At 41.1% G+C, this 72,089-nt stretch overlaps 2 protein-coding genes across 2 annotated transcripts; one reads left to right on the top strand and one right to left on the bottom strand.

Moving 5' to 3' along the window:
- Nucleotides 1-19,188: 19,188 nt before the first annotated feature.
- On the top strand, nt 19,189-23,430 carry LOC131217559 (gamma-glutamylcyclotransferase 2-1-like). The gene is made up of 9 exons (XM_058212496.1): nt 19,189-19,699; nt 20,575-20,695; nt 20,830-20,906; nt 21,244-21,300; nt 21,401-21,457; nt 21,568-21,608; nt 22,460-22,531; nt 22,649-22,728; nt 22,974-23,430. Exons 2-9 carry the CDS (start codon nt 20,587-20,589, stop codon nt 23,150-23,152), a joined length of 672 nt encoding a protein of 223 aa, XP_058068479.1. The 5' UTR covers nt 19,189-19,699; nt 20,575-20,586; the 3' UTR covers nt 23,153-23,430.
- Nucleotides 23,431-25,348: 1,918 nt separating this feature from the next.
- Nucleotides 25,349-44,494, bottom strand: LOC131217555 (DExH-box ATP-dependent RNA helicase DExH10). The gene is made up of 17 exons (XM_058212491.1): nt 44,381-44,494; nt 43,218-44,245; nt 41,845-42,159; nt 41,616-41,720; nt 41,386-41,454; nt 40,213-40,380; nt 40,046-40,117; nt 39,842-39,958; nt 37,020-37,244; nt 36,663-36,821; nt 28,899-28,988; nt 28,445-28,540; nt 27,340-27,493; nt 27,117-27,265; nt 26,915-27,010; nt 25,690-25,782; nt 25,349-25,590 (listed from the first exon to the last, which is right to left on the bottom strand). Exons 2-17 carry the CDS (start codon nt 44,196-44,198, stop codon nt 25,480-25,482), a joined length of 3,000 nt encoding a protein of 999 aa, XP_058068474.1. The 5' UTR covers nt 44,199-44,245; nt 44,381-44,494; the 3' UTR covers nt 25,349-25,479.
- Nucleotides 44,495-72,089: the final 27,595 nt, after the last annotated feature.

Raw genomic sequence — 72,089 nt, 5'->3', positions numbered from 1 at the left:
TTATGTGTGAGAAGTCAGGAAGAGAGGAAGAAACAAAAAATGAATGAGAAAAAAGAAAAGAAAATGGCAGTTGGGGTTGCCGCATCGCCGCCCTTGCCCAAAAACCAATTTCTCTTGGTGTATTTACCATTAGGTGCAATCACAGCCTACTATGGAAGTGTTTCGACATAGTGATCTCAATAGGGCTATTATTTTCAATTGTTTACCAATATTGGATGACAATCGTCCAATAAGCTTTTTAGGCTAGATCGTCGGGAGGTATTATTGGTCACAATTTTATGTTGGCTCAGTTGAGCCAACAACTCAGCTGTGAAAAACCACCAAACCATGACTAATGGTAGCGTCCCTGAAAAGACAATTGCCGAATATTCACGATTGAACTTCTATGAGTTTTAAGTCATCTATATGCCCATACTTCACTAACCTTCTCTACCAAGAAGCGTATGAAAAAGCAAGAAAGTATGAAAAAGCAAGAAAGGAGAGTGTCACATGCCAATGTTAAACTTGCGAGTATGCCAAAGCTGATGATGAGTAGGGCTGTCAATGAGCCAAGTCTAGGGTTGGCTTGGGCCTGGATTTTGAACTATCTAGGCTAGCCCTATTCAAAATTTTGATTTTGCTCGGCCTGAGCCCAGGCCATGACACCCTACGTAGGAGTGGCAATCGGGTGGGTTTGGGCTGGACTGGGCTGGGCCCGGCTTAAGACCCAAGGCCTAGGCCAAGCACAATAGGCCTAATCTAAATCGTAAAAAAGTTGATTGGTCCAAGGAATGGTCTGACCTGGCCCAATATTTGAAAAAATACCTATCACCCACTTGAATGTTCATGGTCTATCTGTTGATCAAGCCGGCCACTCGTGCACAAAAGAATGGACAGTTTGGAGGAAGGAAACCAACCGTCTATATTCAAGATGGATGGGTTAGCTAACTGAAAATTGGAATGGCATATTTGTAGGATACAATGCGCATACATATAAAGCTGGGTTGAGTTGAGCTGGGCCAACTGGGTTAGTTGGGCTAAATTGACTTGAGCCTAAGCCTGCCCTTTATAATATCTGTCGGTTTCATCTTTTCATGGTCGAGCATTCCTCCCACTGTCGCAAGTTGTGTGGCCAATCTGAGCTGTGTATCTAAATGATTTTTGACCTCATGACCTAACATCAAGTGTAGAAATTAATGGACATTGTGGATTTTATATTTAAAACATGGTAGGCCTCACATCATGAACTTAAAATCAGTCTTTGGGATTTTATTTATTTATTTATTATTTTTATTTTTATTTTTATTTTTTGTGTGTGCGCTGAGAACGGTTTTTGTTGAGTCTAAAATCCACACCTGTATTGGTTTTCTTATGACTTAGTTGGCAAAATCCCTACACTTATGACATGTCCTCTCCTACCATTATATACGATAAAATGAAGATTACTTATAAAAGCTGTCTTTTGGTAAGGGAAAAAATAGTTTCTACATGACAAAACTCTATGAGTCCACCATGATGATTTATGTGTTTTATTAATTTAATCTATTCATTTTGAGAGATTATTTTAATACATGAGTTTTTTGGAACAGATCCAAAGCTCAAGTGGTCCACACCAAAGGAAGCAGTGATAATATTGACACCCACCATTGAACCTACTGTTTTCTATCTGTGGTGTGGTTCACTTGAGCATTGGATCTACTTTATTTTTGAGCTCATGTCCTAAAATAAAATGAGAAAAGCGAATGGATCATGTAAAAATAACACATATTTTGATGTGGCCCAAAGAGGTTTTACTTTTACATTATTGAGTTTTACTCGAAATTTGAGATGAAATTCTGTCAATATTTTAAACAGTTAGCACCCACCGTTATTATATACTTTTACCATTGTTTATCTATATTTACACTGAACCAAGCAGCCTTGGAAATAACATTTTTTTTTTCACGGTTTATGTTTAAAGAAAATATTAGCAACACGAGGTGGCTCATCTTGTCCTTGATATATATATATATATATATATATATATATATATATATATATATATATATATAGGAAAAGGTTCTATGCGGTTGAGCTGCGTGGGCCCCACTGTGGTGTGTGTCAAACATCTACCCCATCAGACAAATGCACCATTCCATGGTAGTCCGGTGCTTAAAAATCAAGTCATTCGGTGACTTATGTGAGCCCCACCATGATGCGTGTTGAACATCTACCCCATTAGTCAGATGCACCATTTCATGGTGGGCCTCGGGCTTAAAATTCAAGTCAATCCCTGACTTGTTGGGCCACACCACGTACAAAAGTTGAGAGGGGTTACCCTCCATGAAAACATTCATAATCATTTGTTGGGCCCACTGAGATGTGGTTCACAAATCCAATCCATCCATTATGTGTGTCCCACTTGGATGAGGGGTCAGACCAAGTTTCAGATGCATCCAAATTTTAGGTCGGCCCCACCAAGTACTTTTATATATTTTAGGCATGTCTTCACATGATTTTAGATGGTATGGCCCACCTAAGTTCTATATATGGCTGATTTTTGGGATATCCCATAATTTAAAGGGGACCCATCAAATGCATGGTGTTGATGTTTGACATACATCATGGTAGGACCCACATAGCTTGACCGTACTGAACCTTTTCCCTAAACCATATATATATATATATATGTGTTGAACATCTACCCCATCAATCAGATGCCCCATTCCATGGTGGGCCTCAGGCTTTAAATTCAAGTCAATCCCTTACTTGTGTGGGCCACACCACATACAAAAGTTGAGAGGGGTTACCTTTCCATTAAAATATTCATAATCATTTGTTGGGCCCATCGAGATGTGGTTCACAAATCCAGCCCATCCATTATGTGTGTCCCACTTGGATGAGGGGTCAGACCAAGTTTCAGACGCATCCAAATTTTAGGTGGGCCCCACCAAGTGCTTTTATATGTTTTAGTTATATCTTCACATGATTTTAGATGGTATGGCCCCACCTAAGTTCCATATACGACTGATTTTTGGGATATCCCATAATTTAAAGGGGACCCATCAAATGCACGGTGTTAATGTTTAATATACATCGTGGTGGGGCCCACACAGCTCAACCTCATGGGAAGTTCCCATGAGCACCCTTTCCATATATATATATATATATATATATATATATATAGGAATGCTCACCCAGCTTCTTATATGAGCACCCATGCGCACCTTTACACACATGTCCTAGGCACAAAATTTGAACAGTTAACGTGATGGTGATGCGGCACCTCTTGAAACCTTATAAGCCCAACTTTCAGCCTGATACAAAGTTGGTGTGCTATGGCAAAGGGAAAAAGTTTCCTCCCTTTATGAAGTATATGTGACCTTATGAATGGGTTGGATTGCAAATAAACATCACAATAGGCCTTTGGAAGTTTTCAATAGTAAGAGTTCAATCCTCACAACTTCGCATGGTGTTGTCCACTTGAGCCTTCAATCTACTTTCTTTCTGTGCTCATCCCCTTAAATGATTCGTCAAAATAGATAAACGTTATGGATAAAACACATAGATCAAGGTGGGCCTCAGAAGGCCCATGACCATCCGTCTTTATCCCGTTCATGGTGGGGTAGTGCCCAATCGGCACCCTTAGCTTTGGGCTCATGTCCTAGTAAAATGGATGGACAATATAGATATACATGGCATACATATAGGTGGGTCGCAACCACATCGTTAGTTTAACGGTCGCAGCTAAGTTGCCTCCCACTATGGAATGGACCAGGTCAATCAACATCGCTGGAGAATTCAAGTCCCATCCAAGACCCATCGTTTTCCCCTGTGCTTAAAGTCCAATTTCTTCGGTTACAATGTTAAGAACGGGTCGTTTCTTTGAAACCTTGACTAAATCTGGAAAGTGGGGATTTCAAAGTCTGCTTTTACTTTCCATAAGAAATAATTGAAAATTAGTGAATTTTCGGGTCCGCGTGCAGCCAACCTTTCCTGGTTTGTTCCCACCCAAAGGTATGTGTGGGCCTAAGGACGATGAATCTAGACTTTCCATCTGGTGCGTTCATTTAGCCACAGTACATTATAAAGAAAGCACAGTACTGATTGGTAAATCCTAACCATCCATTTAATAAACTATTCCGAGCTTTTTAAAAAACATAATTATTACCCTTAATTTATATTCATTTGAGGTAAAATCATAATTATTTTGTTTCACACATGTTACTCAATATCACGAGGTTGGCTTCTAAGCCAAAACTCCGCAGCCCCACCATGATATATATGTTATGTCTATGCGTCTATGCTCTCCTTTCATTTTTTTTTTCCAGTTAGAATTTAGGACATGAGCCAAAAATCAGGTAAACACAAATCTCAACTGGGCCACACCATAGAAGGTAATGAGAATTGAATGATAACCATTTAAAATTGTGTGGGGCTATAGAAATTTTGGAAAAGCTAACATTTGTGTGTTTGTATGACCTTATGAACAGTTTGGATTGTGAGCCCTATGGGCCCTACTAAGGGTTCAACAAGGGGTGTGAGAATTTCCATTGCTTCCTATGGTGTGTTCTACTTAGTTTTGAATCTGTCTCATTTTTTAGCTCGTCCTAAAATGATCCATTAAAATGATTAGTCGATTTAGGTAAACATACACATCATGGTGGGGCCCATATACTCTACTTCATTTCAGAGGTTAAAATCTACCCAAAAGAGGTAGCTATCACAGTAATACCAATGTAATCTCTAAAGTAATTAATACCAAAGAAGCTCAAATTCATTGCAATTACTTTCAATCAAACATGTATTTAATAATCCTAAGGCGTGGATGCCTAAAAATGTGTTCATTTCATTTTAGTTAACAATAATTACTGCATAGAGATTTTGATCTCTAATATATAATTAATGTATTTTTTTATGTAAATTTGTTATGTATTAGAGATCAAGATATCTAATACATAAATGATGTTACCTGAAATGAGATTAAATCAATTTTAAATGTTTACCAAACAGGGCATCTAGGTCAGCCTCTGACACCATTAATGAACTTGTGTGAGTTTTACTTCCAAACCCAACCCCCAAGCCCAACATGCCAACAAAGGTCGGCCCTAAAAGCCTAATAAGACAACTCTACCAATTGCAGCCCTGCCCTTAACACATCCCTATAAAAACATATTCATTTAAAATCGAGGCTAAAATTAGGTGCGCCCAACTCCATCATTTATGTGGCGTGAAAATAAGGTCATGATGCAGGTGCACCACAAAGAACTACCTAATTAATATAGAATTTATATTTCAGTACCTTTCTTTTAAAAGGTTTTCAAAATGATACCTCCTTAATTCATATACTTATCATTCTACTACCTTGACTTACATTTATTAGATTTTTTTAAAATGATGGATTGATGAGTGTGAAAGTAAATGAGTCCACTACTATGGTGAGCCCCATTGTGACGTTTATGTAAAAATCACCCCGAACACCATGTGTATCACCTCGTGTTAGGCAAGTTACCAAAAAATCACTCTCATCAATGATTCAGGTGGACTACATTATTGAAAACTATGTATAGGGCAGTTATCGCCCTCCAAATTATTTTCCTTGGCATGGCTTATATGAATCATGGGTGGGCTTGAGTTTCAGGGCACATGCCTAAATTTAAGTAGGGCATCTAATGATGGGAGTGGATTTCATATAATTATTCTGGTGGACCCTGGAAAAATAAAGGGTCCTCCAACTACTTTCTTTGTGTTGGGCCATCTAAATCACAAGTAAGTTTGATTTTTTTATTTTAGCCTAAATTAGGATTGCCCATCTAATGGTCAAAGTCATTGCTCATACACGCCATTGTGGGCCATGCTAAAAATCAAGTCCTGCCTCCATCATGAACGGTAAAAAGAGCGTTCAAGAAGGAAAATATGGAATCTATGTTTGTCTCGATCTTAATGGGCCCACCATAACATTTACCTAAGATCCACTCTGACCCTTTTAATGGGCCCACCATTATTATTATATGAAATCCACTCTGACCAGTCGACTCCACACAAAAACTTAGGCTTATGGACAAAAAATCATATCCCTCCATGATTGACATAGGCTAATGGAAACAGTTTGGAGTGTAAGCATTGTCCTGTACACTGTTTTCAATCATATGATCCACTTGTATCACAAATGGAATTGATTTTTGACCCTTGCCCCGACATGTGATGGCATACTTGATGGCCGGACTCAATTTTAAAATAAACATCATGGTGGGGGGCCATCCACTCATTTGCTAACATGCTAACATGACTAAAGGTAGTGGGAGTAGCTTCTTGGAAACCTTTTATAAAAAGGTATTGAATTGTAAATTCCATATGAATTAAGCAGTTCTTTGTGTGTGTGTGTGTAGGTGGAATTTAGAACATTTCCACATTCTGTCCGCTGAAAGTTTCAAAATAACACCGTGTTTACATGGTGAACATAAAATGATAATAATAATAAATAAATAAAAATAAAACTAGGCAGTCTTCAACGCTTGATTTCTTCCGGGTTTTACTTTCTTCGTGTGGCTAATTTAGCTAGACACCTAGCTTTAAGAAGCAGACGAGTCTGATTTGACTCACCTGAGTCGACTCATGATTTGTTCGAACCTAGTCCGGCTTGATAACCCGAGTCAGGAGTGAATCTGACCTTTCTAGCCTTTACCCAGGTGAGCCCGACTCCACTCACGACCAATGGAGCCGGGTCAAGTCACCAGGTCTTTAAATCATGGCTCATGTAGAAATTTTAGGCTATACATCTATGTTAGTTCTCCACCTTCAAAAATTAGTGATGACTCTTCAAACGTACATACAATGTTCTTTTTTTGAAATTCAGATGATCCAAACCGTAGAACCAGTTTTAGATGGAGTGTGATGGAAAAAGACTGATGAGATAATATTAAACATCTAGTTTTTTTCTTTTGATTTTGTACTACTCACCCATTTACTTTTAACCATCCATTTCATAGCCACTAATCAAATAATTTATATGCTTAATGCCATGTATTCATTTCGTCAGCTCATGTTCATTTGAGTGTCCGATCTATTTTAATTTTTAGCTCTTACTTTAAAATCATATGTGACAATGTGAATAAACAAATAAATAACGGTAGTCTCCAAAACAAATTTACTCTACCCGTATTTCAAAGCAGATTGGCTGGTGTACTCGCATCAGCTGCATGGCTGCTGTATGACATCAGTAAGTAATGTGGGTCTGATTATAAGGTATGTATTATATTTAAATCATTCATCTATTTTTTTCATTGTATTAAGGCTTGAGATGAAAAATAAGATAGTTCTAACTATTAAGTGGACCACACTGCGAAAAGCAATGGGAGATTTAACGTCTACCATTGAAACCCTTTTTGAGGTCACAGAAGTTTTGGATCAATATAAAATTTGTATTTCTTCTTAATTCAGGTATTTGTGACCTTATGAACAGATTAGATGAAACACAAACATTATAGTAGGCCCTACGAATTGCTTCACGGTGAAAATTATTATCTCCGATGCTACTTGTGGTGTGGTCCACTTGATCTTTGGATATGATTCATTTTTGTATAATGCTCTAAAATGATCTCTAAAAATAGATGAACGGCTTAGATATAATAAATGTATAACTGTGGGGCCATATAACTTTGATATCCTTTGAACCGTTGGTACAACTCGCAGCTCGAGAAGTGTCGGTGTCCGTCTTCGCACGACACGTACCTACAGCAGCTATATAGCTGATGTGTAGTACACCAGCCAATCCGCTTCCCCGGATTTCAGATAGATATGGGCGGACTAAGACACAATCCACTTCATAAGAAGATAACCCACGGCATTTATTAATGCAGTTGCAGAGTAGGCAGCAGAAAAAGGGTTGATACTCTGGAGGAGTGATATGGTTGATATGCCGGTACTTGGAAATTGCATAAATGGCCTACAAGCGCAAAATAACTTTTTAAGTCATGTGTCCAAGATGCTTTTTGAAATAAGTTATATGATCAGCTGACTACCTGATAGGTGGACACTAATTGGACGGCTAAGAATGAAAATAAAAATATCTGTTGGTCCTGTTTCAAAGTTCACAAATCAGAGGTTATAATCAACCAATCTACTTTTGAGAACATGATTAAGAGGAAGTGAGATCCACAATTTAGCTGGTTTATTTTGAGTTATCTATGCACCGCGTACAATTTTCCGACTGCCTGTGTATCACCCATCACAGTCTGTCAGAGTATAAATAACACTACCAGCCGACCTATTTATCAAAGAAGCTTGAGAAATGGGAATCAAATGACCGACCGCAAAAGTAGCAAGGCCGCCTTCATCCATCACATGCTCCATCATCTTCATACACGTGTCCATGTATAAATCAATCTAGACCACTCATGATAGGAACCACCGGCCAAATTCCAAAACCTGCATTGAACTAAGAACTCCTTCTCACTTCTCAGTATCTTGAAAATAAGTAGTTGAACCAACCTGGATTCCATGGCAGGACTCCATTGGACCCACTTTAATGTATATGTTTTATCCATACCGTTTATCTATTTTTCCAGCTCATTTTAGAGAATAAAGGAGGAAAATTAAAGCACATCCAAAGCTCAATAGACCACACGCTAGGAAATTATAAGAATTAAACACTCACAGCTGAAAACTTCCTGAGGATCATAGAAGTACTCGATCAAGCTGATATTTGTATCCTTGTGACCTTATGAGCTGATTAGATGACAATGTATGTCATTGAAAGGCGACAAGGATGTACATCATCTTCCAAACTTTCTTACCTCAGGGTTTACTGGGATCTGATATGTTTCAATTTTAAGCTAGTGGATGGATGAAGGGAATGAATAAAGCAGCCTGATATATATATATATATATATATATATATATATATATATATATATATATATATATATATATATATATATATATCCACATCGTATGCTCATTTTGCCCTCTCATTTTAGGGCACAGGCCTAAAATTGAAGGAGGCCTCTTCAAGATCCACCAAGATGGGTGAATCTTTGGGGTCCTTTGTGATATATATGCCTTACATCCATAGCATGTTTTTGTTTTGACTGCTTCTTTTAGAGCAACATCTCAAAAGCCAATTAGATCCAAATCAGCCTGTTTGGGCGTTGGGATTAGAAGGAATTAGGTGGGATGGGATTCAAAAAACATAATTATTACCTGTAGTTACAGGGATTGTTCCCTGTTGCCATGGGATAAGATTAATGCCATGCTTTATTGGTAATAGGGTGGTCCATTTGAAATTATTGAGAATAACACACGTGTTATATCTACACCATGCAATTGTTTTGCAATCTTATTTTATGGCATGGGCCTAAAAATGAGGTAAATCCAAAACTTATGTAGCCCCAAAGAAGTTTTTAACTGTAAGTATTCAATCCCCGTTGCCTTCTATGGTGGGGTCCACTTGAGCTTTAGATTTACCTGATTTTTTGGCCCATGCAAATGGGTGGACGATGTGGATATAGCCCACACATCATGGTGGGACTTACACAACTTGCTAACATTGAGTGAAATTGGTATGGGACCAATGCAATTCCATCTGATCTAATTCCAAGCTTTTCCATTCTTTCCAAACATAGAGTGGAATTGGCACGAGACCAGATGAATCCCATCCCACCTAATCCGTCCTAATCCCACCGCCCAAACATGCCCTAAGTGAACGGCACTAAGGGCCCGCACCAATCCTATGGTATTAGGAGGGATGGGATCCCGATATCTTGGGATAAACATGACGAGTCAAATAAACCCGGTGAACTTGTCCCGGGATATAAGTAATCCCATGGATATTAAAACAATCCACTGTCATCACCATCATTACCTTAAAATTGATCCAATCCCTTTGTGGATTGGAAGGTAAAATCCCTAGATATGTAGGGCGTGCCAAATAGACCTAGTGAACTTGTCCCGAGATATAGCAATCTCATGGATCTTAAACCAATACACTGACACCCTTAAAATTACCTTAAAATCCATCCCATCCCTCCTAATCCCATGGAATTCGCCGGCCGAACCGGCCCTAAAGGATCTACTTTTATATGCTACAAAAGTTCCAATGAAGCTAATACTTGTGTGGTGCCATCGTCTAAGTCCTTGGGACCTTAAACATTCTGTTTGCCTTAAAAAAGGATGGATAATTAATCAATCACCACTATTTCTTATGGTGTGGTCTATTTAAGATTTGGATTTGCTTCATTTTTTAGGTAATGCACTAACCCAAGTTGTCAAAATAGATAAACGGCGTGTATGTAAGACACATACATCACAATGGCCCCCACAATCAAGGATCCACTAATCTCTGGGAATCCATGCCGCACTGAAAATTAAAGTAGATCCAAACATCAAGTGGACCATACCACATGAAACAATATTGAATTCTCACCGTTAAAATTTTTTGAGGGTTATAAAAAATTTGTATCAGGTTGATATTTGTGTTTACCTTTTTAGCTATATTTGTGACCTTATTAGCATATTAGATGGAATAAACATTACTGTGGGTCATTAGCAGTTTTCACTGGTAGCCGTTCAATCACGTGTTTTTATTTTTTTTGGTGGTTCTGACAAGACAGATGAACGGCATAGATTTAAAACATAAACTAACTGTGGGCCACACAGTCACAAGTCACAGATCCAACAACCCGGTGGTTCCTGGAATCCACCGAATCCGCGTCTGGTGGCGGCGGGGTGACCAGGCAATCCGCATCCCAGATGGACTGTAAAAAAACACAGCAGTTCACCACAACAATCCGCGTTTTCAGTCAACTGGACAACTTAGATATTCCCAGGTGGTAACGAGTTCGGTTGGAGCGGATTAGGTGCAGCCCTGACCATGGGGCCCATATTGATGTACGTATCCTATATCCACGCCGTTCATCCGTTTTGGGAGATCTTAGGTCATTAAACCAAAATGAATCAGATCCAAATCTCTTGTAGACCATACCACATGAAATAGTGATGATTTAACGTCCACCACGAAAAACATCCTGAGGCCTTCTTTAATGCTCATATTAAGTATTAATTTCCCATCCAACCTGTTGATAAGGTTACAGAAATATGGATAAAGACAAAAACTTAAATATCAGCTGCATCCAAAACTTCTGTAGGCCACGAGAAGCTTTTAAATGTCATCCACTTATGTTTGCTGTGGTATGGTCCACCTGAGATTTGGATCTACTTCATTTTTTGTATCATTTCTTAAAATAAACTGTCGAAATGGATGTCGAAATGGATGGACACATCAAGGTGGGCCCCACTGTCAGGGCGGCACCTAATCCTTTCCTCAGTTCGGTGGAAGGTGGAATCTGAGCAAAAATAAGGTGAATTAGGTGCACTCATATGGTAAGCGGATCTACCATAGGTTTATATAAGCTACATATCTGATCCACTACGTCCATCTGATTCTTCCCACTCTTCACACCGTAGAAACCAAAAATCGAGCAGAACCAGATTTTTTTTGGGCCAAAACACAGGGCACAATGTTTTTACATGCAGGAACCATTCAATTAACTTCTTGTGGCCTACCTACAATTTTAATTGTTATTATCTTTGGTTTTCATCTTAATCCCAGTGATACACATCTAATGAATGGATTAGATAGATTATCTACAACAAGATGAATCCTAAAAATAGTGGGAAGGTTTTATTGGTTGTGTGTCCCCTCTCAACATTTGCTTGTGGTGTGGCCCACTTAGGATCATTTTTATTCTATATAATAAATTTAAAAGTACGAATCTAGTGAACGTGATGGATCTGATGTAAATTTGAAGTGGGACCCACAGCATCTCGGTGTACCATATGAGCGCACCTTATGAATAGATAACGGAGACTCATGTATGCATGCGAGTTACATATATGCGGCATGCATGCCCATGGACTACATGCAGCCGTGGTTCTTCATTGCGTAAACGTCGGAAACGGGGCCCACTTTTAGGTAGATACATCGAACCTGGACATCCTTTATACGAGACTTCTGGCTGCAGTTTTCCAGGAAAATAGAAGTCGACCCAACCAGAAGGTGGCCCCTCCGAGGCAAGAAAAGCGAGGTTCAATGTATCTGGACAATGTAACCGGTGATCATGTGCCCTTCGTGGAAGGGAAGTTATTTCATACTCTGGTAGAGCATGACCCTTGATAAGCAGGCATTTAAAATTGTGTACCAAGCATTAATAACCTCATATCAAGCCAATTAGATTGTGGACTATTTCAAAATTGAATTCACTAAACAATCCTAACCACTCATTCGTGGACATCAGTTTATTGAGATCCAACCATTGAATATATCTCAATTTTAGCTGTCCAAAAAATGTCTATCAATTCAATTATCAAATTATCAAATGACCATATTTTTCATAATACATTTATACTGGGGCTAGATCATTTAACTTAAATTACTTATATGGTATTTTCTAAATAATTTCAAATTGCCAGAGCATCATCCATCACACTCCGCCAGAGTATCAATTTTTTCTCTCTATGAAGTATATACCAGAAAGATCCCTAATGTAGCACCGTAAGTTAATACTTCTACTTATACGCTGAATCATTTAGCGCCTGTTTGGCCGGTTGGATTAGATGGGCTTAGGTGGGATGGAATTGCATTTGGTACTGTGCCAATTCCACTCCATGTTTGGGAAGAGTGGGAAAGCTTGGAACTGGGCTAGATGGGATCGTATCGGTCCCGTGCTAATATCACTCAATGTTAGCAAGTTGCGTAGGTACCACCATGATGTCTGGGCTATATCCACACCGTCCACCCATTTTTCGAGATCATTTTAGAGGATGGGCCAAAAAATCAGGTAAATCTAAAGCTCAAGTCGACCCCATCATAGAAAGCAATGGGGATTGAATACTTACTGTTGAAAATTCTTTGGGGCCACGTAACTTTTGGATCTGTCTCATTTTTAGGCCCATGCCATAAAATGAGGTTACAAAACCAATGGACAATTTAGATATAACCATGTCTGTTATTGTCAATAGTTTAAAATGATGGTGGATGTATCCTTTTAATGTACCACCGTATTACAAACAAAAAAGGGAATTAAGCTCATCCCATGGTAACAGGGAACAGCCCCTGCCATGGGTAATAATGATGTTTTCTGAATCCCATCCCGCCCATTACCGTGGGATCGGTCCGGCCAAACAGGCCCTTAATTTATTACTTCTGCTAATGTCTTGAATCATCCGTGAAAAGTGTAATAAAATGATGACTCAACGAGGTGTCCGATGGTGGTAAGGAAGGCATGTATATAAAATAAATACCATTTTTTTAAAAATTTTAATGGTGCCTACAAGGCGTTTAATGAAATATTTGTAAACAGCCAATGTTGTTTTACATATAGCATGAGAAAGTGAAAGTGCACTGCATATGCTTGTAAAACTGTTACAGAGAAATGATTTTGGCTCGAACAGCCCAAGCCACTGACCGAACCAAACCAAACTAGCCAATCAAGCTCAAGGACAGAGCCAAGTCAAGTTCAAGCTGGGGCCAATTACTGGCCGAGCTGGGTCAAGCTGAGGCCAGTTTGACTCGGTGTACACCCCTAATCCTAGTTGACCAATCTATGATTTTGAAATTGACAGCCAACATCCAACCCTATGTGCTTCTAGAGAATCAGTTTATCAGACAATTCTATTATGGATGGATCAGATCAAATCACTTTATCTGTTCAATTTTTCACATGCGGTTGCATATGAATTGTCCAATGAATCTAGTGGACAGTCCACATCAACATCCACAAATAGCCCCACAAGCTGAAAGGTCTAGCCTAGACAACAAGATGATGGGCCGACTTGCCTATCCACAAGTTTCTGTGTATTTCTTTGCGCTGCTACAGACATGCTAGGTAAGTATCAGCCAATTGGTTTTGATAGAATGCAGGCCACCATGACATCTTTCATTGGGTCCATGGTCCACAGCTTTCCACATCATATGGTCAGAGATTCAAGCCCACTCATCATGCAAAGAGCTTTTGTGAGTATGAATGAGACAAAAGTAATATTATAGAGTTATTTTGGGTATATTGTACTTTTAGTTTCATTGTATAAACTATTTTGGAAATTGAAAAGGATCAAAATCCGACGGCTGATGTTTGACGTATCTAAATTGAAAAGGATCCAAATCCAACGGTTGATGTTTTGACGTATCCGATCGTGAGTCATGCTCTTGTTTGTCCACTTTCTACAAGCCATTTCTTTTCTCCCGTGCTCTGCATGTGTTGTACCCACGCTAGAATTAAAAATAAGAAAATACCATGCATTACACGTGAAGGCCGGCGGTCGTTGAAGGTCTTTTCACACTTTTTAAGTTGTTAGGATATTTTAATCAGAATCATTAAATTATGTTAAGATGATTTGGCTTTTAAGTGAGGAGGATCTGCATCTTCGTATCATTTTTTTCAATTTGTGAAATGGTTCTCTTATCCAAACCAAGGTCCAATCTAGCCATAATTCCGGTCACTAAGCTATGGTCCACCTTTACTAATTAAAATCGCAATCATATTGTGCTTGTCCTTGAATTTGATTTACTCATGTTGGCTTTTATTCATCCATGTGCTTAGTATAATCAAATACACTTAAGGGTGTACACGAACTGAGCTATCCTGATTAGCTTGCTGGACTTAACTCGAAAAAGCTCAATTCGACTCGATTTGAAGCTGAGTTCGAACCGAGTTAAGCTGATTTTTTTTAGCTCAAAAATGAGTTTGAGTTGGCCCCAGCTCGAATCGAACTTAGATCGAACCAGTTGGGTGACTTGGTTACTTTGATATTGATGTTGCTCACCAAATGTTTGATGAAATGACTTAACGAAGTGTGGCTGGTGGCGTGGCTGGTGGCAAGGAAGGCATGTACATGAAATAAATACCATTTTTCTTGGTTTTTATGTTGCTTAGGTGTTTAATAAAATACTTTGAAAATCATTGCTGTTATTTCTCATACAGTGGGATTTTGAAGGTGCAGTTCAAGTGTTTGTGGAAATGCTGCACAGGTGAAGTCGGCTCAAATTGGTCGAAGCTGCTGATCGAACCGAGCTGAGCTAGCCAGTCAGGCTCGAAGATCAAGCTAAGCCGAGTGCGAGTTGAGGTCAGCTAGTGGCCGGACCGATTCGAGTTGAGGCCAACTCGACTCGATGTACACCCCTAAATACACTAATGACTTTTATCTTGTAAAACCAAGTTGTATATGATGAAGGTAAAATCAAACTGACCAAACAACTAGAATGAGATATAAATGACAAGGCGGGCAACTCAAATGAGGAGGTCGGGTAAAAGTATGGTCTCGATTACCAAGCACAACCTCTGCAACCAACCTGAGCACCAATTATAAGTGATGGCTTCAATCGCTTATTTACCATTTCACTGTTGTGACCAAGCAACAACTGCAAGCATCGACCTAACCCTGATTAGAGACACTAACCTTAGAGCTCGGCCCTGACCACGATTGATGATTAAGCTTAGTCTATGGGACCTCGACCGACACGAATCTAGAGCTCGGCATCAGTTGTTGATCAAGACTTTCTCATATACCGACCACTAAGAGATCTCTAACATATGCGGAATGGATTACCTCCCTGAGATCTTCGTTGAGAATCACACCAAGGATATTTCCATATTCTCAGGGGAAGATCTCTTGTGTGATACCCACCCATATGGCAGACTCATTACCATATATACAAGAGACCTTAAAATGGTATAAATAAGAACACTACATATGGCGAGAGGTACACATAAAGATCTTAATTCAACCAGACTCAACATGTTTGTTCTAACTTAGGCATCGGACGGTCCCCAAGCTACAACCAGGGCCTCCATTATCACTTGATCTCGTAGATACACAACAGGTGAGGCAGGATTAATTAGATTTGAGCATCACCAAATCTTTCTAAATCTAGACTGCCTACCCTCTCACACAAATTTGATATTGATGACAACTCTAGTAAAGCTTGTTGGTATGCTCAATTACAATATTTGATCTTTAGATAAATTCAAACCATTGATCAAGTTGTCCCAAATGATAAAATTAGTGGAGCTTGCTAGTATGCTCAAGTACAATATCTGATCTTTAGATAGATCTAAACCATTGATTAACTTATCCCAACAAATAAAGCTAGTGGAGCTTGCTAGTACGCTCAATTACAATATTTGATCTTTAGATAGATCTAAACCATTATTTAAGTTGTCCCAACCAATGAAGTTCTTATAATTAGTAGATCTAGATTGCCCACCTATAGACCATCAATTGAATGGACCGTCCCAGAGAAATTTGACTAGCTGTGTGATTTTGACCATCTACCCTGTGGACTTTTCGGCTGAATGGGTGCTCATGAATCTTTGTTGACGGTGTCTAGAATCACAACATTAATAAACTAATTAGGAAAATCCAATCCACAAGACTATTGTTAAGAGAAATGTTGATACTCTGGCAGTGTGATGGATGATACACATGCTTATAGGAATAATTAAGAAATTGCTTATGCAGATACTAGTAATTCAAATTAAACTGTCCAAATTATGGGACTGAATTAAGATGGATCATGAACCAAACTATACACTTATTTGATTATCTGGATATTAAATAGGTGGATATTTATTTAACCATTTAAAATGAAAATACAAGTTTTCACAAATCAAAGTTGGGATTGCGTGACGCATCTGATTTTGGGACCATTAATCTGCTACCGTGTGTTCCACTGTAGTCATTTTAGAGTGCATGCTTATCAAACGTCATATGCTGACAGAGTACATCGATCAACTCCCATTTTATTTTATTTTTGAAATTGTAGGGGTAGTCAGTGACCTACCGATTTGGATAGTCTGGATTGATGGTCACGTGCAATGGGTGGATGTGGGATTTTCCGTACGACCTTTGTTTAAAGAATGGCAAGACTACAGTTGTGATGGTTCCGAGATCCTTTTCTTCGTGAGGGGATTAGGTGCAGACCGGCCACACCTACCACAGTGCGTCTCTAACTTTGAGGACTACATTGATGTATGTATTGTATATCCACGCCGTCCATTAATTTTTCCGGATATAGTTTTATGGAATGAGCCCTAAAATGAAAAGATCCAAATGTCAGGTAGACCACACCATAGGAAATAATGGTTATTGAATGCACACCATTAAAAACTCCCTACAGCCTGCTGTAATGTTACTTTGCCATCCAACCTGTTGACAAGGACAGGCAGACCTGGATGAAGGGAAAATTCGTCTTCATATGTAACTTTTGTGGCTGATAAGAAGTTTTTAATGATCAATCACTATTGTTTCCTGTGGTGTGGCCCACCTGAGACTTGGTTCTGCTTCATTGTTGGGTTCATGCCTTAAAATTAGCTGAAAAAAAGGATGGACGGCGTGGATATGCAATAAATACCTCAATTTGGGCCCCACGTCCATTGCCGTACCGTGTTGGGTCAATTTAAGGCCTCACCTAATCGTCTCCTCTTTTCTTAAGCGCAAGGCTACAATTGTGATAATTCCAAGACCTTTTTTAAGCGGTGGTGTCTCTTCCTCGATAGGGTTGAAAGTCAGTTGGGCTTTGTTAAGTTGAGTTGGGTCGTGTCGTGCTTAACCTTAACTCAACCCAAGGTTCCTATCCCTCAAACCTAATCTAATCCAAACCAACCTCAACCTAAGTCCAACCCAAGTAGGCTTGGTCAAGTTGATTAAGTCAATCAAGTGAATACATGTTAATATTTTCATTAATATATGAAGTTATTATATTTAAATACAAGTATTATTTTTTGCACTATAATATTATTAATTATATATGTAGTTATTTATTATAAATAATTTTATTTTTCCTGAACGAACAGGTTAAAATATAAGACAACTATTACTTTAAAAGCTGTACCCCGTAGCACCTAATCTATTTAAGAGAGAGAAATCCAGCGTATTTTATCAACTTAAGTCATAAAAAATAACATGACTAATGAGACCCGATGTCACTGAAATTTCACATGACTTCAACAAAGATAATCCACACCTAATTATAATTTATACATAACTTATATATAAATTTGATTTAGGTTGAGCGTTTGTATAACTCAAACCCATACCTAATACATCTTGAACGATTCCAATCCAATGTTGTGTCGGTCCGGTTGAACCCGCTAGACTTTCAGCCCTACTTCCTGGCACATCGGTCAAGACCGTGTAACTGTTGGGTCCATTGTCAATGAAGAATGGCCCATAAACCACGGTGCGGATGCTCATCGAATAGGTGACTGTCAAATTAATTATTAGACATAAAATTCTGTGCATTTCATATTCAAATGAGGAGAATCGGATGGTTAGGATTGTTAGATTGGACCGGCACTGTCTAGAAAAATGCACCATTTTGGATAATCCTAACCGTCGGATCAATGGCCTGCCACTGTTCCAAACAGATTGCAATGGTCTTAAAATCCACTGATGGAATGGCTGTGATAATCAGATAAGGCAGTTCTCATACTTCAATTCATCTCGATGAAGCCCACAATTTGGACGGCGCTAATTCGTCTTCTCACATAGTAGTCAGATGGATCAAATCCTCTCTGCTTTTTTGTCTCTAGTGTACATTTGTCACCTGTCAGGGGTGATCAAGACCATTAACCTGGTGGGCCACCACGTTGATGTGCCATGTAAAGAACATGGCTACAAGTCAACACGCCGATCAAGAGTACCGACCTCCTTTCCATGTGTCACATGTACGGTGGAGATGGACGGGCCTGAGATAGCCTAACATATAGGAATTATACAGTACGCTGACTCCAGGTCTCTATTCCGACAACTGGAGTTCAATCCTACGGTAATCCGGACCGTTGGCCTGTTGTCCTAGCGGCAGATATAAGATACTCGTTTCATTTGAATGCGAACTTTTGTTGAATTTCACTTCTCAACCGTCTATCTGTATGACACAAATCAAATGTTAATGTTGTCCGTCCATTTTTTATATGAACCATTCTCAGTTTAAATCAACAATCCAACGGTCTGGATTACTAATCATGGGCTCTAATTGTCGTAATCTGAAACCCACGTATACTTCCCAAAATGTCCCGCATCGTATACTTCCTCATCCACCCATCATACATGAAACTTTGCATGTATGCATGTATGACATACATACAGTCGGCGACATCTGTCAACTACCCGTCCTCAACGCCTTCCATCCTTCTTCCCCTCTTATCTCCTATAAATACACTCCGTCCCTGCCTCTGCCATTCGTCCGAAAGCAAAAAAAAAAAAACGCAGAGAGAGAGGGAGGGAGGGAGACGAGAGAGGAGAGAAGGAAACCGACGAAATCCTCTCGCATCTAGGGTTTCAGAAACCCTAATCGGTTTATCTATCCCTTTTATCTCTCTCCAACGCCCTACATTCTGAAAATCCCTAGAATTTCCAGCCTAGGTTTCTTCCACGCACTCCTCGATCTGCATTATAGGGATTTTCTGGAGAGAAAACGGGGGATTTCTAGGGTTTATAGCTGCGGAAGAATAGAAGCCTCTGAAATCGCGTTTTTTTCCCTGAAATTTCTAGACATTTGTTCCGTTTTCCTGTTTGTAGAGGCGGATCCAACCATCGGAGATCTCCCAGGAATTTGAGTTTTTCCTCTCATCTTTGGAGACATCTACAGTTTTTTTGTTTTGCTCGGATCGGAGCTCAATCAGCGCGGAAGCTCGGATCTCTCGAGTTTCCAGACCTTTGGCTTGCTCATTTTCACTGAATTTTTGTAAGAAATCTGACCTCTTGTGTTTCTTCCTCTTTTCCTCCAAAAGAATATGATCTATCTTTCCTTACCAATCTCTGTTCAGCTCTTCCTTTGAAGCTTTTCATGAGTTTCTTTGATATGTTGAAACTCTGAGAAGCTAAAGTCATCTTGAACTATTTCTGTTGTTTGATTTCTTTCTTTTGCATTTTATAGGTTTTTCCTTCATTAGATTAATGTTCAGCTGCATATCCAATTCTATTTAAATTAGATCTTGCAATGCTGGATATAATACGTTTTCTTTTTTTCTTTTTTTCATTCTGTTCTGAGCTTGAATTTTTATTTATTTATTTGTTAATGTTAATTTTTATGAGAAAATTGCTGCAAAATCAAAGATAGAAAGTCACTACTCGTTTGATTTTTTCTTATCTGCGTGCAAAGTCAATAAAGATTGTTTTCTTTGGTTGTTGCATATCTGAAAAACAGGCAATGTAGCCGGCCATATCTCATTTATTTTGAAAACAAAATGAATAAAAAAAATCATTGCATTCTTCTTATTTGAATTTTGCATTTCTGTATTTACATCAATAAAAATTACTTTCTTTCTTTAGCTGTTTCCCTCCCAAGAAGACAATGTTCCAAGAAAATGTTTTCTTTCTTGTGACACTTGCAACAAATAAAAAATAACAATAAATAAACAACCAAAGCATGCTCTTAGTCGAATTTATTGTGTGTGTGTCTTGTCCGTCAATGAAAATCACTTCCTGTATCCCTGCTAAGCAGGCATTATAGTTGGCAAATTCTCATCTTTTGTTTAGTAAAACCGTGATAGTCAGCTTCATTTACTTTGAAATATATATCATTAGTGTAACAATCGCTGAGATTTTTCTATCTTTCAGGAGGATAAAACCATGGTACTGTGGGTTTTTGGTTATGGTTCATTGGTATGGAATCCAGGATTTGAATACGATGAGAAAGTGATAGGCTACATCAAGGAATACAGGCGTGTCTTTGATCTTGGTAAGGGTTTGTAATCTATTTAACCAACAGGTTTTATTTATTTTTTTCCATTTTCATTGTAGACTCTTTCATTTGGATTCATAATTAGGAGAGATTGAATGGCTAATGGGTGTGTTTGATTTTTCATGTTCCAGCTTGCTTTGATCACAGAGGTACGCCAGAAAACCCAGCTAGAACTTGCACCTTGGAGGCCAAAGAAGGAGCCATATGCGTGAGTAGAACCTTGTCGCAAATTTTTTGAGAAATTAGCCAAGTTGATTATTGAGTCGGCTGATTACGAGTAACAAAAGTCTATTCATGTATAAATTTGCAGAATTAATCAAGTGACTAAGTGTTTTTTATTTAAAATCCTGAATATCTTTTTCCATTTTTTGTCGTTGTTATAAAACGATTTTAGATTGAGTCACACAAATTCAGACATAAGAAGAATATTTTCCTAAGAGATTTTGAATTTTTAAACATTTTGAGTCGACCATTGAAAGTTGAATTGGTTTACAATTGGAACTTTAAATGTTTTATATTTTAACCTTATTTTTCATTTCATATAGTGGGGTGCTGCATTTTGCGTGAGAGGAGGCCTAGAAAAGGAAAGAGCAGCAATGGAGGTATCACCCCTATGGAAATCTATGTTAGCTGAAAATGAATGCATCTTCCTTTGAATCTAAAAACATTAGATAGTGAACTCTTATTGTTCTTCTTTTGCAGTATCTGGAGAGAAGAGAATGTGAGTATGATCAGAAGACATCTGTAGATTTCTACAAGGTGAGCTTGGATTTTGTTTTATCGTTCAATCCCCTGCTTGGGATCATTGATATGGTTATCTTGTTTGCTTTGTTTTTTATTTCCTTACCTGTGGTTTTTCTCTTCTTCAGGAGGGAGAGAATCTAAAGCCTGCAGTAACGGGAGTTTTGGTGTAAGTAGCCTACCCCTTCTATAAAACTCTCAAGTTCCATGACCTGAAAATTTTGTTTCTCAGTTTAATAGTTGTATTTTATAAATATAATACTAAAATGGGAACTATTCCGTCGTTTGGATCTGTGTTACTCGTACGCAATTTCCTCATCTTCTTGCTTTTTCTCTACCTGTATTGATAGTCTGAAACTTGTCTGCGGTCATTGTTGTTTTTATGAAAGTCAAAGGTCGAACTTTGTCAGTGGGTAGAAATCAAACCAATTTGATTCAACCAAGGTCCAGTCATGTCAACAAGTTGTATAACGCCCTTTAGCCCAAGTTTGTAGTTTCTTTGTCGAACTTGGGTGGAAAACATCTTGGGCCAGCAGCCCAGCAGCTGATGACTTGGCATTTGTTTTCTCTTCTAACAAGAGAATCCCCTTCCCGTTTGGGAACCAGGTTGTTCTCCCCTTCTATATAAATATACTAAATGAAAACCCCTTCCATAGCTCTTTAAATTTTTTAAATTTCTTCTTTTTTATGTGTTTATCAGTCTCTCTCTCTCTCTCAAAAGGAGGATCTGAATATATGGTAGAGTTGGAAGAACCAGAATACCGTAGAGCCATTTCTCTATGAGACATGGATGACATATGATCCCGTCCATCCATAAGCTGGCACCATGAAAGATGGAATACTGTAGAGCCATTTCTCTACAAGACATGGATGACATATGATCCGGTCTATCCCGTAGCTGTTTTACCAACGGCCACTTTAATAACCACAAAATCAGAAAACATAGGATTGTCTAACAGGTGTGGTGTTAAACCATCAAGCAAATGTTAGTAGTAACGGCATTTGTTGAATATTATGCAGATTCACGTCCACTCCTGACAAAGAAGCAAACAAGTACTACTTGGGACCAGCACCATTGGAGGAAATGGCGAGGTAAATTTGAAGGAAAATTAAAATAAAATCAGTTTTCCGTTTTTAATAATTTGTTTTTCATCCTTTTCTACCTTTTGGGCTAGACATTTATCTATCCACGTCTGATTCCTTTTTCAGACAAATAGCAGTTGCTTCCGGCCCTTGCGGGAACAATAGAGACTACCTGTTCTCATTAGAGAAGGCCATGTTCAATATTGGTAAGTATTTCCTTCAACCCTTTGTATCGTTCTTTCCCCACATAAGTTTAATCAGAGGAGCACGCGCGCACACACACACACACACACACACACATGGAGAAACATAAACATGAAGAATACCACTACTGATCTTCTACGAATTGGGGGAGGGTTTGTGGTATCTGCTCCTCTTTTTTGGTGTTTCTTTAGATACGTTTTGGTAGAAGAAGGGATGAACAAAACAAATGATATTTTGCATAAAACAGGTCATGCAGAGGATTCGGTGATAGAGCTTGCTAACGAAGTGAGGAAGGTGCTCGGTATAGGGGTGGGGCGGCCGAAAGAGATGAAGAAGATAGGTGGGGCTCACATCACTGCCATATCCGAGTTCCCACACATGCACCTCATCCCCCGTCCAGAAGCCATTGTCATGGACTCTTCATGAGATAAAAAAAGATGTGAAAGAAAAAAGAAACAAGAGCAAAGGGATCACCATGTCTGATCTATCTTTCTATCTTTAACTTATTTTTGTGTTTTTTCTTCTTTTTTAGCAAATTGTTATTTGCTATTAACACCTTCCTTTTTTTGTTCAATGGAAAAGAAAAGCCCAGAATGAAGAGATGCCACTAACCTTTATGATACGAAGGTCTTAAAACTAATGTAACAGTCCCTTGTTTCTTACTGAAATGAAGAAAAGGAAATCCATGGTTTTCCTTAAAAGTCTCTCTCATTTGTCAAATGCAATTTTACTTTGTCCTTCCCTTTTCATATGCATGGCAGCGTGGTTTTCTCAAATGGCTTTGGGTGACATCCAAGAGAAGATTCGTAAAATGAGCACAAGAGCCTGCGTGAGAGTCAAAATCGGGGCATACGGCCCCATTCTGCATGGTGGCCCACCCACAGCAGCAATTGTCCCAATCACTGCTGAGGTTCTCATCATAGAGGTCTGACCCAAATGATTTTATTTTTAAATCATCCATCCCATCCACGAGTGACCCTAGCTCAACTCATGGGCAGATGTGGGTGAGTAGCTCGTTGAGTGGGATTTACAAATTCAGCAACAGTCCGTATAGAGACTTTTTCATCTCCAATATGCTTTTGATGTTCTCCACCTGCTTAAGATGCAGTTCCTCTTGGCTTCGAAGGTTTGAGATTAAAAGAGAATTCTATAGCACGATGAGCAGATTTCCATGGATGGGAAAGATAAATGGGTCTAGCTGCCTGCTTGCCTTGTTGACATCTTGACCTAAGTCTCTAATCGAAGTTGCGTGCACGACGTATACACATGCTTTTTTAACTTTCTTTTCTTTTCTTTTTTTTTGTTGTTTTTTTCATAATGATTCCTTGGCATGAACACTCCCCTCCTATTTTTAAGGAATGCTCATCCATCCGGGGGTGGCCCAGACCTAGTTCTCCTGGACTAGCTTCCAAAAGTTTCACCTCTAGATAGGCTGAATACTACATCTCAACTCTCAAAAATGGATTCCCCTATAGCTTATGATTATCATGCAACCCCAACTACTACCTTCCGAATAAATACGTAGTGGTGACAGTTACAATGGGATCAGATCAGTCCATCCAGTGTCCTACCATGGATGGTCCATGATTCATAATCCACGTTGACCTGACTCTTTCAACCAAAACTTCTGTGGCCAAAAGAAGTTTTTAATGGCCATCACCTCCTATGGTGCGGAAATGTCCTGCCGAAATTTGGATCTACTTCATTTTGGTATCTTTCTCTAAAATGAGCTGGTAAAAACGTCAGGGCGTCGATATATAATAAATGCATCAAGGTAGGCCCCACAGTCAAGGCCGCACTTAATCCGCGTCCCTCGTGGACAGTAAGAGTCAGAAACCCGTCAGCCAATAAATAACAGTGGAAGGTTCAGATCGTGTTATTTTACCATCCATGCTCTGCGAGGGCACTGGTACATCGGTCTATGGCCTGGGCTTGACTCCTGCTTCAGGCCGCGCTTTGAACGGAATGCTAGGCCTAGGGCTAGAAGAGCCAGGACAGGACCTTTTGAGCACATTTATAAATATAGAGCTGTGCTCAGGCGCAGATGGGTGCCTATTTCTTGTGGCCATCACGGGCTGAGGATTTGCACAGGCCTTGGTTGGTTTTACTTTGAAAGTCCGGTTTGTACAAATCCATGTTGACAGCCCTTGAGCACTGGCGGGGCTCCCAATAAGAGTGGGCCAAATCTCATCACCCCAAGCTAAACATCCATTTAATCCTCTGCATTTCCACCGGTGCCCATTAAGATCATGTGGATTAAAAAATTGGAAGAATTCATTCATTAGGTGGGCCACACAAGCACATTTTCAACATGTTCATTGATTTCAAAGGCATATATATATATATATATATATATATATATATATATATATATACATAGTCATCTTGATGAATGGACGATTCTGGTCCTGGGACCATTTGATCGCTATGATGCATCCCATTCCCACCTCTTCAGGCCAATGTGTCACTTATGCGTGGAAGAGGTGGGGATGCCATCATAAAGAAACCAAAACAAATGTTGTTTCACAGAGGAGCCATCTATCATGCCCACTGCTTCCACACCATCAAAGGCCTCCTCTGTCTTCTCAAAGTTAACAAGAAAAGCTTCAGAAAAAGAGGATGTGAAGAAAGGAAAAGGATCTCAAGAGAAACTGAAAGAACAACAATTTAATAAAATCTACATTCCTGTCTAGGGGATGGTATATAAAGAGTCACCGACGGCACTGAGCATGCATATGGAGGTAAAGCAAAAATCACAGGTAGAGAGAGCCGGCAAACATTATTCCTCTCCGGAGGCACTCACTAGCCGCTGCAAACTTGTTCTCCAGATCGGCTTCTCCTACAGCATGAGCAGCAGCACGCAACTGGAGAAAATCAAGATGTCCCATTAGAGTGTAAGAAGAAGAAATGTAGCTTCTTATTTTTCTTTCTTCTAATTATTCATCAAAGCCTGGTAAACCTACCTGGTTTAAAAACTCATCCAGCCTTCTTGCAAGGCGGATAATGCTTCCCTCAAAAATATCAGTCATTTCAATAATATCAGCAAAACTTGCACCCTGGGAGCCAACAAAATGGAATTTAAAATATTTTTATTTTTTAAAAAAAAAAAAGAAAACAAATCCAAAAACCAAAAGCAAGAGCATTTACTTGTACAAATAACAATCTGCAAAGCCCAAAGTATAATAAATATACACAACAACGTGATGTAAGGAGTAACTCTTGTTGGGTTTGTTTTTTTTTAAAGATAAAAATCATCAACGTCTAGAGCTACAAAATTCTCAGGCTATAGTTTCCAGTCAGACCTTGATATGATCAGCCTCATCACTGATGGCACACGTACCAAAAATCTCCTGGATTGAAAGATCCGGGATATATATATATATAGGCCTTTTCTTTGGTTGAATGCAAACCATTGCCGTATTTTCTGTCCAAACTGTTTATTTGTTGACCACCTACTGAAGGGTTGGGATTTTTCTGACATGAGGGGCTTTTGATACAATACATTCAACATTTTAACAGTAAATCAAGTAATAAGTGAAAGAATTGCACCATGCACCCAAAACTCTCAATTAGAAAGACATGCACTGAATGATGAACTGATAGTCATGATATTTTCTCACATGATTGTGTCATGCTCAATATTCACAAATATATATTTTTTTATCAGTAACATTCAGAAATATACTATCACATCTTCAATACAGATTGAACTGAACAAACTAAAATGAAAGAAACACAGTACATATTCCAATGTTGGAAAGTAGCCGTACAGAGCATTACTGGGAAAATTTAAATTAAGGGGCCTGTTTGGATAGTGGACAAGAAAAGAAAATGGATGACTTTTCCCATGATGGGATGTTTCCCTGTGTTTTGATAGCACTAAAAAAACAATCGTTTACCCAAGCACCATATTCCAATTCTCACAGACATGAGATACAAAGTGACCATTGCGAAAGCTTGATGAAATTTCCACTTGCTATCCAAACAAGAACCTCAAAAATAAAATCCATGTCTCAATAGTGCTCATGGAAATAATGGGAAACTCATCAATGTATAATCATTACAATTTCCTTTTCTTTTCTTTTCCCAAAATCCACACAGGACCTTTGAAAAAAAAAATGAAAAATAAAAAGCATGATAAAATTGGCGAAGATGTCAAAAAACAAAAACCTAAAATAAGTCACCAACCTTTGACCAACAATAGATGACATCCATCAAGTACGGACGCACAGTTGACTCCACATACTCGTCCACATTGACCTCCAACTTGCACTCGCGTTGTATCTGGAATTCAATTTTCAGGTAAAAATCAATAAAATTCTCTCTTTTTTTTTTCTCAAAAAATCATTTGCCAAAAACAAACATGTACTTAAACTCAAAGCTGACAAACCTCTGCAATTCTTCTTGCAGTGTCTTGAAGCTGTTGTAATGGCTTTGCAAGCTCAGTTCGCAGATGTATCTGCTCATTTGATTTATCTCCAGGAATGAAGCAGCTTGCAAGAGCTGCAACTTGATGGTGATCAAGATCATTGAATGTACCTAACCAACCACTATTCAGTTTCATCTACAACGGTTGATATCAAACAAGTATTGACGTGGAACAAGATAATCACCATTGAACATCAACTCAGTGACAAGGAGTTCATCTCCTGTGTCTATCAAGCAGGCAGCCCGTCCCTTCAATTGGACCAAACCATCAGCATCAACATGGCCCAGCCTCTTCAAAACTCTTGAACGATTTCTCAACTCATCACGGAATTTTTGAAGCTGCACAAATAAAATAAGCACTTCAAACCTCCAAAAGGGCGAAAATTAGCATGATTGCAAACAATCTTGTACCTCCATGGGCATCTAATAGGTGACCAAGGTTACAGAAACCTCAACATCTGTAACCTATGAGTGTGAGTGCTTGTGAATTCATCTTCTCTTTGAATATGACGACCCACATCAGAGGTGGGCTCCACAAGATGGGCACTGGACATTACGGTGGGCCCCACATGATAGATGACCCACATCAAGGTTGACTCTGCATTAAGGATAGTCCACGTTAAAAGTGGGCAACACATGATGGACGACCCACTTCCAAGGTGGACCCCGCATGATGGATAGTCCACATCGAAGGTGGGCCTCGCAAGGTGGATGGTCCACATTGAAGATAGGCCCCACATGATGAAGGGTTCACATTGAAGACAGGGCCAACATAATGAATGGTCCACATCAAAGGTTGGCCCCACATGAAGGACAGTGGATATTAAGGGTGGACCAAACAAACTTTTTTTTTTTTGTTAGCTTGTTAGTACACCCCACTGTCAGTTCACACTTCACTGTTAGCCACCCCCACTGTGGACCAAACAAACTTGAGTGATAAGTACTTATGTGATGTTGGAAACCAAACATACTTTTCTACTTTTTGGCTGATAAGTATGTTGCTTACTAAACATACTTATATGCTGAATAGGTAGAAAACAAGACAAACTACTTGACATATACGTAGCTTACTTAAAGTAACTTATGATCCAAGCGAGCACTAAATGACCAACAATGGATGAACCATGATAGGAACTATATAGAAATTAGAAACAGGAAATGGCCAGTATAAAAAATAGTAAGGCATTTAAAATTCACATAGATATTGAGAAAAGTCGAGAGATCTGTTGACTGTTCAACTGCCAAAATTGTAGCAAGCTAGATTTAACCATTCAACGGAAGTGTTAATACCTGAGAGTCCCGCATCTTGGATTTCAGCTGTTGAATTTCATGATTCACCTCTGCCTTCCTTTCGAAACATTTGGTTTGTTGTTCATTTTCCAACGACTATGAGAACATGGAATACAATTGCATAAAGTCAGTCCGAATTTTTAGGTAACTACAATATACTTGAATGAGATTCCATGGTTCTAAAGTTTAATTTCATAAGCAAGGACATCAAACTGGCAGCCTTAGCAGCCCAAACAAATAAATAGAAGATGGCAAGAGGCAGAACACCAGTACTGAGTAATTTAGGCATTTTAATATGAGGGAGGAGGTCTGGCTTCCACAAGCATAGTGATAAAGAAAGAGAAAAGCAGTGGTTTTAAGAACACATCCGTTTTTTTGGAGGTAAGCACACAGCCATTTGTATCTACCCAAGCTGGTCACATAACATATGTTTAAAATAAGTAACAGAACAAACCTTATGAAGTGGATGAGCAACCAATTTCTGCTCAAGCTCCTCGATTTGATTAACCAAGTCAACAAATTCTGGATCATCAATGCCCATATCCTGCCAAATAGTGTATTAGAAAGGGGTGAAAAGATCAGAAAACTCCAGAACTATAAAACCACAAGTTAGGGTATGATCAAGGTGATTGTTGGGAATGAAAGGCGGGGATCACTTAATGGAGAGTCCAAATCAATGACAAGACCCTTGCAGTAAAATTAATCTGGCCCATCCAATTTCCTATTATTGTAGATGGCTAGGATCATCCAATCACATTGATTCTTTGTGGACAGAGACAATAAAAACAGAAAACAAGAAAAGTAGGCAATCAAAGGTGTCACCCATGTGGCAGATGATCTGGATCAATGATCTGAACATTTCCAATATAATCAATCTAGACTCCACTTTCTCATACATTGATGGATGGATGGTTTAGATCATCTGATATGATCAAGCGACTTTACATGTGTAGCAATCTAAGGTAAGACCCACAGGCCACACGATGGTTGGTCAAGGTCGATGATCATATCTGTTCTAGTACAACAATTAAGATTGTCCAATTTTTAGGCTAGCAATCTAAGGTAAGACCCACAGGCCACACGATGGACGATCAAGGTCAATGTTCATATCTGTTCTAGTACAATCAATTAAGATTGTCCAATTTTATTTTATTTTTGAAAGGTAACTCATATTAAAGTTAAGGAAAAGAAAAGGAAAAAAAACAAAAAACAAAAGAAAGGAACTGCTGAAGAGGCAGCCCATTAGTACAGGAGAAACGAAAGATCAGTATTGGTCCCTTCCATGTGGGATGCCCATTCAGTAATGAGACATTTTGCGTAAGAAGAAACTAGGTGGGAGGGCTTCGCTTCGTTCTGAAAGCATCTCTTGTTTCTTTCAATCCATATAGTCCACCAGACCGCCAGGATACCAGTCCGCCAGATCCTGGATTTGATCTTCCCTAATCAGACCCCATGCCAGGCTTTGAGAAGAGTGTCCACTTCCTTAGGAAAACACCAGCTAACCTTGAAGCAAGAGAGAAAGGCGCACCAAACTGAATAGGCGAATGGACAGTGAATGAACAGGTGGTTAACCGATTCCTCCGAGGACATACAGCAAAGACAAACATTGGGAAGGATCATTCCTTTTTTTCCTGAGATTATCCAAAGTCAGAATTCGATTGTTCCCAACCAGCCAGCCGAAAACCTGATACTTTGGAGGGGCAGCATATTTCCAAAGGAAGTGGGAATGGTGATAGGGAGCAGGAGCATTGTTGGCCGATAGAATAGTGTAAAAGGATCTCACCATAAAAACAGATGTCTTATCAGGTTTCCAGAGAATGCTGTCGTTGCAGCCTTGAGTGATAGACGTTTCTTGAATATACTGCAACAGTTCGACAAAATGATCGGCTTCCCAGTCTTGAAGGTTCCTTCTACAAGGGATATTCCAAACAGGCTTGCCTGCAACGAGGGAGTAGTAATCGGCTATGAAGTTGAATTTCTTGCTCGCCACCCGATAAATGGACGGAAACTTATCTTTCAGCAGCTTGTCGCCTATCCACATGTCTTGTCAGAACTGAATACTGTCTCCCATTCCCACTTCAAAGCTGATCCATCGGGTGACCTCTTCTTTCATCCGACTGATAGCTCTCCACATCGCGGAGGCCCTATATAAAGAGGAGTCGGTCGTCCACCAGCCACCAATCGAACTCCCATATTTTCCTTTAATAATAGTATTCCACAGGCTGTCCTTTTCATAGCCAAGTCTCCAGATCCATTTTCCTAACAAAGCCCGATTCATCAGTCTGAGATCTTTAATCCCCGCTCCACCATCTTTGCAGGATTTGCAGACTTGATTCCAATTCATGAGGCTGAACTTCTTCCTAACTTCTTTGCCACTCCAGAGAAAGTTGCGCCTGAGCGTATCCATAGATTTGAGAACCGCAGCAGGGCAACGGAATAGAGACATGAAATAGGTGGGGGAGGTTGGACAGAGCTGATTTAATAAGCGTAAGTCTCCCGCCCATGGCTAAGTAACGACATTTCCATCCTGCAAGATGATTGCGGAAACGTTGTAAGACTTTTTCCCAATGATGCTTTTTGGGCTGCCCGACGCATAAGGGAAGACCCACGAAGACAGTTGGGAATGATCCCACACCACATCCCATAAGATCAGCTAGCGCCTCCTTCTCCTGATCCTCCAAATTAACCCCATATAATTTGGATTTGGACAGATTAACCTTCAGCCCAGCCACGACTTCGAAGCATCTGATCACCGTCCGTAGGTTGGCCACTGAATCTGGACTTGCTTCAGAGAAAATTAGAATGTCATCCGCAAATTGAACGTGGGACAGCGGGTCTTGCACTCTTTTCATTCGGACTCCCCTGAGGATGTTGACTGATTGAGCTTGCAAGAGCATAGCTGATAAAGCTTCACCAATGAAGAGGAAGAGGAAGGGGGAAAGGGGGTCACCTTGTCTTAGGCCACGGGAACTTTTGAAAAAACCTTTCGAGGATCCGTTTAGGATGACAGAAAAATGGGCAAAGTTGATGCACTCCTCAATCCAATGTCTCCATCGGTCACCAAAACCCATCCGCTTTTTCAGGTAGAGAAGGAATTCCCAATCCACGTGATCGTACGCCTTCTCCATGTCTAATTTACAAAAGATAAACTTCTCCTTGGATTGAGTGCTGGAGTGAAGACATTCGTTGGCGATAAGGGCGGCATCAATAATTTATCTTCCTGGAATGAACGCGCACTGGTTCAGGTTGATAATCGAGGCCATAACTTTCTTCAATCTATTAGCAAGCACCTTCGCCAGAATTTTATACAAACTGCTTATGAGACTAATCGGCCTGTAGTCTTGCAATTCGGAGGCACCCTGCAGTTTCGGAATTAGCGCGATGAATGTAGCACCAATATTTTTTGACAATCTTCCTCTTTCGAAAAATTCGTTGAAAAACAACAACACATCCTCTTGAAGGAGATCCCAGAATGTCTGAAAGAAAAGAATGGGGAATCCGTCGGGGCCGGGGGACTTATCACCCACCAGATCCTTTACAACGATTAGGATTTCTTCCATAGAGAAAGGAGACTCCAAAAACCTTTCATCTGCTACACTGATACGATTGAAATGAAGATTGTCCAAACGAGGTCTGTCCCATTTCTCTTTTTGGAGTAAATCTTGAAAGAAAGAAACCGCGGCACTGCTAATTTTATCCCTGTCGTCTGTCCATACGCCTTACAAAGAAATACAGGTGATGCGGTTGACCTGAGCTTGATAAGAAGCCATGTTGTGGAAGTAACTCGTATTCTTATCCCCTTGATCCATTTAAAACGGACTTTCTTCTTCCAGGAAATTTCCTCCTGATATATTTTGGCTGAAAGAGCTTGCACTAACCGAATTCTGTTCGCCAAAATCTGAGGAGACATTGGATTGTCTTCAGCTTGAGAATCTATCTTCTGAATTTCACTAAGAATGGAATCAAGCTCCTGCTCCGATCGGGACTTTTCCTCTTTAGACCACTGTTTAAGTTTATCCTTCAGAAATTTAAATTTGCAGCAAAGACGATATCCCGCATATCCCTGATATTGCGCCTCTTGCCACCATCCAGCGATCTTAGATTTGAAACCTAACATCTGAAGTCAGGCATTGTTAAAGCGGAACGGCCTCGGGCCTTAGTCTGCCTCCTCTACCGACAAGATCAAAGGCCAGTGGTCAGAAGTTGTCCTAGGAAGGATCAACTGAGAGGAGGAAGGCTAGAGGATTAGCCATTCGGAGGAGATTAGAAAACGATCCAATCTGCACAATATAGGGTCTAACCTCCCATTCGTCCAAGTGAAACGGGAACCAAGAAGGGGAAGGTCGATCAGACAGTTACTGTCGATCCAGTCGGAGAAAACAACCATCTGGGAAGTAGAGGACTTCCCCGAGGATTTTTCTGCCGCAAACCTAATGGTATTGAAATCCCCCGCGAAGCAAATAGGACCCTTGAAGCTCTGGCAGACAGATGATAATTCTTTCCAGAAAACGCTCCTCAAATTAAGGTCGTTGGGCCCGTAGACAGAGAAAATGAGGTAATCAGATCCCGTATTGCTATTCCTTAGAGTAACAGAAATAGGAAAAGAACCCACCGAAGTATTTCGAAGGGACCAGAGCGCGAATCTCCAAGAAATGACAATGCCACCTGAACTTCCCAAAGCTTCCTTAAGAACCCAGCTAGCGTCAAAAGCTTTCCAAATGGTACTCATGAGCCGATTATCCATCCTCTTGATCTTAGTTTCCTGAAGGCAGAGAATCTAGGGATTGCTTCTACTACAGGTAGACTTGATAAGTCTCTTTTTTTGTTTGGACCCCAGACCCCTGACATTCCAAGAAATTATCTTCATGGGACGACTTGACTTCCCCGTGCTCCTTTGGTCTCCCTTTCATTAGAACTAGCTGGAATGATTTCGGACCTGGTACATGGTTTTTTCTGATCTTTTTTCCTCCTTCCCCTTGGAGTTCGGTTCTGAGAGGATCTATTGAGATCCAACGGACGACCTTTGTTCTCTACGCACTGGAAGAGGGCAAGATAATCCTCAGGACAGTCACCGAAAGAGAGGCCCAGAAGTCTACCGATGTGGCCCATGGCATCCCGAGTCCATCTCTGATTCTGCATCTTCTTGCTCAGCTTGGCCCTTTGTTCATCCTCTAACAAACCGACAATAAGAATAGCTGATCTCATATGAATAGGTTCCGCTATTATGACTTCAGCTTCTGAATGCTCCTGAAACAGAGAGATGAGATTGAGATCGGCACCAACGTAAGGAGGTCTTTAAGGACGAGCGGGAAGACGGACCGTACGAATCATCGTCGGAGAACGGAGGATCAGATGGGGCGTCAAACAGGATTAGTTGGAGGTTTGTCTTCCCGCATAGAAGGCCCTGAATCGCAGAGGTTGCCAACATCCTCTACCGAAGGGAAAGCCGAGTATGGGGAAAGAGAGGGTTGGAAAGATTGCGAAGTGGGAGGTAAGGTAGGGGGGACAGGTGTCCGGTTGAGATCAAATGGAGAAAATCCATCTTCACCATCCGCAGAGGGACAGGAGGGATCAGGAATAGGGCTAATGGCGTGGCCAGGATGGAGGGTGAGAAGGGGCGGTATGGGCGACATGTGGCAAACGGCAAGAGGACTCGAAGAGGGAGCCACCGCCTTCTCTGCAATAGGCCGTGCAGGTGTTGGTAGGCTGGAAGGTAGGTGGGACACGTCGTTGCAGGGAGATGGCTCTCTTCTCACGCCACATGAGATGGACGGCGCTGACGGGCTGGCGAGGGACGCGACTCGAGACGGGCAGACAAATGTGCTCCCGCCACGTGGTGAACGATCAGGGCGATTCGCAGGAGAGGGAGTAATTGCCTCACCTACCCCAAAAGAATTCTCCAGTGGTCCGCGGGTGCACCAAATGCGGTGTGCGTCTGTGCCTCTGGTTCTGTCGAAGGAGATTTCCGGCGGATGAAAAACAGGCTTGCTCCGCCAAAGGTCCCCCCAGCGCGGGAAGGGGGAACCGGGATCTTCTCTCTGGACCGGTAGCTCAAGGGATCTATCGTCAGCGAAAATCGAAATTGAAGATGGAAGGGGAAGACCTTTCTTTCTCCTGATGCAAAATCGAATCACCCCCATCTCCACTCCCCAGGTTGTCTTCAAATCAAGTTCGACAAGGGATCCTAAGCACGAAGCAACATCCCGGAAAAAGCGATCGTTCCAAAGTTCTAGCGGAACCCCCCAGACAAGGATCCACGCCTCATCGAAGCCAAACGCTGAGAATTCGTTCCATGGAATGACTCCCCGTACCACCTCGTCCCTGTGAATAACTCTTGCTATCAGTAATGGATCCAGCTTAACTCCCGGGTCACCTTTAACCCAGACCTCGTTATAGCCTATGGGCCGAAGACTGAACGAGCCAGCTCAAATGTTGGTGCTTCCTTCGATCCAGTCAGAAATTTGCTCGATGGTGGCATAGTCCTGACTCAAGATGACTACCGTGTCTTTCAATGTTTCCTTTGCTCGCAGCAGGTCCTCGGAGTTGATGCGAATGGCGTTTGGGGGATCGGTGGAGATGATGGGGGAATGAGAGTGAGGTGTGATCAGCGAATGCGGGACAGAGCAGCCTTGGTAATCTGTAGAAGACTGATGAAGCACGGGATTCTGGGGCTTGTGAGGAGGAGGTTTAAGTAGCGCCTCCCCAAAAGAGATGGTTTGAGATTAAAGACGAGGAATAGGAGCTGGAGTAGTTGTAACCTTGTTAGTTGTGTTTGAATCGAGGGAGGTCCTATTGGTATTCCGTTCGGGACCAAATCTAGCTCTTTGCACTAACATCTTCTCCCCACCAAAACTCTGTCTATGTAACATCTCCACCGCCCGAGACAGTTCAGCCTCGGAACTCATCCTGATAAGGGCAAATCCCCTATACTCACTAGTTTTCTTATCTCGGGGCATGATTACGTCCATGACTGCGTCTGCCCTCCCGAAAACTCTCTCGAGATTGAGAGGAAACCATCCCCTCGGATAGCCTTTGACGAAAAGAGTGGGTAGGGAGTCATATTTGCTCCTCTTCGAAGATCTTGCCCGCGATCGTCCTCCCGCCACCATCCAAGGATTTGCAGACGTACCTAGATTGTTGGCCCCTTCTTCTTCTTGACCGTATGTACATTCATTGTCTCCGTTCTCATTGATTATCTTACTCACTTGTTCATCACTTCGATTTCTCGTCCTCACCGGAGCACCGCTCATCATCTACCTCATTTGAGTCCCTAGCTGATTATCTTACTCACCTGTTCATCACTTCCCATTCACCGTAGCATGTCCAATTTTTAGGTCATTGATCGATTGATAGGAGTGTCAATAAAACTGATACTTGAGTTAAGTGAAATCGATGGTGAGCCCATAAGATGAATAAACCATATCCTCCATGATCAGACTTTTTACAGTACAGCAAATTTGAACCATGCATTTTTCTAGCCATAATAAGATGGTTAGGATCATTCAATCAAAGTAACTAGTGAGAAGCATAGGCAATCAACAGTGGGCCCCACAAACTGGACAATCCAGATCAATGACTAGACCTTCAGTCGCATCCATTTTCTTAGCACTAATCAGATGGTTATGATTGTTCGGTCAAAGTATTTTTTGTGAGTAACAGGAAATGAAAAGTGAGGCCAAATGATGGACTGTCCTGATCAATGAACAGACCTTTCCAAACAAGATCAATGGGTACTCCACTGCCTGGCAATTGAGAAAATGATTAGCATTATCTTTATTGAAATGACTATTGGGAATCATGAAGAATCAAACATGGAGCCACATGACGATTGGTCCAAAACAATGACTGGACCCTTGTGGAACCAAATTAGTTGTAAATTTAAAAAATGCTTCTAGTAACCAAATTAGTAATAAATTTAAAACTAGGTTAGATTCAAACACGCAAGTAACATTGGTCCAGATAAGTCATAACAAGAAAATGTCAATCAACAAACTAAACAGACAACCACCATAAATGTGTATGCCTCTCAAAAATCATTTTGATCAGATGATCCTAACCACCCGATCCAAGTACTGGAGACTGGACAGTTCAGAACAGTATATTGGATTGATACCGTGCTTTTTTTTTTCTTTTTTTTGGGGGGTGTATGTACCTGTGTGTGGAAGATTAATACCATAGTTAAGTTAAAATGAACTTAAAGAGTGGAGCAGGAGGATACCTTCACAGGATCAAGTTTTGGCAAGCCTTGGGGAAAGCGCGTCCCCAGCTGCTGTACTGCAAGGAGTATACTTTGTCTTGCTTCTGCTGGCCGGAGATCAGAAGATAAAGATATTTTTATACTGCTGAGAGCACAAATTAGAGGCAACTGCACAGGAACCTACAACAGAAAAAACTAATGAAATTCAGTTCTTTTATCAGCAACCATGAAACAAAATAAAACAAATAATAACAATACCAACTTGTCGACAGAATTCAAATGAATTAACTTAGGTTCTCCGAGTTTGAACTGCCTAGCTGATAAAGAAATATGAACTAACCCTGATAAAATTGTTGCTTCCCATGAGCTTCAACTCACCACGTGCATTTCACCCTTTTCACCAGGACGAGGAGGGCATGGCTTTGGGCGAGAACCATTCTCACTTAGACCAGGAGAACAATGAAGCAAGGTGTCCACTATGTAAACACTACTGCGCAAAGAAGCCAGTGCAGAGGGTAAAGTGCCCAATGCTGCAGCAGGCTTTTTAACCACGCTGACCACCACACCCCAACCCCAATCAGTTCCACCATCCCGTACCTTAACCTGCAATATTGAAGCACCAGGAAAAACTGAGATGAACAAAATGATGAAAATGTCAGTCTAAATGGGAGCAGACTTGAAGCCTAAACCTTATCAGATGTAAATTACAACTGAAGCTGAACTACATGATAAAATCATCAAACATGTCCACCTAAAATGGAGCAGACTTGAAGCCTAAATCTTATCAGGTGTTAATCGCAACTTGAAATGATTCAAACATCCCTGAAGGGGCAAATGATTTTGCCGACTCCCTTGATAAGCAGTCTCTTTGTCTTATTAATGTGCAGGACCTTCCATCCATTGTCTTGACAGATATGATGCAATCTTCTCTTTGTTGTCTTAAAAAATTTTGATTCCAATAAAAAAGATCAAAGAATTAACATTGCAAAAAAGGTTAATGTCAGTAACACAGCAAGAGAAATATGACAAGAAAAGCATTGTCTTCCAAAAAATGATAAGAATATTAACAGTAAACAGTCCACTTATGAATGAAAAAGAACTGAATCAATAACAAGGAACTAAGGTGTCGTTTGGTAAACTGAAAAATAAGGTCTGAAAATTAATTTAGGTGCTGAAAGTTAAAAGTACCGAATTTTAATACTTAAAAAGTACTGAAATATTTGTTTGGAAATTTTTCTAAAAGAAGTTCTGATATCTGAAAATGAGCACTTTTTTTATAAAAACTTATTTGGTAAACACAAACTAAAAAGTCTGAAAATTAGAAAGTTGTCATATTTACCCCTGTTGTCCTAATTCTACACAAACTAAAATTTCTGTAATGTTTATTTGCCATCCAACATCTTGATTAGGTCACACAAACCTGGGTGAAGGGAAAACACAAATATCAGATTGATCCACAACTTTTGTGGCTCTTGTGAAGTTTTTAATGGTGGGCATTCAATCCCCACTCTTTTGTATCATATGGTCCACCTGAGATTTGGATCCACTTCATTTTTGGGATGATGCCCTAGCATGATTCGGAAAAACTAATAGACGGGTTGGATATACAGCACATCGAGGTGGGCCTCATGGTCAGGGCAACGCCCACTAACATGTTAGCTGGTAACAGCTATGAAATCTCTTTTACTCGATTGTGTGTGGATTGCCTGCAGTGGAACATGACATATGGACCGGTATTGGTTGACATACAAAGCTCCATGCACCCCACTACCATGATGTATGTGTTATATCCACACCATCCATCCATTTTGTTAGGTCATTTTAGGGCACGAACCCAAAAATGAGGTAGATCCAAATCTTAGGTGGACCATACCAAAGGAAACAGTGGTGTGATTGATGCCCACCATTAAAAACTCATTAGGGTCCTCTGTAATGTTTATTTGGCATCCAACTTGTTGATCGAGGCACACAGACCTGGGTGAAGGGAAAACACAAATATCTGCTTGATACAAAACTTTTGTGGCCCTTAATGATTTTTTAATAATGGGCATTCCATCACTGTTTCCTATGGTGTGGTCCACCTGAGATTTAGATACCATTCATTTTTTTTATCATGCCCTAGAATGATTTAGAAAAAACTGATGGACGGCTTGGATATACAACACATACATGGAGATAGGGCCACGGTCAGGGCAACATTCACTAACATGTTACACGGTAACCGCCCCCTCCCTTTTACTCGACTCATGTTGTAGAACAGCACATAGGTCGGTACCATTTGACATGGCAAAGTTATGTGGGTCCCACCATGATGTGCATTATATCCACACCGTCCATCCATTTTGTCAGATAATTTTACAGCATGAGCCAAAAAATGAGGCAGATCCAAATCTTAAGTGAACCACCACCACAAAAAAAAAAAAAAAAAAAAAAAGTGGGGATCAAATGCTTACCATTGAAAGCTACTTGGGGGCCCACAAATTTTGGATCAATCTGAATTTGTGTTTTCCCTTCATCTAGGTTCATGTGATCTTATGAACAAGTTGGATGGAAAAGAAAACATCACAGTGAACCCTCGGAAGGTTTTAATTGTTGGCGTCATTGCCCCCATTGCTTTCTGGTGTGGTCTACTTAAGCTTTGGATCTGTTTCATTTTTTGGCTCATGTCCTAAAATGATCTTGCAAAATGGATGGATGACGTGGATATAGTGCATACACTATGGTGGGGCCCACGAAACTCACACTTTCACACGTAACTATGCAATACACTTTCAAAGACCACAAGGGTGATAATGTCTTTTCAAAATGCTTATAGGGTTATTTTTTGTCAACAGTTATTGAAAATTTTAAAAGCAAATCACTGACCGCGTTCAGCTATAAGAAATAAGTCAAGGGCGTGTGACTGAAAAATAAATCACTAATTTTAAGCGATTTTTAATATTAAGTGCTTAATGTCTTACCTTTACCAAACGATCTGAAATTTCAAAATCGCTGAAAATGACAATTTTCAGTGATAAGTTCTGCAATTAAGTTTTACCAAACAGCACCTAAGAATAAATGCTGTCCTCTTATCAAGTAAAAGGAACTGAGTAAATAGGTCAACCAGCAAATGAAGAATCAAGCTCAGAGTAATGATAACATTGGCAGATTACCACTACATCTGTCCATCAAAAAGATTGTGCATAGGAGTTGCGACATACCAGCCTACCAGGAGTCAGGAAATACAGAACCCTTTCAGGTCTGCTTATTTCTGACATCATCTTCTTCTCAAGTTGGCCTATATCAAGTCTCATCTTGTGATACTCAGCAAGTTCGGCCTATACATGAGAAGAAACAGAAAGTTCATCATGCAACTTAACTGGGTTGAATAACACATTCAGAAAAATAGAGTGGCAAACAATCACCTCCCCTGAGGCATCAAGCATCTCAGCTTCCTTTTCAAGCTTTGAAACCTTTTGACCAATATCTGGCAATGCCTGAATGGAGTAAAACAAATTACCATACATAGCATGATCTACTGGTAACTAAGAAGCCGCTAAGATGCAGATAAAGAAAAGGATCCGAAGAAAACCTTCTCATACTGGAATTGGTGAAAGGAATTCTTGATGACATGCTCAGCTGTAAATTGGCCCTCACTACGACTCATCAAATTCAAAATCGAGTAGTAGCTCAGTCTGAAGGTACTGACCAGAGGAGCAGGTTTACCCAAAACCATGTCCTTGAGAGTATTCATCTCCACCTAGAAAATTTAAAATAAAAGAGGATTGAATCCTTAAACAAACCATATATAATTTTTGAAACATCTAGATATACCAAGTTACCATCCATGAGATGAGACCAAGGTGAATATGTCCGTAGAAACTGCATAACTTCAAAATGGCACAAGATAATACACAAATTTATGAAAGTTAAGAATATGGAAAGACCAACCCAGATCGAGTGATTTTATTTTTTTTAAATATGTAGATCGAGTGATTTTTTTTTTTAAATATGTAGATCGAGTGATTATTTTATTGGCATAAAATATATATATATATATATAACTGAACCATATGCTGATCACAGAACTCTAAAGACAGTAACAAAACTGAACCTCCAATTGAATGGCCAAAAGATTTCAAGTTTGGAAAGCCATAAACACCAACTGTGAGAGAAGTGTGACAATAACATAACACATACGTAAAACATCATGTCTAAGAACATGATCAGAAATGTTTGACGCACATGCCACCATATTTGTACCTTCTAATGATGGACGAAGAAATGCAGTATTAACCCTTACATCCATCTTATCCAGATTCAAATTTGGAATATCTGAGACTACTTTTGACTTGCAACAAAGTATACCCTTAAGGAAGCCTTTGAAGTATTTTACAGAGACACAGTAGCCAGATTCAGAACTGGACAAATGCATCTGAGCTTGTAGATGCCGCAAGGGGAGAGCCATGGTTGCAAAATCCCATGACAATATTGACCTCATTATTGGAAATTTGTGAAGAATGTTTCGCAGCCAACATCCTAATGAAAACCTCATCAACAATAACTCATGGAATGTTAGAATGCGTATGGACAATACTGGATTATATGGATAGCTGCTCATAAGCTAACCTAATGTTTGATTGAGCATTCCTTCAACAATTCCATGTTAATATTAGATAGATGTAGCCCTTTAAGGAGACAAATGATGTAAGGAGACAAATGATGCAAGAGAATAATAAAGAGAATCAATTGACCATAAATATACCTCCTCGTCAATCATTATGATACAAATACCACGTTCATCTTTTCCACGTCGTCCAGCTCTTCCACTCATCTATCCACACATACCAAGCATAGAAGTGAGAATTAATTGGATATACATATATGTCTGTCTGTGTGCATATATGTGTGGGTATATGTGTGTATCACAGTCTGTGTGCATATGTATTTGTGTGTACATATATTACCAACATCCAACTTCAAACCTTCACCTACCTGGATATATTCTCCAGATCCAATATAACGGTGACTATCGCCATCCCATTTCTTAAAAGATGTGAAAACAACAGTTTTTGCAGGCATGTTTAAGCCCATAGCAAACTATTCCACATAGAAGCCCACAAAGAAAGGGTTAAAATGCCATTTAAAATTACGAAATGAAGATAAAAGGTGATTGAAGGAAAAGGTAACTACTTCAAAGAAACCAGATAGGTGATCATCTTACTGTTTCTGTGGCAAACAGGGCCTTTACGAGGCCCTCTTGGAAGAGAAGCTCCACCAATTCCTTAATTATCGGTAGAAGGCCTGAATGATGTACAGCAATACCTCGTTTAAGAAGTGGCAGCATTAATTCAATAGCAGGCAAATTTCTGTCCTCTTCACTCAAGCAAAGTATTGCATTTTTGAAAACCTCTTCCACGCTATCTTTCTCCTCTTTGGTGTTGAAGTCAAGCTTGGACATGGACATTGCGTGCTGTTCACACTCTCTTCTACTGAAGTTAAATATGATAACTGGTTGAAATTTTCGTTCCATGATCATCTGAAATATGAGAGATTTTTTCCAACTTAAGCACTGAACAGAAAGTAATACACCATTCTCAACAAGAGAGAACGAGAGCAATGCAACAATAGATTTGCTGCAAGAGAAACCAGAGGAAAAATGATAGGTAACAACTGAATTTAAACGAACCCTCATCTACCAAGAAGTGCTAATCAACACGCATAATACTCAACGGTGTAGAAACAATATCCACAAATGGCCATAAGACAGGCAATGCCTCTTTTCTTTTGTCAGACAGCATACAAGAATACATCCAAAATCACGTGATAATTTATTTATCAAATGATATGCATGGAGCAGAAGGACCCCGCTATAAAGTGATTCACTGAGCATTTTTGAAAAGCATTTCAGTTATTGTTACTGGAAAGCAAATCCAGCTGTTTTCAAAATGCAAATGAAGTGTGGCAACGCATGTAGAAGAAAATTGTGGAAATATTTCAATTCTCACCAGAGATGTTAAGTCCAGGGCTGCAAACAAACGCGAGGGCATTATTTGGGAAACTAATGTGGAATTAACGTCTCTAAAATAGAAGCATCAGTAGACAAGACTTGAATGATGGGTTAGTTGCTCGAGAAAAATACTTCCACAAGTGAGCAAGAACAACTAGCAATCACAAGGTATTGAACAAAGCTTGGCATAGATTAGCAGCATTTTCATTTGGGCAGGCATTCCTTACAGATGTGTCCTCCCATTCAGTGATACGGATCACTCATCTGGTGGGACCCACCATGGATCAAGAACCTCATCAATTTGACAATGCAAGCCATCCAATTAGGCTCTTGCTCATTTCATATGGACCATTTGGCTATATTTATATTCATCAATTTGTCGATGAACAATAAGATGGCTAGGGTTGTTCCCCAAGGTTTTCTTTATGCGCGCGCCCGCGCGCACACACACACGGTTTGGGCACCCAAGGGTAGCGCCGTATGAACAGGGTGATGTCCCAAATTAAAATGCCAAGGTTGCACCAAGTCGAAATCTCAATGCCAATAATAACAAAAAAAAAAAAAAAATTTAAAAACGTATTTGGTACCTTTACAATCTTATAAATGTCTGAACCCCCTGAAGCAGTTCCACCCTTCGCAATCCTCCCACCTGCTTTCGGACCCCCGCTCCTATTCCCATCTCCCTGCTGCTTCTTCTGCTTCGCAAATGCATCCTGCAACTTCATGAAATTCTCCTCCTTGAACTGCTCATTCTCATCAACAACAAGATACAACCCAGACCCACCCATGGGAAACACATAGTGCTGCAGAGGGGTTGGTCGGAAATCTGTGTACACCACATGACAAGGCTGCTTATGGATACTACAGATCCATTCCGCAAACTCTGTCGCATTCGACAATGTCGCCGACAAGAACACCATCTTAATTGCAGGCGGCAGGAATATAATACTCTCTTCCCAAACTACCCCCCTCTCCCGATCCCTCATATAATGGATCTCGTCAAAGATAACCCATGCAACTTCCTTCAGGACCTCAGAGCCACGGTACAGCATGCCCCGTAGGATCTCCGTCGTCATGACAAGACAGCTTGCATTTGGTGATAGCGTGACATCGCCAGTCATCAATCCAACATCCGAGAACTCTTGATGCAGCTCACGGTACTTCTGATTGCTAAGCGCTTTTAAAGGAGACGTGTAAATGACACGCTGCTTCTCCCTGAAGGACATCGCAATTGCATACTCCGCAACGGCAGTCTTCCCAGCGGAGGTGTGGGCAGAGACTAGGACAGACTCATTGCGTTCCAGACATGCAATTGACACTTTCTGGAATGGGTCAAGATCGAACGGGTAGGATTTCGCAGGATCCCCTGTGTATGTAGGATTCGAGTGAGTGCCGTAGACATCTGAATCCTTTGCGAAGGTGTAGTCGGTGGGAACCGCAACCTCATGGACACATGTACGGGCAATACTACGGCGTTTCGGTGTGGAATCTGGTTTGGGGGTTTCATCGGGTGTGGATTCAGAAGGTTCCGGAGCTTTCCGCTTGCTGGGAGTATGAGATTCCTCCATTTACAGTGAAAGATGCAGTCGGTCTTTCAGGATACTGGAATTTCTCTCTGTACAGGTTTTTAACCAGAGAAAGGGGCAAAATCAGTAAGAGATGGACTCTTATAACTCTTTTGGTGTGATTTTGGGGCGAAAATAAAAGAAATCAATAGAAGAATTTAGGGTTTTGTGAACTTTTTGCTTACCTGAAATCGGGAGAAATGATGGATATTCTCCGCAGCTGAGACGAGAGGGAGAAGAAACCCTAATCGCCGCAGTAATGAAGGGAATGGCGCCAACTGGTTGAATTTTCAGCTATTTTATTTATGAAGAATAATGAAAAGACGGTTTTATCCCTGCCCTCTGTCAAGAAAGCCTTGGGTGTCCTTCGTACGGACAAACCGGTGGGGACGCCGTTTGGGCCATCATTGGTCGGTGCTCTGTGGGACCCACCATGATGTATGTGTTTTATCCACACCGTCGATCTTTTTACGTATCATTTTAGGGCGTGTTTGGTCGGACCGATCCCATGGGATTAGGAGGGATGGGATCGGTTTTAAGGTAACGATGGCAGTGTCAGTGGACGGTTGGACATCCCATGGGATCCTTATCTCTTGGGACTTACAACGCCTGCTTGTTTGAATACTGAATTGCATCTTGGGACGAGTAAAGTGAATCTGTTCGAATGCACGCGGGATTGGATTAAACCACGCACTCCACCCTGTGCGTATGGATACGCAACTCATCAGAGACGGATTGGCTACTCCTCCAACACCAGCCCCGTGGCTGATGGTCGGTGCTCTATGGGCCCCACCATGATGTACGTGTTTCATCCATTCCGTTCATCCATTACTCAAGAACATTTTAAGGCTTGATACAAAAAATGATAGGAATGTAAGTCTTAGGTGGGCCATACCACAGGACAAAAATAATGAATGGATATTCACCATTAAAATCCTCCTAAGGCCCACTGTACTGTTTATTTAACATCCAATTTGTTGATTTGGTTATAAAGACCCAGAAGAAGGGAAAAATTAAATATAAGCTTGATCCAAAACTTTTATGGCTCCCAAAACATTTTTGGGGGTCAAAATTCATTCAACATTGTTTCCTGTAATGTGGTATACTTGAAATTGAGATTTACTTCATTTTTTTATCATTATGTAAAATGACCGAAAAAAATAGATGGACGGCATGGATGAAACACAAACATCATGGTGGGGCCCACAGAGCATTGACCATAGCCAACCTGTTTCCCAAGTCATCCCATGTAGAACCACCTTTGCCGTATCGACTGTACGGATTTGGCTGGTCCAAAACGTGCTTGGCTACCCCTCTCAAACTAGCCCCCCTAGCTGGTGCTCCGTACTGTGTGGGACCCACAAAGATGTATGTGTCTCATCCATACCGTCCATATGTTTTTATAGTTCATTTCATACCACTACAGTAAAAAATTTGGCCTAGTCCAAATCTCAAGTAGACCACATTACACGAAACAGATTTTAATGAGTTTTATGCATTAAAAACTCTGTGGGCCCATAAAGTTACAAATGTAGCTGATCTTTGTTTTTTCCCTTCAACTGGGTCTGTACGATCTACTAATCAACATATTGGATGTCAACTGAACAGTACAGTGGGGATTCGGATGATTTTTTGGTGGATATCCATTGTTGGGAGTTTTTTTGTGGTGTGGTCCACCTGAGATATATATTCTTCTCATTTTTTGTTATAGAGCCCTGAAACGCAAGTTGAAAATGGATGAACGGAATGGATTAAACACATACATCATGACATCGCCTAGAGAGCACAGATAACCATAGTCGGGGTTGGTGGCAGGGGGAGTAGCCACTCCACGGCAGGTCCACTATAACTGTGGTCATGCCACCTTCTACATGTTTTCCCAAAAATAAAATCGTTAGGTCCGACTCTTCACGATGAAGGGAAAGATGAATAAAAAATCTTACTCTTATCCAAAACTCAGGCTTGTTCAAGCATGCTATACTATAGGATGAGTGGGGCCCATTTCCATGCTATCCAAAACTAGGTTACATGGTGTCGGTTTGGACTTGCTAACTTTGCTTGTCATCTATTTCATGGCGACATATTACTGCCATTCAATTCACTTTAATGGTAACTGCATCAATTAAGATAAGTATGTCAAATAAATGTGGTAAAGCAGGAATTGTATTTCATGTAACATAGCATGATGGTATGCTTAAATCCAGAACTGAAATTGTTTACTAGGGAAATCAAGTGACTAAAATTTGATGACAGGATACAGAATACAAAACATAATTACAATACCCGTTAGCAATGCAGCTAATGTTTCACCCCTTGACACATTGGCATCATCCGTTGAAGTCGCTCGAGAAACCACTGTTCGAGTTATCTGTTGGGTCGACGACCATGACGTCTTCCGGGAGGTGAGCCCATCGCTGGAATGGGATGCAGGTGTCTCGATGTGCGGCAATACTATACTTGCCTGAGCAATGGTGCTAGAATGATAACTCTCCCAATAAGCTGCAGCTTCTCTCCAGTTTTTGAAGGCCCGGAACCTACTGTCGTTGTATCCTTCTACTTCCAATCGGGCCTCTTCCCAGGATAGATAAATCTCTGCACAACGACCAACTAGAACAACATAATATTTTTCCTTCTTCATCTGCAGAAACAAATAACACTTAATCAATTCAAGAGATCACAATGTGAAATGAAAATGGCAAGATAATAAGATATTAGTAGATATAAATGTTTGTATCGAATATTGAAGAAAGGGAAGTGGGATGAATTTCTTATTTACACCTGCCTCGGTGGGGCTATTACATTGCATTGAAATGAATATTAACACATACCTTGATCCTTTGTTGAAAACCTGTATTAGAACTTACATATTTCAAATTTGTGAATTTAAAATTTGGCTAATATCATGAATGTCTACTTGATATGATCATATGAAAGCATTATAGTTATCGATTGTAAGCAGTTTAATATCATCCACAAAATGTTAACCTACCAAGATCAAACCAACCCGAAATTTTTTATAAAAAAAAAGAAAAGAAAAAAAAAAACAATCTATACAACCAAGATATATATTTAAAAAAAATGAAAAAAAAATATTAGTTATTACAATTCCATAAGCATAAACTGTATCATCATGAGAATGGAACCACTAACACCATAACTAAACTTATCTCGGAGGGTTTGTTTTAACCAATCCATGCGACGCTCAGGGCATAGGCTGACAAAGAAAGATACCATGTTCTCGTCCCTGCTCAAGAGTTGACCAACTTCAATGAACTCAGAGTTAATTAAACCATGCATCTCTTCGAGTACATCTAGAACTTTGCTAGTTCGGTTGACCTCTTTCCTAGCCTAGTCGCGCATAGCGTCCGCAACTGACCTCAAAGAAATGGCAAGTACATCACATGGTCGTGGTGGGCGTTGTTGTTTCTTAGTGATACTCCCACTCCCACTGCGGGCATGATCTGTATCAGATGTGTGAGTGGGAGTGCCGCGATAGCATTGATTTTGCATGCTCGGTGTGTCCGAGGAAAATTGACCGCACATAGTCCCTATAGAATTCCCTAACGTATCCTCGGAGAGGTCAACATGATCGTCAAGATCGTCATCTAACTCCGTCCAAGTCTCGTTCAAATCTTGATTAATCCTAGATGACGATGCAGCCATTGTCCTTGATCCCTTTACATAATGTTTGGTCGCTTGATCAGAGCTGACGATAACCCCTAGGTCATCCATTCTCTCGATCCTCTTGCCCCTTAGTCTCGCAGCGCGTGAGTGTGACTACAAAAATAGAATACTCCACATTATTTTTATGTATTCAAATTTATATAATCAGATGTTTGGGTTGAAAGCTAATACATGGGATAGACAAATATAGAACTACTAAATTTAATAGTACCTTGAGATACTCTTCCCATACTTCATCTGGCGCAGTGACCACCATACGCTCACTGTCACAGCCGAATTCACTAGCAGCAAGCATGTCTCTGACATTATTGTACTCTCTTTTGTGATATCGGAGTCTGTTTTGTACGTTCTGACAGGTGATAGGCACCCCTGTTTGTCTTATCACTTGCTCGACCGTAACTTGATATGCTTCTCTTTTGAAGCCATTGCCGGCTTTCCTTCCCAGTACAATTTATTCCAACAATGTGTTACATAGAACCTGATCCATTGGAGAGCTCCACTTGTTCTTTGCTGCCCGTAAGAAGGGTTCTGTAAGGGATTTGACTGTCTTTTCTCATAGTGAACATCGCGTAGGTAAAGCAGGGGACCGAATGGGCAACTGTATCGGTGTGGATGTATCAGATAAACAATTGTCTGAAATTACACCTACATAGAAAACAAACTATTATGTGCCCTGTTATTCAAACAATCAAACCAGCCAAGTTTAATGCGTAAAGAAAGTCGAAGTGCTTTAGGCAAATTATCCAGTTGATTAACAGGACAAGAATAATCCTTGCCCAATCCATTTAGGGTCTGTTTGGTTTTCCCGAATAACAGTATTCGGCCTGCAATGGGCAATTATGACTTTCACATATGTTTGATTTTTAATGGTATTCAAAAGGAATTTAAAGAACGCTGCAGTTGGTGGGAAACGGTGGTAGATCAGACGTCATATCCTGCTGAAATGCAGGTACTTGAATGTAATCCTCTAACGCCCGTTTGTCATACTGAAATGGGTATGGTGGTCCGCGGGACACCGTACCATTTAAATCGTTCATAATACAAATGCACAAATGTATTTCAGTATTTCATTTTCGCACAGAGAATGTCTCCCTTCCCTCCATTCGCAGCGAGTGCGGACTGATAGACGACAACCCACGTGCAAGGTAGGATCAGGGCCTTCTGAGTTCCCTTTGCATGGATCCTTTCCAGACGCCGTCCATACTAACCATTCTTCTCTCTCTCGTTTTCAGTCTGGGGAGATTAGATCTTACTGGAACCCTATTAAATACTGTCTTCACGGCTGCGTTGGGTGACTGAAATAGAGTGCAGAGGTAATGCTTAAATTGTTGTTATCTTCTATGGATTTCCAATGGTTTTTTCCTTTTTTAGTTTTTTCAGACAAAACTTGTGTTTACTGGCAACTGTGTTGTCACTGTTGAGGGGTTTACTTTGAGTATGTTGGAATCTGCTAACATGAAGCCGCAAATAAGGGTTTAGTAGCATGTGCATGGAAGGGGATAGTAGTGCGGGCCCCTGGAAAGAAGTTTCTACAAAGAAAAGTACCTTTTTACGGCCGTTTCGATATCCCAGATTTGGTGGATGTGGGAGAATGGGGTGGTCCGATCCGTTGTCTTCATTCCGTCCGGTTTTACAGTGCATGGATTATTTTTTTAGATTTGAAAATAAACGGGTCTCACTCCATAAGATGTTACCCTCTGTTTTGTTGGATTTTCGGGATATCCCGCATATTTACTCTTTGTTTACCTTATTTCTTACATTATCTTTTTCACAGTAATCTAAATCCCCAGTTTACCTTCTGTATGATCGAGGTTAAATGACTTTTTGGGCAGACGCTTCTAAACAGCGGGGCCCCATTTGTGGAAAGGCTTGCCTCTCATACATCTAGGCCGCATTGCCACATGGGTTGGCCTCTGAACGGGCTGGCATGCGTGCATGCGTTAACTAGTCTAATAAATTGAAAGAGATGGGTTGGCATGCGTGCATGCGTTAACTAGTCTAATAAATTGAAAGAGATGGGTTGGCATGCGTGCATGCGTTAACTAGTCTAATAAATTGAAAGAGTTAGGCTATATATAGGTTAGCCTGAAGGCAGTTGTTTGACATAGTTCATTTAAAATATATATAATAGGAAAATCAGTTCCTTCTGACTGTGTTTCAGTTTTTATTGAGGCTTGCTGATGGTTGGTGTATAAACTTTTACACTACTTTCAGCTTGCAAAGCAGAGCCAGGTTGGAGATCTGTATATTGTGTGGATGGTTGACATTAATGATGAGAGATATATGCAGGGGTTGAAGGTGTGTAACATTATACCATTGATAGAAATCTCAAAACTTTTTAAGGGTCTGGATAGTAGTTTGGTCATTTCTTATATAATGGAATGTTGGAAATATGTGAGAGATTTCCAGTCATTCCTTCATTTATTTTTATGAGCTGGCATAAAAATCAAGCTACCTAACTTACTGGGAGTTTGCTGATTTATGTGCAGGTAAATAAAAATTTTAACCATGTACATGCATTGCACTCTTGTGTAACCACATCATCTGATTGATTTGATTTTTTAACCAAGTTATTTATACAGTGGGGCCCAGCAAATGAAAACTCTAAAACATATAATAGGTGACTCACTTTGTATTTTTCTATTTTGGTAACCATCTGCTTTTTCAATTGTTCAATCTGGGAGGATCTTCAGCTCTAAACATGTTGCATGCACACTATCAGTCTTAGCTCATCTGATTAGTTTGCCTATCATTGCATATTTATGAGAATCAGTCGTCTATGGCTCATGCCTGTTGGAGCTTGTATACAGTTTTATAGCTACTTCTTTTCTTATAGGCTTGGTGGTGCTATCAAAAGGTAGCATGATTTGTTATTGTAGAGATAGTTTTGTTCCCAGCTTCCATTTTAAAAATTCTTTGGTCATTGTATATAGGCAGAGACTCTCTTCCAAATAATCCTGACATAAACGTTCGTGATTGAGGTATGTGTGATTTTACTGTTTATTAAAGAATGTTTACCTTGTATCTCAACTTTATTTTATTTCTGATAACTGCTTTTTATCAGTGGAATTGAAAATTTAATCATCGCAAGGGTTAAGATGTTATTACACCTGCAATATTATTTACATGCAGTAGGTCTTGTGAATGTTGGTGGTGATTTTCTTTACCAAAGTGGTTTGAAGAATAGCATAATGTTTTTGCACTCTAACAGCTTTAAAAACTAATAATTGGATAGTCAAAAAGACTCATGCTAATTTCAACAATGTGGGAATTTACTTACTCAATATATGTTATATTCACATCGTCCATTCATATTTGTAGTATCATATGCATATTTACAGATAATGAATAGAATATTTTTTCTCTGGAAATATTTATGTTTATCTGTTGTGATTGTATAATCAGTTTTGAAAGGTTCGCCAGTGACCAGTCCCGTTGTACGAGTGGTCCGGATGCAGTAACTGCAGGCCAAGATGAGCAGTCCACATGACCACAAAGGTGCATGTGTAATGCTCGTAGGTAAATTTCAATTTCTGGTTTAAGTATCCCAATCATGCATAAGACTGAAAATTCATAAAATATTTAAATTGTAACCAACAAAAAATAGGGCCTGAAGTTGGATTGCATTAGATTGTACTCAGCAATGTAATTTATTCTGTTACCGAATAAACTGACAAGGTTATAAAACCAATTAAAGCCGAAGCAGTTGGAGCAGTCAACAGCATCCACATACTGGTTTGATTAATTAATAATAAAAAATTGACACAAATTTGAATCAATATTACCTGGTAAACAGGCAGAAGAAGCTACAAGTGAAGTGTGAACTGACAGTGTGATATTGCATGATGATGTTGTCGCAGTTTAAATAAAATATTTTAATCTTTATTTTTTTTGTGGAGTGTGTTCTTGTTTGTCTGTTGCAATGCTATCATCAGTAATGATCAGTGCATACTCCATTTTGTCTTGTTTTAATAATTTGAGTTTGTTCCTATAAAAAATATGGCATGACTGCTAGTATGAGAGAGATTTTGACTAAATGCTCTGTAAGTTGTGTTGTCCTTTTACGAACGTTATGGGACGTGTTTATTAATATCAATTCGTTGTTATATTTGAATCCCTCTGACCGTCTTCCTCCAATAGATAATATTAGACCAACCAGGTACCCATGTGCTATTTTCAAATCAGTGATGATATTTTTGGCATCCACATATAGTAGTGGAACTGGCTTTGTGAAGCATTTTTTTGTGAACCATTTTCAAATATCTTCACGACCTATATTATGAAGGTTGGTTGGTATATGGAACCTAACGCTTATTGCCAGTGGGGCCACAATTGAACGGCGTAAATAAAACAACTATAGCAAGTGGGGACCACAAATGAACTGCGTGAATACTACAACTTCAAATAGTTGTGCCCACAGATGAACGGCGTGGATATAACACCGTTAGAAACTGGGGCCCGAAGATGAATGACGTGGATAAATCAAAAAGCAAAGGTGTGGCACACTGATGCATAGCCTTATAGAAACTTATGTAGAAAGTGGGGCCCATATACCAAGACAGGGAGGAACATGCACCGGAGGTGGGGCCCACAACAGATTGATCAAAGACCGTCAGTCCACTCTTCTGTATGAGAATGCAATGGAAATAAACGAAATCAAACAGCCATTGCAGTGAAGTTAGAAATGAGGTGATGGACACCATAACACTGCAGCCGGTGTGATGCATGTAATACTCCTATAAACCAAACATAAGATTGCCGATTTGGTATAGAGTCCACTCAAAAGATTGTAGAAAATAAACACGTGACTGTAGTCAACTGAAATATAAGTAATCATTAGAAATACAAGTAAAACAGCAATCATTACTTCTTTACTTCCAGATACCGTGGTAATTGGAAAACCAAACAGGCCCTTAGTTACAACACGTTTTGTGTAATGTACTTCATACGTTAAGATAGAACTTACAAAAAATAAATTATAATGTAACAGTTATCTACTGTGCTATCTTATCCTACTATTACATTGCGCATCTGCCCACATTCGCTTTGCGATAGCATCGTGCATCCTAATCCACGCTTCTTTCTCCATTTGATTCGATCGAAATAAACACTGCTACTCGTCATGCTTGGAGACCTCGGTGGGTGTAGGGTTACCCTCAACCTCGTCTACTGATATACTAGCAACCTGTGGATCTTCATCGCACTCAATATCAGATCGAATGAAATTATGTAAGACAAAACAAGCAATGACAACTTTCACTTGTGTTTCAAATGGATACTGGATCGCCGTCTTCAGTATTTGAAATCTACCCTTTACTAAGTCAAAACAACTTTCAATTGCATTCTGCGCTTGGCCATGACGATAATTAAACAGCTCCCTCATGTTTGACGGTGCTCTGCCAGTTCAATACTCTTGCAAATGGCATCGAACACCGCGGTAAGGAGTCATAAATCCTAGCGAATGGGCATATCCAGCGTCGATAATGTAATAATTTCCTACACATTAAAACTAATGTTACACTAAGCGTATCAGATTGAACGATTAACTATCAAAATGTATTCCAGTGCAACGAATATAGTGATCTACCATTTGGGACTGTCAAAGGATCATCGGTTTGAGTCAACGTATTGTGTAGCACTCTTGCATCTGATGTAAAACCTTCCCAACCGGCTATCAACAATAGCTTCATATCAAATGAGCAAGTTGCAAGAACATTTTGGGACAAAACTCCTTTCCGGTTGCAGAAGCTAGCATGATCGGGTACTGGAATGTGCGTTGGAATATGTGTACCATCAATTACACCAACAGAGTCTTATGATGTGTTACATGTGAATTAAACCGACGTGTAGTTGTGAATTGATGGACCAAAATAAACAGTATAGTAGCTGAGAGACCTTCGAAAATACTTATACCTGAAAATATGAAGCCCAATTTTGATTTGTTTGGAGGTCGGTGGGTGGCTCTTGTCCGGCCTGTTTTACGTAAATAGGGTATAGCGATACCACCGCATCAAGAACGCGATGAAAATGCCGGCTTACCGTTTCACCTGAGCGAATGAAACGATGCCCTATGACACGATTGCGAACGTTATGGCCCACCGTGTGAAGAAAAATAACGACTTGTTCTTCAAGACTGACATCTGACTATCACGAAAAAGTGTCTTCGCACGGAGTAGAGAACATAGCAAGAAAAATGCTTCTTGACTCATCCTAAGTTGGGTAACAGTCCCGGTCAGTGGCCCGAATAATCGAGTTGATGAACCTTGCTCGCTCATCATTCCCATAACGTGCCGGTTGTTTAAACATGTAAGCTCGGCAGTATTCTCCAACCGCTACCACACAAGCTACCGCCGCTTGAACGACCACGGCCCTACGTTCATCCTCCTCCTCTTCGCTATCCATTTGTCTGGGTCACCTGCACCTAGATGTACAACGTCGATGGTTTAATAAATATCTTCACAACTCATACTCTATTTCTATGTGCATTGTTATTTGATACCGTTACTTGCAACTAAAACAATTTTACGTATATTTGCAATTCCATCACAGCATAGGACTCTCCCTTCTAAGCACCATCCTGTAAATGGAGATATCGATGACTGTCGCCTTTCATCTAATCTACATTAGGTGCGAAATAGCCATTATTCCATGCTATCTTGGGGTGGATTCAAGAGAATTGGAAGTCAGGACCTTCCCCATGAAATTAGGAAATGAGTTATCTACAAACTTGAATTTGTTTATTTGGTCCGCGCATGTCCAAATTGTAATATAGTCTGCTATTGTGTTTGGTAGGTATAATACAAAATGCATTTTGGTCTTGTAGGGTGTTTGGCAAGTATAGTACAAAATGCAATCTGGCTTGTCATTTTCTTAGAGTTGGAGTAGCATTATATGCACATGATAATCCAATCAATTACTAACAAAATGGAGTAGCATTAGTGTGCAAGGAAAACCCGAGGTAACTCGTAAGTTGTTCTAGTGCTGCTCCTAGTTGCATTGGTTAACTTGGTCACTCCAACTGATCAATATGAATTGTCCATTAAGTCTAGAACACATTTCATGGGCCGCGTGCAAAATACACTGATTGAATGATCCAATCCATCCTTGTAGCTATCTTCTTTCCAAGTCATGGATGGATGGTTGCAAATATCAATTGCCTAATAAAAGTGATTCTTTAGAATGACAAGCAATCTATGATACTGTTTTTCACAAAAAGATGAATCTAACCAGCTATATTTTTGGGTTTTCTATTTGAAGCTCAACCAACTATCCTTCTTAAAAGGGTTGTCTGACGAAAGCAAGATAGCATCAAAGAAATAATCCAAAGCCATAATGTAACGCCCTGAAATTCGGGGGTCGAGCATAACTCAGCTCCCGAGTTCCAAAACATCACTTATGCAACATATTTAATGAAGGATGTATGTTGACTGTATTAGTGCATAAAACATGGAATAAATTAAGCCAAAACACAGATATGATTCAGGGATAAGTAAATAAAGCAAGCGGAAGACTTATAGTAAAATGTGTACAAGTGTAAATCCCTGAATTACATATACAATTCAGATCGTGTGAAAGTGTTATTTAACAAAATTTTAAGTATCAAATTACATCATTTCAGTCCCCAAAAATAATCTCATAGATCCCACGCAACAGACCGAGGCTCGCTAGAACCCGTCTGAAAACTGCATATAGGAGAAGGCAGCCTCGTCGTTATCCAGTTCCCGCTCTGCCTCAGACGTCGCATCCACATCTGCAACATCAGGGCCTAAGACAGTCTGGTGGGTGTGTAACACCGCCCCAGAAACGTGGGAGTGAGTGATCAACTCAGTGAAACAATAAGGCACTGGTTAACATGTTATCAGTTCAATCAAACAGTAATGATAAAGCAGGATAAGTAATTAAATCCTAAGTACTCTTGTTAATGCAAGTATGAATGCAACATGATGCGTGCCCTCACACGTACACCCTCAGCGTCTTCATCTTATGTTACGCATGACATCGCCTCAAAGTGTGCCACATCTACAAAGCACATGCAAATGCGGTGCATGGATATGATTACTAAGTTGTTATTAGTCCAATTCATACAGCAGGATTGGGAAGCTAAGATACCTTCCTCATATCACCATCCAAACAGTAATCCATACTAGGGTCGTCAATCCTAGACATCTCATACGATCATACATTTGAGGTCGTAGCAAAGGGCTCGTCACCAATCAATGCACGCCTTTCATGCCCTTACTACCACAGATCGGCTCGTCACCTCCTTGCGGTATCCAGGTATGCTCGAGGTTACTACAAAGGGCTTGTCACCAATCAATGTAGGCCGACAGCACGAATATAGTGTCCCATACCACCATAATCGGCTCACGAGTTAAGTTGCTCACTGGTCACTACGGGGAGGTTCGTCACCCCAACGTAGGCCGACAGCTCGACCACGGTGTCCCATACCACCATGTCCGGCTCATGAGTCTTAGCGGATCAGGTACCATGGTTATTAGGATTTCACTGGTAAGTTCGGTACCCTAGATTCAAGCAGTAGCGTCCATACATGGTTAACATACATCGGACAATCGGGTTATTTGACGAACTCAACTAGCACGAGCGCACGTCGAATTGAGCGACATAGAGTGCGCAAACACTCCGCGTGGCCAAACCACTGCCGACAACTCTAATACGACTCGGGTTCGTTTAATACGTCTTACGTGGCGAAAGCAATCTCAACCACGATTCATAGGGTCAATTACCGATTTCCTGGACTAAGGCATAGTCCCAAACACCTTACACTACTACAGATATTCATATGGAATATAAAACAGTAATGGATCAACAACTCAAATCATGGTACATACACATCTGAAGAATATCAACTTAACATAAGTGTAAGCATAGGAAATGCTTGCATGTAAATAACTTGAAAGGTAACTGCATAAAGGAAAACATGTGCATCCATAGGAGTATTGAGAATCACTTCTCAACGCCCGCATTTAGTGTAATCAGTTACACTTTAGATCATTCATGCATTTCTACAAACACTTAGCATACATGGAACAACATACATGACGTATGTTGAAATACATGCACTTAGACAATTCCTTTTATCAAGGAGTTGACATACATGCATCTAGCATACATACATGACAATTAATCATGGCAAACATAAGTGCATATTTTATACATATACGGTACTTTATAAATACACATAGAATACGCAAATCTCAATATAGCACATGCATATCGGGAAAGCAATGCAAACACAACATTTGGCATGTGAAATCCCATCCATAACAAGAATAAACCACTAACTGGGATTGAAAGCCTTGAAAACCATAACCTATACACTCAAAGTCCTCACCTTAAGCGAAGAAAGAACCACCGAACTGATTTAGACGAGTAGTCTTTGTCAACGGAGCTAGAAAACCCTAAAACAAAGATGGAAATGAGATACAACAACACCAAGTCTAATCTAAGCTCTAACACAGGTTAGGGTTAGGTTAACTTACCCCAAAAGAACTCAGAATCGTCAGAGGAACGATTCAAAGTAAAGGTTCAAAGGTGAAGAATAACAAGGAAGAATCAAGATGATTCACCAACCAATCTCTCTCACTAACTCTCTCTTTTCCACTCTCTTTCCAAGCTAGGGTTAGAGAAAATTCGTATGGAAATGAGAGCTAGGGTTTAAGGACTATATATAGGCCTTAAAATGATAGAAATAACCCCAGGGTCAAGGTATACTTAGGTTATAACCAAAGCATGTCTTTCTCGATCCAACGAAGCACTTCTGGTGGGCCTATAACCACGAAAGGTCGGACTTAAGCTCACTGACCATGGATCTAGGTCAGGCTGAGTTTTCGTACCGATCGGTTCAGATCAGTAGTGGCGGACCACACTCAATTCAACGGTCACGGAATCTCGATCGTGTCCACAAGCACTAGGATATGCCTGGGCCAACCATCCCGATCGAGGGTGAAATTGGGTCGAATCCAACGGTCGAATGCTTAAAATCGTCGCGCGCGCGACACGACTCAGATTTCAATAAAAGCTTAATAAATTCCAACCGTTCTCACACTCTTCACTCCGAGCTCAACCAAATCGACCCAGAACATCACATGGACTTGATTTTCGAGGTGAAAGTCAAGCCCAACTCGGTGACCGCAACAGCCTAAGATCATCGCCATCGGACTTTCGACGCGCGGTCCAGGTCCGATCCAGATCTCCCAAAAATTCTCCAGAACAACTGGATTTAGCGATGGATCCCAGATTTCAGAGTAACGTAGCGCTCACTAATCTACACGTTTAGAGCCATGCAGATACAATTTAAAGTGATTGATGCGGATTTCACAAGCAATCGAGTAAAACGCTCATTACCCCAAAACAACTACTTAAGGAAAGATTAGCACAAGAAAATCCAAGGTCGTTACAATCTACCCCCCTTAAAGAAAATTTCGTCCTCGAAATTCATACCTTCATATAATCCTCGAGGATCAGAGGGTAGGTCTTCTTGACCTCAGCTTCAGATTCCCAAGTAGCCTCTTCCACACCATGATGCGTCCATAGCACCTTCACAAGAGGGATAACCTTGCTACGCAATACCTGCTCCTTCCTGTCAAGAATACGCGTCGGTCGCAGTACATAAGTGGCATCCTCACTCAACTGCACTTGCTCCCAACTGATAATATGCGAAGGATCAGGAACGTACTTCTTCAGCATAGAAACATGAAATACGTTATGCACGCCCGCAAGAGGTGTGGACAAAGCAAGGCGGTAAGCTACCGCTCCCACTCGATCCAGAACTTGAAATGGACCAATAAATCTCGGCGTCAGCTTCCTCTTCTTACCGAACCGCAGAACTCCCTTCATAGGAGAGACCTTCAGAAAAACATGGTCTCCCACTACAAACTCAAGCGGTCGACGCCTCGTATCAGCATAACTCTTCTGCCTGCTCTGCGCTGCTAGAAGTCGACGTCGAATGATATCAACCTTCTCTGAAGTCACCTGCACCAACTCTGGGCCAAGCAAACTACGCTCACCAATTTCTGCCCAACAATGTGGTGCTCTGCACGGGCGACCATACAACGCCTCATAGGGAGCCATGCCGATACTCGCCTGGAAACTATTATTATACGCGAACTCTGCATACTGAAAACAATCATCCCAACTGTCTTTGAAATCCAAAACACAAGCTCGCAATATATCCTCCAGGACTTGATTCACACGCTCCGTCTGCCCATCTGATTGCGGATGAAACGCGGTGCTAAACTTCAGTTTCACACCCATCGCTTCCTGGATACGAGTCCAGAAGATAGATGTAAAATGCGTGTCTCTATCAGACACAATCTCTAGGGGAACTCCATGCAGACGCACTATCTCCTTGATATACAACCTAGCCAACTCGTCTGCAGAGTAAGTGACTCTGATCGGTAAGAAATGCGCCGACTTCGTTAATCGATCGACGATCACCCAAATAGAATCAAATCCCTTTCTCGTCCTCGGCAACCCAGAAATAAAATCCATAGAGATGAAATCCCACTTCCATTCAGCTATGGGCATAGGCTGCAACAACCCAGGAGGTCGGCGATGCTCTACCTTGACCTGCTGGCACGTGAGACAACGAGAAACAAATTCAGCAATCTGGACCTTCATATTGTCCCACCAATAAGACCTCTTCATATCCTGATACATCTTTGTGCTACCAGGATGCATTGCCAGTTTAGAACTATGGGCTAACTCGAGAACCTCACGTCTCAAGTCAGGGATGTCAGGAACACATAACCGGCCACGAAAACGTAGGCCCGCATCAGAACTAACACTCCAGTCGGAGCTCTCATCTGTACCAACACACTGCCTCATCTTCACCAAAAGCTCATCACCTGCCTGAGCTGCAACGATCCTCTCGTCGATAATGGGCTGTACACGAATGTGTGCGATAACCTCATACGGCTCAACCACCGTAAGCTTCTGCTCAAAATCGCGCACGAACTCCAACATCTCCCACTCTGCTATCATCAGCGGAGCCGCAAACTCCAAAGCCTTCTTGCGACTCAACGCATCTGCCACAAGGTTCGCCTTACCAGGATGGTAAGAAACATCGAACTTGAAGTCCTTCAATGTTTCCATCCATCTGCGCTGCCTCATATTCAAATCACGCTGCGTGAAAATATACTTAAGGCTCTTGTGGTCGCAAAAGAGCTCGAACTCCTCACCATAGAGGTAATGTCTCCAAAGCTTTAATGCGAAGATGACAGCTGCCAATTCCAGGTCGTGCGTAGGGTAATTCTCTTCGTGTTTCCTTAATCGACGCGAAGCATAAGCAATCACCCCGTCCTTCTACATAAGGACACAACCTGGACCAACGCGAGAGGCGTCAATATAAATAATATACTTAACCCCTTGCTCGGCAATACTACAGAGGCGGACGTCAACTTGTCCTTTAGCTCCTAAAAAGCTAACTCCGCCGCTCACTCCAAGCAAACTTCAAATCCTTCCGTGTCACCTGCGACAACGGTCCGGCAATCTTCGAGAAGTCCCTGAATAAAGCGTCGATAGTAGCTGCAAGATCCAAAACTCCTCACCTCGAATCGAACCACGTCTCCCCGCACTGCAGCCACCTTGGCAAGGTCGACGGCTATCTCGTCCTTGGACACCACATGTCCCAGGAACTTGACTTCCTCTTTCCAGAAATCACACTTCTTGAACTGTGCGAAGAGCTGATGCTCCCTAAGAGTACCCAAAACCGCTCTTAAGTGCTCCTCGTGCTCTGCCCGGCTCGTCGAATAAATCAAAATGTCATCAATGAAGACGATGACGAATCGAAACAGGAAAGACCGAAATACCCTGTTCATCAGATCCATGAACACGGCCGGTGCGTTCGTCAGACCGAACGACATCACAAGGAACTCATAATGACCGAAGCTGGTCTTGAAAGCGGTCTTCTGCACGTCCCCATCCTTGACGTGTAACTGATGATACCCTGACTGCAGATCAACCTTTAAAAAGTACCGTGCCCCCTTCAACTGATCAAACAGATCATCAATCCTGAGCAAAGGGTACTTATTCTTCACAGTTACCAGATTCAACCTGCGATAATCAATACACAATCGCAATGAACCATCCTTCTTCTTCACAAATAGAACAGGTGCTCCCCAAGGAAACACACTGGGCCGAATAAAACCCAATTCTAGCAAACCATCTATCTGCTTCCTTAACTCCTCCATTTCACTCGGAGGCATCCGATAGGTGGGTAAAGAAATGGGCGCCACACCAGGCATAAGATCGATAGCAAAATCAATCTCACGCTGAGGAGGTAATCCAGGAATCGACTCAAATACATCTTCAAACTCCTGAACTACCGGCGTACTAACCAACGCCAAATCGGCCGAACTCTCCAACAGAGAAGAATAAAAATCAATACGAAGAGGATAACTGACCTGAACTGGGAAAGTAACAGTCTCGCCCTCAGGTCCATGGATCGTCACTGATCTCGCTTCACTATTAATCTCAGCTCGCATCCTCGTGAGTCAATCCATACCCATAATAACATCGTAGTGATAAAGCGGTGCGACTAGCAAATCAACACGGATCGATCCACTTCCCAGATCGACCAAACAATCCATACAACACTTGCCCAAAGCAGAGGACATCCCCGTAGCGGTAGTAAGCGTCACTCCAGGCATAGGAACAGATCTCAAACCCAAACGCCTAACTGCCGCATAAGAAATAAGAAAAGTAGTGGACCCTTTATCCACTAACACAGAAACGGGAATACCTTCAATATGCGCTGTCACCTCAAAGGACCTCGGCACCAAGTCAGACATAGGCGCTTCAGCTGAAAGCGCATGAACACGAGCCTTCTGCTGACGATTCGGCGGAGGAACCATGGGCCGCTGAGGTGGCCTGAAATCAGGAACTGCAGATCTGAAGGATGGATGAGCTGGCGCTGATCGAAGAGGAGGAGGAGAAATAACCTGAGGCATCGGACGGCTAACCCTCTGCGGTGGAGTAAAACCACCTACTCGCATACGGGAAAAGTAGAAACGGTCCAAGTGCCCCACCTTCCCACAATAAGAACATCTCAGATCAGCTCTCATCTGCTGAGCGGGCGGCGCTGAACCCTAGGAGGACAATCAACTCGCGGCCTCTTGCCGAGGAAAGGTGCACCTTGAAAGTCCGGTCGCGGCCTAGGAGGCATCGATGCTCGCATGCGGGATGCTCTATCTCCGTCCTGCTCTGCTCGCAAGGACATGCTCACCAGCTCCGCATACGAAGAAATGCTAGCACAACAAATCTTCGATGGGATCTCAGGTCGCAGTCCCTCAGAAAAACGCCGCATCCTCATCGGCTGATCACCCAGGATCAAAGGAACATACCGCCCCAACTCAGTAAACCGGTTCTCATACTCCGTAACCGACATCCCTCCCTGGCGGAGGCGAAGGAACTCACTCTCCTTCTCGTGTCGGTACGTCACCGGGAAATACTTGTCGTGGAAGCGCGCCTCAAACGCCTGCCATGACCACACGAAGTCCTCCTCGACAGTGCGAAGCACACTGTCCCACCACAAACTGGCCTCCTTCTCAAACAGGAAGGTGGCAAGCTCAACCTGCTCGACCTCAGAGCAGTGCAACGGCCTCAGCATCTTAGAGATGCGGTCAATCCCATACTCGGCCTTCTCGGGTCTATGAGAACCCGCAAAAGTAGGAGGTCGCAAGTGCTGAAATCGCTCGAATGTGCTGCTGGCACTGACACTGACACTAGCACCCCCAGATGGAGGCATAGGCGAAACATGTGGAGTCGCCCCTACTGACTGAGCAAAGATGCCAGCCATGGAGGAGAGGAACTCCTGCTGCTGCTGCTGCATCAACAACATCATCTGCTTAAACCTATCAACAGGCGAAGCAGAAGAAGGTGCATGGCTCGGCTCAGGAACTGAGGGCGTGACTGGAGGAGCCATCGGTGTCGACCCAACACCGGCCCGAGATGGATCCGCCTGCGGATCTGACTGACTATCGCTCAAGGGAGGAACCCCAGCAAGCGACTCAATCAGAGAGAGACGGGCCGAAGTCTTCGAACCCTTAGAAGGCATCCCTACATTCAATCAAAGGATGCAACCTGTCAGATTCTAAGTCACATAATCCATCTACACAACAACACAGCACAGCACAACTCCAAAGGCAAACAACATGCATTCCATTAATTAAAATCGTCGCAATACAAGTAGTGCAGCAATACATGAATCACGACTAAGAAAGCATAAAAACAACAACATCTAACACTTCAAACAACCACAACAACAACAACCACAACAACAACAACCACTAACAGCTACAACAACTACAAGCCAACAACGGCCACACACAGAAAGAAAAACACAACAAAGCAAAGACGGCCATGACGATGCTACTCGTCGGAATCAGGAGATGGAGGCGGAGCACCCTTATCCTGCAAGCAACACAGGATAGACTTCAAAGTCCGAGACATCTTCTTAAGCTTATGCTTAACAAAGCCTCGAAGATCAACCATCTCCTGGCGTAAAGAAGCTTGCCCTTCTTCAAGCCGTATAAGACGGGCATCTCAGGCAGTCTACTCTGCGCCCTGCTCCGGCACCACAGGAGGAGAGCTATCACTCGAATCTTGTGCCTCAATCTCTTCCTCGTCTTACTCTGCTTCTTCCCCAGACTCCGCACCGCCTTCAGCATAACTCTCATCATCACCACTCTCAGACCCAGCCTCACCCTCTGAGGCAAGCCGACCAGAACCAACCTCCATCAGCTTAAGAGTCCTCAAATTGATATGGCGAACAGGGACCGGCTTCTCAGCTCCAAGCCTGTAGCCAAATTCATGTGCGATCTTGCAAATGAGGCGGCCAAAGGGAAGCGACCCGGTCATTATACTCGAACGAGCGATGAGAATAATCTGACGCAGGACGTACGTCGGCACACACAACTTCGCATCCTGCCCCACCTGATATAGGAAATCCACCATCAGGCGCGTACACTCGCTGCGGTTGCTCCACCTTGGGTATACATTGAACGTAAAGATATGGTGAAGCAAACGGAAGTCGTCCGTCATGAAAGAAGCCAGAAGACTCCTATTCGGCTGCCATTCAACCAGACGACCACACAAGAATCGGGTGCGACGATCCTTCTCGAGCACACTGTCCACATTCTTCCCGCTGGCATGCACTTCCCCAAGTGGCACCTTCAAGAGTCGGGATATCAAAGCAACATTGACAATTCCAACTCGACCGCTACCACAGGGAATCTTGAACTGCAGAGGATCCAGCGAAGGCTCCAGAATGTTGGCATAGAAGGCACGAACAGTGCTAGCATTCGCGCGATACTCACCTTCAAACAAGGGACCTCAACCAGCCCATTCAAGGCGCTCCAACAAGAAGAACTCACCAAAGAGCCGCGGATCAACATGAGCCTCAAAAAGGACTCTACGCCCCTCATAGACTCCATGTGACAATTCCGCCAATAAGGTCCTACTAACAGGAGCTCGAGGATTGAGGTCCCGCTTCGTCTGGAACTCACGCGTGGCGGACGTGCTAGCGGCGGCACCTCTCGGCCTCCGTGCAAGGGTTGGGCGGCTCGGCCCGGCTTCATCCACGGGCGCTGGAAGAAATGAAAAAGATGGCCGTCACAATCTCAAAGAGGGCCATGAGAAATGAGAGAAAGAGAGAAATAGGAAGATGGTGAAGCTTCCACACAACTATTAGCCAAATAGGGAATGAAAGGGCTCAAATGAGAAGGGAAAAAGAAGAAATCAGCAATGGAATGGAAGATTTGAGAATGGGGTGATGGGTTTGCACGAAAATGGGAGGAAGATGAAGATTTGGGGGAGATTTGAGAGAGTTTGGAGAGGTTTTGGAAGAAAAGGAAAGCTTGGGGGTGGGTTTTGTGAAGAAAATAGGTAAAAGGAAGGGTTTTAAAAGAAAAACCGTGGAGGGGTGGGCCACACAAGCCCCATGAACAATCGGCCCGCGTTGGCCCGGCCCACCTGGCCCGGCGACCGGCGATCCCTCGCCGAACCGGCGATGGCATCGCCGGTCTCTGGACATATCGGCGATGCCTCGCCGATTTGGCGAGGACCTCCTGGTCCTCCTTGGCCCAAAAAGTGTGGTTCCCTCCCTGAGCCCCACAGAAAATGCCCCGATTGGCCCCTTGTGTAGTGTGACGCCTATCGGGTCATTCTGACAGAAATCTGATTCAAACAGCGATTTCTGGAATGTTTAAGATGAAAAAAAGGGAAGATAGACCGTCTACACTCATTAATAGAGGGTCTAGGAAAGGTTTCGGGTCGCTGTGTGTGATCAGGTAAGAGTACAAACTCGATCTCGGCAAAGGTTTCCAAGAAACTTTCGCCGATAGAAACTATGGAGCACAAACACAAAGCGATGATAGACCCGCACCCAAATACACTATAGTGGCGACAACGTGCGGTGTGTGACCATAACCCAGGTCCGGTTTAATCCAGATCATGCTTTGATACCAACTTGTAACGCCCTGAAATTCGGGGGTCGAGCATAACTCAGCCCCGAGTTCCAAAACATCACTTATGCAACATATTTAATGAAGGATGTATGTTGACTGTATTAGTGCATAAAACATGGAATAGATTAAGCCAAAACACAGATATGATTCAGGGATAAGTGAATAAAGCAAGCGGAAGACTTATAGTAAAATGTGTACAAGTGTAAATCCCTGAATTACATATACAATTCAGATCGTGTGAAAGTGTTATTTAACAAAATTTTGAGTATCAAATTACATCATTTCAGTCCCCAAAAATAATCCCATAGATCCCACGCAACAGATCGAGGCTCGCTAGAACCCGTCTGAAAACTGCATATAGGAGAAGGCAGCCTCGTCGTCATCCAGCTCCCGCTCTGCCTCAGACGTCGCATCCACATCTGCAACATCAGGGCCTAAGACAGAGTCTGGTGGGTGTGTAACACCGCCCCAGAAACGTGGGAGTGAGTGATCAACTCAGTGGAACAATAAGGCACTGGTTAACATGTTATCAGTTCAATCAAACAGTAATGATAAAGCATGATAAGTAATTAAATCCTAAGTACTCTTGTTAATGCAAGTATGAATGCAACATGATGCGTGTCCTCACATGTACACCCTCAGCGTCTTCATCTTACATTACGCATGACATCGCCTCAAAGTGTGCCACATCTACAAAGCACATGCAAATGCGGTGCATGGATATGATTACCAAGTTGTTATTAGTCCAATTCATACAGCAGGATTGGGAAGCTAAGATACCTTCCTCATATCACCATCCAAACAGTAATCCATACTAGGGTCGTCAATCCTAGACATCTCATACGATCATACATTTGAGGTCGTAGCAAAGGGCTCGTCACCAATCAATGCACGCCTTTCATGCCCTTACTACCACAGATCGGCTCGTCACCTCCTTGCGGTATCCAGGTATGCTCGAGGTCACTACAAAGGGCTCGTCACCAATCAATGTAGGCCGACAGCACGAATATAGTGTCCCATACCACCATAATCGGCTCACGAGTTAAGTTGCTCACTGGTCACTACGGGGAGGTTCGTCACCCTAGCGTAGGCCGACAACTCGACCACGGTGTCCCATACCACCATGTCCGGCTCATGAGTCTTAGCGGATCAGGTACCATGGTTATTAGGATTTCACTGATAAGTTCGGTACCCTATATTCAAGCAGTAGCGTCCATACATGGTTAACATACATCGGACAATCGGGTTATTTGATGAACTCGACTAGCACGAGCGCACGTCGAATTGAGCGACATAGAGTGCGCAAACACTCCGCGTGGCCAAACCACTGCCGACAACTCTAATACGACTCGGGTTCGTTTAATACATCTTACGTGGCGAAAGCAATCTCAACCACGATTCATAGGGTCAATTACCGATTTCCTGGACTAAGGCATAGTCCCAAACACCTTACACTACTACAGATATTCATATGGAATATAAAACAGTAATGGATCAACAACTCAAATCATGGTACATACACATCTGAAGAATATCAACTTAACATAAGTGTAAGCATAGGAAATGCTTGCATGTAAATAACTTGAAAGGTAACTGCATAAAGGAAAATATGCGCATCCATAGGAGTATTGAGAATCACTTCTCAACGTCCGCATTTAGTGTAATCAGTTACACTTTAGATCATTCATGCATTTCTACAAACACTTAGCATACATGGAACAACATACATGACGTATGTTGAAATACATGCACTTAGACAATTCCTTTTATCAAGGAGTTGACATACATGCATCTAGCATACATACATGACAATTAATCATGGCAAACATAAGTGCATATTTTATACGTATACGGTACTTTATAAATACACATAGAATACGCAAATCTCAATATAGCACATGCATATCGGGAAAGCAATGCAAACACAACATTTAGCATGTGAAATCTCATCCATAACAAGAATAAACCACTAACTGGGATTGAAAGCCTTGAAAACCATAACCTATACACTCAAAGTCCTCACCTTAAGCAAAGAAAGAACCACCGAACTGATTTAGACGAGTAGTCTTTGTCAACGGCGCTAGAAAACCCTAAAACAAAGATGGAAATGAGATACAACAACACCAAGTCTAATTTAAGCTCTAACACAGGTTAGGGTTAGGTTAACTTACCCCAAAAGAACTCAGAATCGTCAGAGGAACGATTCAAAGTAAAGGTTCAAAGGTGAAGAAGAACAAGGAAGAATCAAGATGATTCACCAGCCAATCTCTCTCACTAACTCTCTCTTTTCCACTCTCTTTCCAAGCTAGGGTTAGAGAAAATTCGTATGGAAATGCGAGCTAGGGTTTAAGGACTATATATAGGCCTTAAAATGATGGAAATAACCCCAGGGTCAAGGTATACTTAGGTTATAACCAAAGCATGCCTTTCTCGATCCAACGAAGCACTTCTGGTGGGCCTATAACCACGAAAGGTCGAACTTAAGCTCACTGACCATGGATCTAGGTCAGGCTGAGTTTTCGTACCGACCGGCTCTTTAGATCAGCCGTGGCGGACCACACTCAATTCAACGGTCACGGAATCTCGATCAGGTCCACAAGCACTAGGATATGCCTGGGGCAACCATCCTGATTAGAGGGTGAAATTGGGTCAGAATCCAACGGTCAGAATGCTTAAAATCATCGCGCAAGCGACATAACTCAGATTTCAATAAAAGCTTAATAAATTCCAACCGTTCTCACACTCTTCACTCTGAGCTCAACCAAATCGACCTAGAACATCACATGGACTTGATTTTCGAGGTGAAAGTCAAGCCCAACTCGGTGACCGCAACAGCCTAAGATCATCGCCATCGGACTTTCGACGCGCGGTCCAGGTCCGATCTAGATCTCCCAAAAATTTCCCAGAACAACTGGATTTAGCGATGGATCCCAGATTTCAGAGTAACGTAGCGCTCACTAATCTACACGTTTAGAGCCATGCAGATACAATTTAAAGTGATTGATGCGGATTTCACAAGCAATCGAGTAAAGCATTCATTACCCCAAAACAACTACTTAAGGAAAGATTAGCACAAGAAAATCCAAGGTCGTTACACATAACACAACTGTGGTATTTGAATGGAGGATGTCCTGAATGCACCATTCCCATCGGAAGAACAAAGAGTGGATATTCTAAGAGAAAGCTCAGTGAAAAGATATGGTAGGAAGAAACACAAAAATTCATTTTCTTGTCTCTTTTTCTTTACTTTAGTTGGCCTAATTGTTCTGTTATTTTAAAATATTCTTTTCAGAGTAGCATGCAATTGCATATGTAGAATACGATAAATACATAGAATACAAAGTTTTTTCTGTTTCCCCGATAATGCATGGATACAGATTTCCATAAAAAAATTTCTAAAGATTGTAAAACAAAGAAAATTCATATGTATTGTTCTGAACTCCAAAAAGTAATCACTGATGTATTATACTGGCAAAGAGCTATTTCACGTGCACGTGACAAACCATTGAAATACTTTAAAGAACCAAGTTCAAGTTTGAATCCTACTTTAAGTTCTTGAAGGTCATTGACAACGGATTAAGACCACATATAGTGAAGAGTAGAAACAATAAACTATATGCAGAAAACTGTTTTGTGCCTTGTACAGTTTACCAATAAGAGAAATATGCTCAGCTGCAAATATTAATCAATTAGATCCTTCAATCAAGATTAATTGATAATTACAAATTGACCAATTCGAAGCAAAGCTTCTTTCACTTTATGTGAATAATAACTATAAAGTAGCAAATTTCTAACTACTTAAATGCAATTAGCAATGCATTTCAAATAACCAAGTTCAAAAATCTTTATGATTGGGTGATCTTAACCGTTAGATCCTGACCTACTTAAATCTACTACATTGGTTGACATAGTCCATTTTCAGTGGGGTGTAGGATCATGTGATGTGATAGATATTTGGGGTGGTTCATTGTATAATCAGCTTCCAGATCAACAACTTTGGTTACATAAAGTCAGAAAGACGGCCCCAATTGTATAATTAAGGGAGTTGAGAACATAAATGCGGCTTCTCTGAATCGGCATCGTCTTGGTTCAAGCATCACATTTTTTGTGAATACATTCCCAAACAACATGGATTTTCTATAAACACCTACTTGCTTGAACACAATAACAGAAAGGAACGATGAAAATCACAAATTGAAAAGATCGATTTCTGATTCAGAAACTAAAAAATGATTACAATTCTACTTCATTTAAGGAAACTGAAATAGAGAAATGGAGGTTAGGATGTGATAGGAAAGAAGACGTACAGATAGAATGGAATGGAGAGCCGAGATGGTGAATCTGAAGGCAGGGAAAGAAGTAAGGTGAAGGAACTTCGGAAGAACGATGTATGGAAGCAGAAATCGATTAAATTTAGTATGTAAGTTGATACATGCCACTATATGCATTAATTTACAACATCAAAAACGTAACATCATGTATATAGTAACAAAAACAAGAATCCCAATAGTCAAGTAAGCCCAAGACAAAAACATCAGATGTATACCATCACAAAATGAAAGAACAATAACATGACGAAAAGACATGTGTCCAAAGGCAATATCGTGACATCACACAACCCAAACACAACCAAAATTACAAGATTCACAAATAAGTAGTTGAAACAATACATAACACCCGACAGATATAGAACTCATAGCGTCAGTTAAATCTCAAAGAGCAATATACCCATACAGTAGCAAAATCTACAAGCTTAAAATTAACATCAAAAAATGCCTAGCATCCGTTGATAGGGTGATAGGGACGATAACATGTTCCATCCACATTCTCAATGGTCGAATTAAGTGTTTGATAATAACAGAGTTTAACAGGTTTACTTATTCAATTATAATACTGAATCACTCATTTACATAAGATTGGGTTCCTGTGTTCAGTGCAGACAATCCTGACATACACACACACATACACAGACCCGAAGATAATCGATATGACTCTCATTGAATTGTTTCTTGTCTCTTTGGGTCTAGTCCAATGCATAAATATCTAACAGATTCATACATCCATACATAAATACATAAATGTTTGGTGTAATCCTGGTATATACAAAACATACAGATGGTTGATGGTGCAATCAGGCATACATGGACATTTCAATATAATCTAGGCATACATCTACATTTCACTGAAATCCAGTAATACATGGACATTTCACTGAAATGCAGGCATTTATGGACATTTCAACAGATCCCAGGGAAGGATTATCAGCCCTGACAATCCCATAATTTCCAGATCATTCCCTTCCAATCCACATGAATCAGCCGGCTAAACAGGCCCGGCAAGCTGATATTTGTAACCCACCCGACAATATACTGGACCTGACATTTCCAATCATCCTATATTTCCACTGAGACATATATACAAATAGCATCTGTGCTGCCGTCATCCATCCATGATCTATGGGATCTGTTTTGCATGCATGGACAATCCAGAAATTTCCCTTCCAGTTATTTTTAGTCATTTCCAATCCATTCGATTCTGCCCGCCAAACAGGCTATGCAACCCATAGACACTATTTTGCACAGAACCCATATACGCCCAAATCAAGGGAGACAAACAGACTTACCTGCGTATGCCGGAACCCTAACCGAGTGAATGTGTAGGATTGAAGGAGGTCGTGCGCACTAGAGAGGGTTTGTGAAGCTCAGAGAACCCATGGCAAGATCTCACCTCCTTAAATAGGAAGCTCGTTTGGTGTAAAGAATCCGTCTCTCCTAGCTATCAGACCTACTTGCAGAGATGGCTGCTCGACAGAGTGTCTCAGCATCGGTCGTCCGCTGGCCTGCGCCCGCCGCCTGAAACAGAGCATCTATCCCATCCCAAATCCCATGAGATATCGAGGGATGAGGGATAGGATTCGCTACATCCCCTTGCAATGAAGGCGTCGTTTACAAGGGCAGTTGTAGACGACGTACACCCGCCATTCCAAACATAACACGGGATGAGATTGCGGCTGATAACCTACCTAATCCGTCTTAATTCTATATCCACTGTCTGCCCAAACACGTCCTTATGGCTTTGACCCAAGATCGTGGCAGATCTATATCTTAGGTGAACCACACCATGGGGAAACTGTAGTGATTGAATGTCCACCACTAAAGCCCTCTCAGTCCCCACTGTAATGTTTATTTGATATCCAATCTATTGATTAGGCATTGGATGAAATGAAAAAACAAATATCAACTTGATCCAAAAACTTTTACGCCTTGATAAGTTTTGAACGTTGAGCGTTTAATCAACACTTGATATTTGGATTTATCTATTTTTTGAGTTAATACATAATAAATAATATAAAAACATTTATTTCAAATAGATTTTCCTAACAATACCTACAAAATATTCATAGTTTGACATTCTCTTTATACTTTTTTATGTCTATAAATTGCCGATAACAAGATTTGTCACTGTGCCTGGAACAATTGGGTCTACTAAAATGGAGTTTTAAATCCAACTAGCTCAACGAAAAAGAAATGGGCACAGGTTGAAGACTAGTTTGTTGGCATGTGGGTTGGGTTTGAATCGTGTTTTAATCTAAATAAGTTAAGCTCCTGACTAAAAGCTTACCCAAGAGTTTGAATTTATAATATATTAGAATCTAAATCACAAATTAAGATGATTTATATTTAACAACTTGTAATTGAAATGCAATGGAGTTTATATATATATA

This window comes from Magnolia sinica, chromosome 10, assembly GCF_029962835.1.
Source record: "Magnolia sinica isolate HGM2019 chromosome 10, MsV1, whole genome shotgun sequence".
Classification (NCBI taxonomy): Eukaryota; Viridiplantae; Streptophyta; class Magnoliopsida; order Magnoliales; family Magnoliaceae; genus Magnolia; species Magnolia sinica.
This window is presented reverse-complemented; position numbering and strand designations above follow the sequence as displayed.

Coding starts and splice junctions, on each gene's coding strand:
- LOC131217555 (XM_058212491.1), bottom strand. CDS start 44,198: ATGGAGGAATCTCATACTCCCAGCAAGCGGAAAGCTCCGGAACCTTCT. Junction 41,721..41,844: donor CCCTGTTTGCCACAGAAACA/GTAAGATGATCA, acceptor TATGTGGAATAG/TTTGCTATGGGCTTAAACAT. Junction 41,455..41,615: donor GATCTGGAGAATATATCCAG/GTAGGTGAAGGT, acceptor ATGTGTGGATAG/ATGAGTGGAAGAGCTGGACG.
- LOC131217559 (XM_058212496.1), top strand. CDS start 20,587: ATGGTACTGTGGGTTTTTGGTTATGGTTCATTGGTATGGAATCCAGGA. Junction 20,907..21,243: donor CCAAAGAAGGAGCCATATGC/GTGAGTAGAACC, acceptor CATTTCATATAG/TGGGGTGCTGCATTTTGCGT. Junction 21,458..21,567: donor CATCTGTAGATTTCTACAAG/GTGAGCTTGGAT, acceptor TCTCTTCTTCAG/GAGGGAGAGAATCTAAAGCC.